General features: G+C 45.2%; 3 protein-coding genes and 1 long non-coding RNA gene across 6 annotated transcripts; 1 reads left to right on the top strand and 3 right to left on the bottom strand.

The window, feature by feature from the left end:
• The first annotated feature begins 16,420 nt into the window (after positions 1-16,420).
• Positions 16,421-31,017, top strand: LOC110220169 (beta-1,4-galactosyltransferase 3-like). Of its 3 annotated transcripts, XM_021004098.2 has the most exons (9): positions 16,428-16,553; positions 18,297-18,599; positions 22,905-23,250; positions 24,981-25,216; positions 25,315-25,407; positions 28,446-28,633; positions 29,589-29,711; positions 29,803-29,907; positions 30,653-31,017. In XM_021004098.2, exons 3-9 carry the CDS (start codon positions 23,004-23,006, stop codon positions 30,786-30,788), a joined length of 1,128 nt encoding a protein of 375 aa, XP_020859757.1. In that variant the 5' UTR covers positions 16,428-16,553; positions 18,297-18,599; positions 22,905-23,003; the 3' UTR covers positions 30,789-31,017. The 3 variants fall into 3 exon arrangements, with proteins under 3 accessions (XP_020859753.2, XP_020859757.1, XP_020859761.1); XM_021004094.2 differs by lacking the exons at positions 18,297-18,599; positions 25,315-25,407 and having other exon boundaries at positions 16,421-16,553; XM_021004102.2 differs by lacking the exons at positions 16,428-16,553; positions 18,297-18,599 and having other exon boundaries at positions 22,073-23,250.
• A 3,588-nt stretch (positions 31,018-34,605) lies between these two features.
• On the bottom strand, positions 34,606-48,558 carry LOC110219844 (sialic acid-binding Ig-like lectin 13). The gene is given in 11 exon segments (XM_021003550.2): positions 34,606-38,937; positions 39,597-39,699; positions 41,188-41,293; positions 46,389-46,472; positions 46,475-46,529; positions 46,532-46,671; positions 46,779-47,042; positions 47,143-47,190; positions 47,321-47,605; positions 47,741-48,109; positions 48,240-48,558. Coding segments are annotated over 11 exon segments (1,692 nt in total). The 5' UTR covers positions 48,280-48,558; the 3' UTR covers positions 34,606-38,739.
• A 9,498-nt stretch (positions 48,559-58,056) lies between these two features.
• LOC144454274 (uncharacterized) lies at positions 58,057-60,553 on the bottom strand. The gene is made up of 2 exons (XR_013482632.1): positions 60,130-60,553; positions 58,057-59,891 (listed from the first exon to the last, which is right to left on the bottom strand). It is a non-coding gene; the product is annotated as an uncharacterized LOC144454274 (long non-coding RNA).
• Positions 60,554-62,113: 1,560 nt separating this feature from the next.
• Positions 62,114-64,359, bottom strand: LOC110219845 (sialic acid-binding Ig-like lectin 9). The gene is made up of 3 exons (XM_021003552.2): positions 64,181-64,359; positions 63,720-63,965; positions 62,114-63,077 (listed from the first exon to the last, which is right to left on the bottom strand). The coding sequence occupies exons 1-3, from the start codon at positions 64,221-64,223 to the stop codon at positions 62,785-62,787; spliced, it is 582 nt and encodes a 193-aa protein (XP_020859211.1). The 5' UTR covers positions 64,224-64,359; the 3' UTR covers positions 62,114-62,784.
• Positions 64,360-69,891: the final 5,532 nt, after the last annotated feature.

The raw sequence follows: 69,891 nt of genomic DNA, 5'->3' as shown, positions 1-69,891 counted from the left end.
AGGGAGAGCCCACCCCTTTGTTCCAGTTTCTAAGTATCTTCCTTTGGTACTCAGGTGCTGGCTTGCCTCTCAGTGAGGTGTGGAGTGCCCCATCCCACAGTAATTGGTCTATTTTGACACCACACCAGGAAGAGTTATTGAGTCCTGACTAGGGAAGATCTGACCTCTCCTCCTTGAACTTGGCTTTGAAATAGGAAGCACGTCCAGATCTGGAGAGATTGGACAGAGACCAGAGCTGAGAGGTGCAGATGGGAGGTGAGGTAGACACAGAGTGTATATCAGGTTCCTGTCGGGGGAGAGAGAGCCCAGCTCCAAGAAATCTCCTGGTCCCAAAGATGGCAGCATTGGTTGAGCAAAAAAGGGTTCATGAAAGGGGGGCCTCATGGCCCAGTCCATCCTCCATTCAGCTGTCAAAATGATCTCCCTAAAGCAGAGGGCTGGCCATATCCCCCCCCCCAATAAACTCCAGTGGTTCCCTATCACCTCCAGGAATAAATATCAAAACCGGTCTTCTTGGCTTTAAAGCCCTTTATAACCTGCCCTTCCCCCTCCAGGCTTTTTCAGGCTTCTTACACCTTCCAATTCCTATCCTCAGCCCCCTCCCCCCCCACCTGGCTGTTCTTAGAAAAAGATACTCCATCTCTTGGCTTTGCGAGTTTCCACTGAATGTCCCCCATGCCTGGAATGCCCTACATCCTCATCTCCCCCTCTTGGCTTCCTTCAAAAAAGGTAAACAGGAAAATGAAATCCTAAGGGATTCAGTTAGGTTAAAGTATTTACATTCCTGACACTTCTATCTCTTAAGAACTTTATCACAGGGCAGTTGGAAAGGGTATACATAGAGAGAAGGTTTGAATATAAATTGACTATGACTATGGCAAAATTAAGGGGTGACAAAGAGGATTGCACTGGGAGAAGAGGGAAGGGAGAGGTAGAATGGAGTAAAAAGACCTATTACAGTGGAGGGAAGGATGGAGGGGTGGCAGCCAACACTTGAACCTTACTATTATTGGCATTGGCTCAAAGAGAGAATAACATATATACTTTGGTATTTGAGAGTGTCACTGACCCATTTTATTGGTAATATGCTAGCATTATTGATAAAATGATTAATTACCCAGAAATTTCATCTCTTGAACTTTTAAAATGTCACAATCCAAATTTTTTTTTTCAGCCAGAGGAAAAGTTTATTGGTGGTAAAACACATAGTCCCGGTGACACCTGTAAGGATGAGCAGGCATGAGAGGTTCTCAGCCTTGGGGGCCTGAGATTCTCAGCCCCAAATGAGGGCCAGGGTAGATCTTATATACTTTGGGTGACCAGGGAAGGGTCTGGGAAAATGGTCTGGGAAAAGGGTCTGGGAAAAAGGTATGGATGAGAATTCCCAGAGACTAGAATGTCTAAGACATTGAATAGACAATGGGAACTGAAAGGTATCTGAATGAAATTAAAAGGTAGGCTAAGTCTTTCAAAGGGAGATGAGGGGCTGGGGCCTGTAGACAAAAGGGGAGCCAGATTCCCTTTAGGGCAAGGGGCAAAAACCTCGGCTTGGGCCACATCCCATCATTCCCCCCTCAAACAAATTTGACACAAATTCTTTTGGGGAAAGGGGCGAAGGTCTGGACTTCTGAAACTGCTTCCTGCTGGCAAGGGGCATAGAGCTGTCCCTGCCTCTGGGTCCTGTTTGAGGGGTAAAGCTTCAAAAACCCAGCTGATGCCAGGGTCAGCGGGGCGGAATCCTAGGGTTGGTGTACAGCCTGAGCAGTCATCTGAAAGTTGATGGCTCCAACCCTAGAAGAAAGGAATCTGGCAAGGATATTTAGTAAACATGGACCAAACAAACACAGAGAAGTATGATCAGTAGTGGAATGAGAATAGGGGCCAGTATAGGAAGAAGCCAGGACTCCCATGAAGATGATTTTGGAGCACTAAAGTTATGGTGAATTTCTTGCATCCAACTAGCCTTTTCCAAAATATGAGCAGTGCAGAACTCTGTCTGCTCAGAGTTGTTATACGTGCAACAAAATGTGTTTGCTAAAGCACATACACTCCCACTGCAGGCAAGCAAGTAGTCTAGGGCTACTGTGTTATCTAGAACTACTTTTGCTAAGGAATCCAAAGATTGCTGGATTTCCTGGAGACCATAAGCTGTCACATTTGCCAACTGGTGAATAGTCTCTGAAAGGTTAAAGACAATATGTTCATGTTGTAAGTTATACCAGGACAAAAGATACTGTGCTCCCCTTTTAAGAGACCAGAGGACATTTGCCAAAAATCCATGTTTTGCCTTTAAGTTAGAGACTGTGGGCTGTTTGGCATTGAAAATGGAGAAGGGGAGTGCTAAAAATCTGAGGGTGCACACCCCAAAATCTTTGTAGGGTGTCAAACATTGAGTGACCAAAACAGTAGTTCTGGGGTCTTGCCATGTGCTGGTACTTCGTTTCACCTTTTCCCCAAAATTCTTGTCAGTAGTGGTATCTGCACAGACTGTGGTGCAGGTGAAAATATTAGCAGAAACTCTAACAAGCCCTCCCTCCACAGGGATGTTAACTTGTCTAGTGGCCTTGGAGCTTGTCTCCCAAGTAAGGGAATATTCCCCTGTGGAGAAGCAAGGTGTGGATACAGAGAGAGTAGTCCATAGAGAGGTGGCAAGCATAAACGGAGTGGCATAAACTTCTGAGAAAGTTGTATTGGGGAGGGGGCTTTGTGGAGATGAGAGTTACCATGTGGGTTTGAGTGTTCTAAAGAGCTTCCCAGTTTAACTAGGGAAATATTTCTCCACTTTTGGAGGCCAAATGCAAATTTAGAGGCTTCCTCAATTAGAATGACTGTAGCAGCCACCGCCAGGAAGCTTGCAGGCTTTCCAGTGGCTCCTAAGGACTGAGCTAGGGGTGTGGAGGTCAATTTCAATTCAGATTTTAAAATCACAAAAGCCTGGTCTGGGCCTCACTCTTGAGGGAGTGAGTCAGGACCCAGAGGACAGTCATAAAGGGACTTAACAATCAAACTAGTATCAGAGATCCAGAGTCCACAAAATCTATCCATGCCTAGAAAAGTTCGAAATTGTTTCTTAGTGGCTGGGACAGGGAATTCCTCGCCCAGAAACTTTACAGACTGGCATGCTATCTGACTTTGTTCAAAGAGACCCTATAGCCTTGAGTTCCCAAGAAATTAAGCACTCCCGAGGGAGTGGACCAAGAAGCCTCTTGGGTGGGGCTACAAATACGGCGAAGGGAAAATACTTTAGGGTCTTGGAGGTGAACAACAGCTGGGGTGGCAAAAGTATCCCAAATTGTCTCCCACACTTCCAGGGGAACATGGGGAGGTCTGGCACACGGAGGGAAAAGGGAGATGGGAGGCTTAACTAGAGAAAATTGGTTCCCCAACTTCACCATCAGGTTCCTTCCCAACGAGGGGGCAGGGCAAGAGGAGAACACAGGAGAGGAGTGTTTAAACAACAGGCAGGTGGAGGGGTATGTCTGGAGACATCCCTCAGTTACCTTTGGAATGGCCATGACCAGATAGGTCAAGGACAGAATAGGGCCAGAGTAATTGGTTAAAGCAAAGAACTTAGCCATGATAAAGTGGGTAACCTTACCTTCAGCCTTGATTTCTGTCCAGGGCTTGGCAAGAGAGATGGAGAAAGTGGGAGCGTTGCCCACACCCAGGCTCCCTTGTCTTCCCCAGTCTTGAGAAGACTGGAGGACAGGTTACTGGGGGGCTGCTCTATCACTTCTCCTACCTCGGGGACAATCCTTCCTCCAATGTCCCTCCTGGCACATCTTGGGCAAGGTCCTGGAAGTGTCCGTCTTGGGGGCTTCCTCCAAGGGGGCGCCCTGGTGGGGCACTCCTTGGACCAGTGACCCTCATGGTGGCATCGAAAGCAGGTTTTCCCACTGCCCAAGTTGCCAGGAACACCCTTGGGTCTTTCCCTAACCATGGCAGCAGCCAGGAATCGATCATGTTCTTTGTCTCTAGCCCTCTGCCTGCATTCTTTCTCCTCTGCTGCAACTAGGTCCCTGTTGTTAAAGACTCCAAAGGCAATCTCCAATAACTGAGCCTGAGGCGTTTGGGGTCCCATTGCCAGTTTCTGTAGTTTCCTCCTAATATCTGGGGCAGATTGGTTAATGAAATACATGCTAAGGATTGCTGCCCCTTCTGTAGAGTCAGGATCTAAATTCGTATACTTTTTAATGCCTTCTACTAGCCTATCTTGGAAAAGGCAGGGTTTTCCTTTTCTTCCTGAGTAATTCCCTTAATCTTTTGAAAGTTTACCTGCTTTTGCAATGCTGTTTTCAGGCCTTCTAACAGGCAAATTATCATGTAGTTTCTCTTTCCCCTATCCTCCCTCTTCTGATAATTCCACCCGGGATCACTAGCAGGAACAGCAGCTGTTCCTGGGGGGTATTTTGTGGGGTCATTGCTAGCCAAACGATCCCCAAAATTTTGGGCTTGTTCCCAGATTCTCTTCTTCTCCTCAGGGGTACAACAGGTGGAGAAGAGGACATTCAAATCACCCCAAGAAAGTTCGAATTGTACATCCCTGAAGCCCTCAGTAAATTTAGTGGGATCTTCAGAGTATCAACCCAGCCTTTCCTTAATCTGGGTGGGGTCTGAAATGGAGAATGGAACATGCTCCCTAAGTGTCCCTCTCTGACCTATTGTGGGCTTAGGGAAAAGAAAAAAAAGCAAAAGAAAGAAAAAAAGTATACATCCAACAGTTTCCCAATTCCCTAGTGCTGAGAGAAGTGAGAAGTTTGAACCTATGCTTCCTGATAGGGAGTCCATCCTCTATGCTAAGGAAGGTATATACCCAGGTCCAAGTGCTCAAGCAGAGGCACTGGACCGAAAAGCCTGGGAGCGTCAGGCAGAGTTTGAGACAGCCTCATAGCTGTCTGACCTAAAGGAACCTAAGAGATCAGGCCCGAAAAACTTCCAAGACAACCCTGGCTAGCTGCTTGGAAATCCAGGTCCAAGTGCTCAAGAAGAGACACTGGACCGAAAAGCCTGAGAAAATCAGGCGGAATTGGGGAGGGGGAGCTTACCAGTTGTGGCTGAAGAAGCATTTGAGATTGGCAGTTATTTCCTGGTCAGGGAACCATATGAAGAGGTCTAGGGGTTTTGGGGTGCTGGGACCCCAAAATCATGGTACCAGGCCCTGTCTGAAAGAATTCAACTCAAATCTTCTTCAGCCAGAGGAAAAGTTTATTGGTGGTAAAACACATAGGCCAGGTGACACCCATAAGGATGAGCGGGCATGAGAGGTTCTCAGCCTTATGGGTCTGAGATTCTCAGCCGGGTGACGCCCGTAAAGATGAGCGGGCATGAGAGGTTCTCAGCCTTGGGGGCCTGAGATTCTCAGCCCACAATCCAAATTTTTAAAGAAGTTAAATGAGTTACAGGAAGAAATAGTAAAACTGTACTAGTTGGAGACCTCAACTTTCCCCTCTCAGAACTAGATAAATCTAACAAAAAATAAATAAATAAACAAAAAAAAAGTTAAGGAGATGAATAAAATTTTAGAAAAGTTAGGTATGATAGACCTCTGGAGAAAACTAAATGGAACAAAAAGGAATATACCCTTTTTCTCAGTGGTGCATGTCACCTATGCAAAAACTGACCATGTATTAGGGCATAAAAACCTTACAAACAAATGCAGAAAAGCAGAAATATTAAATGTGTCCTTTTCAGATCATAATGCAATAAAAATTACATTTACTAAAGGGCCATGGAAAGGTAAATTGAAAATTAATTAGAAGCTAAATAATCTAATCCTAAAGAATGAGTGGGCCAAAAAACAAATTATAGAAACAATCAATAATTCATTAAAGAAAATGACAACAATGAGACAATATACCAAAATTCATGGGATGCAGGCAAAGCAGTACATGGAGAAAATTTTATATCTCTAAATGTTTACACAAATAAAATAGAGAAAGAGCAGATCAATGAATTGGGCATGCAACTAAAAAAAAGAAAAAATAATAAATTAAAAATCCTCAATTAAACAGGAAATTGGAAATCCTAAAAATCAAAGGAGAGATCAATCAAATTGAAAGTAAAAAACCCATCAAACTAATAAATAAAACTAGGAGCTAGTTTTCTGAAAAAAAATAGATAAACCATTGGTTAATTTGATTTAAAAGAGAAAGAAGAAAACCAAATTACCAATATAAAAAATTAAAAAGGTGAATTCATTACTAATGAAGATGAAATTAAAGCAATTATAAGCCATTTTGCCCAATTGTATGCCAATAAATTTGACAATCTAAGTGAAATGGATGAATATTTACAAAAATCAAAATCTCCCAGATTAAGAGGAAATATAATACTTAAATAATTTCCACCTTAGAATAAAAATAATTGAACAAGTCATCAATGAACTCCCTAAGAAAAAAATTCCCAGGACCAAATGGAATAACAAGTAAATTCTACCAAACATTTAAAGAATAATTAATTCCAGTATTGTAAACTATTTGGAAAATAAGCAATGGAGTGCTACTAAATTCCTTTAATGACACAAATATGACACTGATTCCTAAACCAGGAAGAGCTAAAACAGAGAAGGAAAACTATAGACCAATTTCCTAAAAGAATATTGATGCAAAATATTTAAATAAAATACTAGCAAGGAGATTATAGCAGTATATTACAAGGATGATACACTATGACCAGGTGGGATTTATACCAGGAATCTAGGGCTATTTCAATATTAGGAAAACAACCAGTATAATTGACTTTATCAATAACAAAACCAATCAAAATCATCTGATTATCTTAATAGATGCAGAAAAACCTTTTAACACAATGCAACACCCATTCCGATTAAAAAAACCAAACAAACACTAGAGGGCTTCCTTCAAGTACCAACTAAAACCCTGCAGGAAATCTTTGCCCAGTCCCCTTAATTTTAATTCCTTCCCTCTATGATTGTTTCCAGTTGTCTCCCCATTAGATTGTCTCAAAAGTAGAGTTTATTTGTAGCACACGATTATTTACTGTTGTCTCCCCCATTTGACTGGTGAGCTCCTTGAGAATAGTGTCTAGTACATACTAGGCACTTTTCAAATGTTTATGGAGCAATTGACTGGCAGAAATTGGAGGCATCGTGAAGATCTGAGATCTTTTGGATCCAGTCTTCTGGAAAGAGAAGGAAGAGTTCCAGGACAAGCCCAGATTTCAGGATGAAAAAATTCAATTCCATAAACATGTATTAAACTGCTACTATGTGCAAGGCACTGTGCTAAGAGGAGTTCTAGGATCAGGAAGGAGAAGCCACAGCCCAAACACAGAGAGAGACTGAGTAGTTAAGGGGCAAACTCCTACCTAGTCTTTGTCCTTTACTGTTAATGTGAGCTATCTGGACTGTGCAGGACAGGGGGGAAAAAAGGAAGACTCTGGTAACCTCAGCTCCTTTCCCGTCTGAGGACCACAATCCACAAGGGACAACTGACCATAAGTCTGGAGGGTTGTATTGGCCGCTGGGGAGGTAGGGAGACCCAGGAGGAGGGAGGAGAGTTGTCTTTACTGTATGTTTTGAATTTTTTATATGACAGTAAGGTATGAGAGTAAGATTCAAGTGTTGCCTGCTACCACTCCATCTTTCCCTCTGATGAGGTCTAGAGGTTTATCGGGTCCTGCCTGAAAGAATTTGATCCAAGCCTTCTTTCAGCCAAAGACAAGCTTTATGAAAGATCCGCCATATTGGTCAGACTCTTAAGGAATCTGAACACCTGTGAACTATTGGCTAGATTGTGAAAATCTGAGCAGGGGCTAGATTAGAAGAATCTGAGCATTTTAATGAAGACCAGATGGACCTTCTATACAGAAAGACTATGGGAGGGATCTAGGAGTGGCCAAGTAGTCTATCAGGTAATAGAACTCCAGAGACCATCTTGACCAAGGGAGAATGGAGGCTAGATTGGATTAAGGGTGGAAAGTGGCCAGGGGCCACAGGGAGGTAAGACAATGGAGGGCTAGACTAGGTCAAGGGTAACAGAATTGGGAGACTGTAGCCACAATGAAAGGCCAATTGATGGAATTATGGCCTCAGGGGAACACCAGAGACCTCCTTGATCAAGTGGGAGAATTCAAGGACATTCCAAGGGTTTTCTTGGGCCCATTGACAAATGGGGCCCAAATTGGAACAAAGGTCTCAGCTTGGGCCCATGCCCCATCGCCTCCACTGTAATAGGTCTTTTTACTCCATTCTACCTCTCCTTTCCCTTCTCCCTTTGAGTGAGGTTTTTTTTTTTCAGTTTCACATGTATTTTCAGGTGAAATAAAGCCTGCCTATATTGGATGTATATTGTTGCCACAATCAATAATAATTATTGAACAACACCTCAGAGAATGTGTTGGACACCAGAGAAGAATAAATCAGTCCCTGATCTCAAGCAACTTATATTCTAAGGGGAAGTAAATGTTTCAGTAGATACAAAATACGTACAATGTAACATAAGGGAGGGCCATTTGTTTTTGTGAGAGGAGACACTGAGACCTTTCAGGGTAGCCACAGTTTAGGTCTTTTCTACAATAAGAGCTACATCCTCTCTGTCCCACTGGAAACCTTGGTTTGGGTGTCCGAGGTGTGTTGAATGAAGCAAGACTGATCAGCTAGAGAGCCGACAGTTAAAATATCAGAGTAAGCATCTATACCCCAGAAATCATTGAACCTTACAAATCAGGCTTGGTTAATTGTTTTGTTAATTATCTAGACTTAAAATAACATAGGAAAGGCAAATAATGCAGATTAAATTTTAAAGTGTCAGAAGTGCAAGAGGTTGGGGGGGAGGACATGAAAGGGTGCCTATTGTTAAACATTTATTACAATATCCATGTATAAAATATAGGTTTTCAAAGATTCAACCCACTGTAGCAATTGGTTTATGAAAAAAGATAGCTGGGGTTTTGGTCCACAAAGCACTTTGTAATTATTGTTTATTGTAGAGGGCAGCTAGGTGGCAGTGGATAGAGCCTTGGAGTCAGAAGGACCTGAGTTTAAATCCAGTCTCAGACGCATGACACTTAATAGCTATGTGACCTTGGGCAAGTGACTTAACCCTAATTGCCTCACACACACACAAAAAATTGTTTATTGTTATTCAAACACTCAGGAAAAATGATTAAGGTGATCTTTAGAGATAGGAAGTAGAAGTCGATTTCCTTGAAGCCAAGGACAGTGATTTGTGCAAGCTTACAGGTAGGAAGCTACACAGCCTAGATACACATCCAGGTTTCCTTGTTACAGTTTGTGTTGATAGCTCTTCTCTGTCCTGTTTTGGGTCTAATCTAGTTCCAGTGTCCAAACCTTCAGGTACTCCCTGTTGTTTTGGTAAACAGGGTTAAGTGACTTGCCTAGGGTCACACAGCTAGTAAAGTGTCTGAGGCCCAATTTAAACTCAGGTCCTCTTGACTCCAGGGCTGGTGTTCTACCTGTTGAGGTCTAGAGGTTTAGGGGTGCTGAGACCCCAAAGTCAAGACAGGAAGGTGCTGCCCGAATGAATTCGACCCAAGCCTTCTTTCAGCCAAAGACAAGTTTTATTAAAGATCCGCCATTTTGGCCAGACTCTTAAGGCATCTTAAGGAACTCTCAAGGAACATTTGTGAGCTACTGCTAGATTATAAGAATCTGAGCCCTTGGCTAAATTCTTAAGGAATTTGAGCACCTTAATGGAGACAAGATGGATTGTATTGCAGAATATTATTTGACCATTTAGGTAGTAGAACCCTTTAGGCCATGGAAAGCAGAAGTTGCTGCTTACTCTTGCCCCAGACCTCTTTCCTCCTAAATCTAAACAATAGTGAAATGTACTCTTGCATAGCTCAGGCTCCAGCCCTCAGATCATATCTATGGAAAACTCCACATTCCTTAGACAGACCCTTATCTGGCTGCTCAGGCTCCAGCCCTCAGATCATATCTATGGAAAACTCCAAATTCCTTAGAAAGACCCTTATCTGGCTGCTCAGGCCACAGCCCTCAGATCATATCTCTGGAAGCCTCCATTGTGAGAAAGTTTTTCCTTTGTTGCAGAGCATTATCATGTGTAGACAGAGGGAGAGGGGTGTCCTTGACCACCCCAAAAACTCTTCCTCTTGCCAGATTTCAAAGATCCATCCCCCTCCCTGTCCTGTATACTCCCTATATAAACCCTAGCTCGACCGCTGATGGCTGCTGCTTGATTTGGATGTGAATATCCCTGGCAGCCGCGGGCTAATAAAATAAAGTCCACAATCTAAATCAGTCTTGGTCAACTCGCAAAGTTTTCGGTATAACAGGACCTTATATATAGAAAGACAGAGGGAGAGATCTAGGAGTGGCCAAGTAGTTTGGGTTGACTGGAGGGTGGGGTGTCTAAGGAGGATCTGAATAGGTGGCCAGTAAGCTGGGATGAATAGACCGCCAGGGACCTGGACCACATGGCCAACGGAGAACAGAGTCTAGCTAGGATTAAGGGTGGGAAGTGGCCAGGTAACAGAACAGAACTGGGAGATTGGGCGTAGCCACAATGAAAGGCTAGCTGAGTGAATTACAGCCTCAGGCAAATGACACGGGTATGAGAAAGTCCAAGGATTTTCCTTTTTGGGGTCCAGATCACAAAGACATGGTCTTTTCCTTTTAGGGGTTCAGATGCCATCCCCATCATACCCACTGCAACACCTACCTGCTTCTCTCCTAACGCTTCTTGTGGAAAATACACACTCATTCTAGTTCAAACCTGCACCATACAATGAAAAAGGCCTTGAATGTCACAGGATGTGGATTCAAATCCTACCAGACACTTGATATCTGTATAACCTTGGCTTAACCTTTCTAGACCCTGGCTTACTCATTTGGACAGTGAGTGGTCCTTCACTCTATGTTGCCTGCAGCCAGCTGCTGTTCCTTGATTTCATCTTTCCCCTCTCCAATCTCAGCACATTTGCACAGACTTGAGTCCATGTCTGGAGCCACCTCCTCCAGGAAGCCCTCTCCTCCTCTTTCCTGGCTCTGGGCTTGCTCTCTGACTTTTCCACTTTCCCAAGTGAGATCTCCCTGCTCCCGCCCCCGCCCCCACCCATCACTTATCCTACCACTTTCCACTTTCCAGGAGATGGGGTTTGGGGGGGAGGGAGAGTAGAGGCTGAATAACACAAAGTTTGTAGGTTGCAATCTGGGTGTGTGCTGGGGGTAGGACCTGGAAAGGGACGTGCGTTCTGGGATTCCCTTGTCATATGCACGCGCCCTTCTCCTTGGGAAACGTTACAGGAAACGGAAGCTGAAATGCCCCCTCTCCAAGCCCAATCGTCTCCCCTACCTGGACTCCCAAGGCTGAGAGAGGTCACCCATGGAGCCCCAGGCCAGGTGAGGGACATCCATGGTGCCCATGGGCAGAGAAAGCCAGAGACAACCTTCCCAGGAGGTAGAGATGGAGGATTCCTTCCCCACCCCTGCGATGTAGACACCCTGCAAAGGGGTGAGCCAGAAGGCCCTTCAGAGATACCTCGCCAAAAAGGAGACCAGAGATCCCTCCCCAGAGACACCTTCCAAAAGGAAGAGATAATGATCCACCTGCATGGACGACCCCAAAAAGGAGAGACACTTTGTGGGAGAGAGATCTCTCCCATCCCAGACATACGCCCCCAAAGACAGGAAAAATGGGAAATTCTTCCAAGCGAAGACAGACGGAGATTCCCCCTTCTAGCTGTAGAAAGTAACCTAGTCCCTACCCCTTTACCTAGGAAGATAATGAGAGAGATGGAGATCCTTCATGTCACCTCACACAGAGAGATATTCACCCACGTCAGCAGCCCCACCTTCCACTTCCACCCGGAGAGATTCCCCTCGAGAAACTGGGGGGAGGGGGGAATTTAGACTCCTCCCTCTGCTTCCACAGTGGCAGAAACAGCCCCTCTCCCCCGCTCCCCTCCCATATAGGAAAAAGTCCCATACACTCTCTCAGTTTTTTTTTTTTTAATTAAAAGGGCCGTCCCTTGACTCACTTCTTAAAGAGGCCTGTTCATTGAACTGGTGTTGCCTCACTCAAAGTGAGAAGCTGGAAAGACTTAAGCTTTAAAGGGCCAGGGTCTTTCATCCTGATCTGTGCTGATCCATATCGGGCTGCTGGATCCAGATGGCTCTGGAGGAGAAAGTGAGGCTGGTGACTTTGCACAGCCCCCCCCCCATCAAAGTCAACTGCAGGTCAAGTCATCACCTCCCTGGTGTCACAGTCCTCTTCGAGAATGAAGGACAAACTGTACAACCTGGTAGCCCTTCGGCATCAGGCAGATCCCAGTTTCTTAGATTTAGAGCTGGAAGCGACCACAGAGGTTGTCAAATTGTTTTACATGTGGAAACCGAGGCAGATTAAGGTTGAGCAACTTGCGCCAGACCTTCTTGGGTCACCCGGCTCTCATCTACTGCACCAGTGAAGCCAGGACTTTTCAGTTTCTTGCAGGCCATTCATTCCTCTCTCCTCCTCCTGCTACATCCTAGGCCCATTCATTGGCTTCCAGTGGTGCCTGGCCAAGGTTCACTGCCAGCATTAAGGACATCTGGCCAACCACAGAGCCTAGTCTTGACTTGAAGCCTTCACAGACTCATTGATCTACAACTGGAGAGGACCTCTCAGGAAGCAGCTGAAGCTCCACTGAGAAGGCAAGTGACTTCTCCAGGGTCACAGGGGTTTCTCCTCCCTCTCTTTGTCCAATACTGAATCCCTGGTCTTTAGGCCATAAGGTCTTATTGAATAGTGAGATTGTGTGTGTGTGTGTGTGTGTGTGTGTATGCAGGGAGGGAGGGAGTGGTCTCTCATTCACTTCATTCAACTGCCTTTGTATCTGTTCCTACTTCGTGCCAGGCGCTGTGGTTGGCACTCAGGATACAAATTCAAAAAGAAAAAGAAAACTGATTTACAAAGAGCTAATGTTCTGTTTGTTTGCAGGGGTGGGCATGACTGTACATAGAAAAGTAAAGACAAAAATAAGTCAATACAAAGTAATTTGTGGTAGGAGAGTCCTGGCAACGTGGGTGGAAGGAATCAGGGCATGCCAATTGGAGGGGGGTCCTGAGCTGAACCCTGGAGGAAGCCTGAGATTCTATGAGGCAGAGATCAGGAGGCAGAGTGCCCTTGGCTGGCAAAGGCACAGAGGCTACAAATATAATGTCCTGTCTAAGCAATAGCAGACAAGCTGGTTGGGCTGGAATCTAAAGTGTGTGAAAAAAAAAAAGGAATTTCCAGGAAGCCAAACAGATGAGTTGATATTTTATCTCACAGGCAAGAGGGAGCCAGCCACTGAATCTCCTTGAGCAGGGGAGTGAGCTGGTCAGAACTCTGTTGTTGGCATATCAGTTGGACAGCTGTGTGGAGGATGGATTGATCAGAGAGTGGAGGCAGGAAGGCCAACTGGGAAGCAATTGGAGTAGTCCAAGCAAGAGGTGCTGAAGGCCTGGTCTAAGATGGCAGTCTAAAGATAAGGAAACAAATGAGAAATGCTGTTGGCCAAGATACTGGAGGAACTGGGGAGGTATAAGTTAACCCTCTACATACCAACACCAAAAGCCCAGAGGGTGGCAAGCAAGGGAGTTGTGGTGTAGACCTGGAGCAGTTTGGGTTAACTTCGATTGAGCTGGGACCCAGCTCTGGTATCTTTTGTCCAGAAGAGTCTAAAGGCAGTTTCTTAGCATTTCTATGGGAAGCTCTTGAGACCCTGGGAGCCTCCTGGCTGACAGAGACCTATTTGGATCTTCTGGTTGAATCCTCCCACTCGGCATTTTAACTGTCCAGACAACTTTGTCCACCAGAGTGTATTGGAATTCAGCTTTAATAAAAACACAAAGGAAAGACTTGAAGACAACAGAAGTAATAATAATAGATATATTTACATAGCCCTCTAAGGTTTACAAAGTGCTTTACATATCTCCTTGGTTCACCTGCCAGAGAATCCTCCAACTTCATTTGGCATTAGGTGAATGGGAGAATTGTAGTGCCCTAGACAGAAATGGGGAGTTAGGAGCAGCAGTGGGTTTGGAGAAAAGAGAATGAGCTCCATTTTGATCACATTGACTTTGCAGTGCTTGTGGGATGTCCAGTTGGAGATGTCCAAATGATGTTTCAGGACTAGAGCTTAGGAGAGAGAATAGGGCAGCTGGGGGCTACTGTGGCTGTAGGCCTGGAGATAGGAAGGCCTCAGATAAAATCTTGCTTTAACATATTTACTAGCTGGGTGACTAGGCAGGTCATTCCACCTCTGTGCTCAGCCTCAGTTTCCTCTTCCCCTAAATGAGGTTGGCTTTAACGGCCTCTGAGGACCTTTCCAGCTCTAAATCTGATTTTATGTCTACATCTGAAGAGAGGAGAATTCAACCATGGGAGCTGATGGAAATCCCATACAGAGTGTCCTTGGCTTGGTGGTGCAAGCCTGGGAGAGGAAGAGGACAGTCAGGTCATCCTGCCCTCATCCTGGACTGAGCGTAGAATAGCTGTGGACTACAGTGTCTTTGGGGCCTTGGGACAAGGTCTGACTTATCCTCTCATTTTTTCCTCTCCCTTTGTTTTCAGCTTTGTGGGGAATGGAGAGAAAGTTGGAGTGAGGAGGGGATTTAGTGGCAGTAATCCACAGACCAGCTAGTAGCAAATGTTGGATAATTCATACGAATAGCACCTCTAGGTGGCACAGGGCTTAATGCTAGACCTGGAGTCAGGAAGAGCTGAGGTCAAATCCAGCCTCAGATGCTTCATAGCTGTATGACCCTGGCAAGTCACATAACCTCCCCTTGCCCCCGTTTTCTCTTCTGTGAAAAGGATGTTATAATAGCACTTATCTCTTGGGGATGGTGCAAGGATTAAATGAGATAATATTTGTAAAATACTTTGCACACCTTAGGGAGTTTGAGACCCCGAAGGAGCAGCAGATAGACCATGAGGAGGCATTACTGAGAACTCTTCACCTGCCCCGCCCCCTCCCTCAGCCCCCATCTTTTTCCTCTTGCCTCTTCTCCTCCTTCCCAGTCTCTGGCTCCAATCTGCCAAAGCCCCAGGAGGAAAGAGCATGATTTGATGGAAAGAGTAGTCAGTCACAAATATTTAGTAAGCTCCTACTATGTGCCAGGTACTGACCTAAGCACGGAGAATGCAAAGAAAAGCAAAAACAGTCTCTGACCTGGAAGAACTCACATACAAGAAATTGTCTGCACTAGCTATCATAAAGAGTGGGTGGAGGGCAGTCTGAGAGGAGAAGGCACTGGCCTCTAGAGGTGGAAAATTGGGGCTTGGGGTGGGGAGAGCAGAAAAGGTTTCCTGCAGAAGGTGGGGTGTAAACTGCGTCTTGGAGGAAGGGAAAGGAAGGTTGAAGGTGGAAGTCAGGAGGGACCTCATGCCACGGTGGAGGACAGCCATCCCATGGGCAGGGAGAAGGATAGGGACCTCAGCTCCGCAGGTGTAAGCCACGGGTTTGGACTATGCAGTCCCTACAGTCACTTCCAGCTCAGAGTCCTATCTCCTTTAAAGTATCAGCCTACCATTTCATCACGCCTCTATCTACTCCTCCATTCCCGTCCCCACCCCTCTGTCCTCCTGGGCCGGAAAAGGGGAGCAAGGACCCGCAACTACTATAGACCTTTCCGACCAGCTGGTAGGATGACCAGCACCCCAGCACCCCCTCAGTCATCCCCGGGGATCATTATCCTCCTCCAGGCTTCATGTCAACAGAAACCCAGAAGGGGCTAAGAGGATCTTTGCATTATTTGGCATTTTTATACAGCTTTAAGTTCACAAAGCACCTTGCAAATGCTATGTCATTTGATCCTCACAACAGCCTTAGAAAGTAGCTCCTATTATTATCATCATCCCCATTTTATGGATGAGGAAACTGAGTTAAGAGAGAGGTTAAGTGATTTGCCCGGGGCTGGATTTGGGATTCTCAGTCAGGTGTGGGTAGGACTACGTGGCTCTTGAGATCCGGAGTTCTGAGAGTCTGATTCTAAAGCAAACCAAAGGGTCAAAAGAAGGGGGAGACCCTGCTCCTGGCCCTGCCCGTGGAGTACCAACATTGGCCTCACTCTAAGGGAAGCCCAGCACTGAAGCTAGAGATTGCCCTTCTAGGAATCAGGGAATCAGTAGCTTAATTTGAATATAGAAGGGGAGGGGACGGGGGGAGAGAGAGAGAGAGAGAGAGAGAGAGACAGAGAGAGGGAGGGAGGAGGGGCTGTTGAAGTCCGTTATTGAAGGGCCTTTGAATTTGGTTCTGAAAAATCAGCCTCCCCCTCCCTCTCCCCTCATGCCAGGCCTGGCACCAGAGGGGACGGTCCTGAGCCTTCCACTACCCAGCAGATGGGTTGTGACTTACAGTTCCTCTGGCCTGGGGGAGTTTCACTCAAACCACAGCAGGTTTTGTTTTCTATTCTCACCCCAGGATGCAAATGAAGGAGAATGGGTATGATTCTGCATCTGGAGCTGGAAGGCTTCCCTTCATGTTGCAGACGGGAATTAATAATGACATCTGTCGGAGCAAACTGGCCTCCAACCTGTGGATGGCGGCAGCTGAGCAGAGCAGGCCGTAGACAGGAGAGTCAGGTATCCAACAGAAGTTTAGTTTCGAAGGGAGGGAAGAGGCTTGTAAGCCAAGAGGGAGAGGAGCCAGGAGCCAGGGTCCGGGCCCTCCTGGGGGAAGCCGCTTCAGTGGGGCTGAACCTCGATTATAGAGCTGTGGCTAAACAAAGGCTCAAAGAGCGCTGGCTGCGTAGCAGCAGCAGTGAGGCAACAGCGACAGCCAGGCAAGGCTGGCTGGTGACAAAAAGTGTGCTTATGGCAGGGCTTCACCTCTGGGCACGTTGGTGCTTGGCCGAGCTCAGGGACCATCCCGATGCTCCAGAGGGTGAGTGTAAAGGATTGTCTTTATGCAAAGCCCAGGACACAGCCTGCTTGCTCTGGAAAGCGAGGTGTCCCCCAATACCTTGACAACGATGATAATAATTACCAGCATTTCTATCACACGCTTTAAGTTTTGCAGAGCATTGTAAACCTACGTTCTCTTTTGTTGCTGACAACAATGCTGGGAAAAGTTGTTCAGCTGTGTCTGACTCTTCGTGACCCCATTCAGGGTTTTCTTGGCAAAGATATTGGGGTGGTTTGCCATTTCCTTCTCGTTTTAGAGGTGAGGAAACTGAGGCAAACAAAGTTAACTGACTTGCCCAGGATCACACAGCTAGTAAGTGCCTGAGGTTGGATTTGAACTCAGGTCTTTCTGGCTCCAAATGCAGCACCCTTCCCACTGGGCCACACTGTCTCAGTGCTATCACACATCGTCATTCTCTCTATTCAGGATCTGAGGGCCAAAAGCAGAAGGTATGTGATGGTATGTCCATGTGGTTCGATGGCTCTGCACACCATTGTGATTGTGTGTCCTATGGGAGGGACCTTAGTCCTCAGCTCAATGCCTTCTGGTACAGAGTTGACCTAGGCTTAGGATTCTTCAAGGTTCTGCCACTGGAGCCCAGGTTTGAAAGGCTTCAGGGGAAGAGACCCCGGCTCTGGGGTCAGAAGACCAGGGTTCAAGTCCTACCTCGGGCCCTTTCTATCTCTGTGACCTTGGGCAAGTCATTTCACTTTACTAGGCCTTTCCTCATCTGTAAGATGAGAGGCTGGCCTGAATGGCCCCCGAGGTCCCTTCCGGCTCTAAATCTCAGAAGGGCCCAGTGACGCCCCCACATCCGCAGCCTAACTACTGGGGACCCTCTCTGGTTTCCCAGAGGCTCATTACCTGGTGGTGACTTTTTCAGTGCCTAGTAACTCTGAAACATCATCTCTAAGCGACTTGAAACCCAGCCACAGAATTGCTGGTAAAAGGAGCCAGGGAAGTTTACCATGAGGAACTGAAGGCAGAGGGAAAGGATGATTGCATTCTTCAAGTTCCTGAAGAAAACCTCATCATGTGGGTGGGAGATTAGGTTTTTGTTAGGATTTTTGGTGTGTTTTTAGCCCCAGAAAGCAGAAGTAGGAGAACTCAATGGGCTGTTTTCAGAAAGGTCCATGTCGCCTGGGTGCAAGGAGCGCCTTCGGAACACTAAGCCATGCTCCAAGATGGAGCGGGCTGCTGCAGGAGCTAGTGGGCTCCGCATTTCTTTAGGTCTTCAAGCAGAGGTTCCTTCTCCTGGAGGCCGTAGACTAGGGTTCCTGTTCAGGTTTGGGTTGGATTGGATGGCTCTCAGGTCCCTTTCAGCTGAATTTTTATTTGGGAGACAGAAGGATCCCACAAATGAAGTCATGACTGTTTTTTTTTCTTTAACCTAATCAAGACTTAACATCTGTCTGACCCAGCTCTGTCCCCTCCAGCCCAGAGAAAACCTTCACTTGGATGCTTTTAGGTGTTTCATGGTGGAATCCCAGAAACTCAGAGCTGGAAGACTTTCAGAAAACATCTAGCCCAACCGTCGACCTGGGCAGAATTTCCATCACTCCCTTTCTCTCCCTCCTAACATCATCCCTGACAAAGAAGCCTCCAACCTCACAGGGACAGGAAATACTCTGCCTTTCAAGGCATCACGTCCATTTTCGATCAACTCTGATTCCTGGGACACTCACAGGCTCTGTCCAGAGGCCAGAGAGAGGAGACCTATCTAGGTAATGGTTATTAAAACCAGCCTCTGGATATGTAGAGCTTGGGCCTCAGTTTCCCAATTTATAAAAGCACAAGGGGACATTAGATCATCTGTAAGTGCCATCCTTGAACTGTACATTCTGTGTTCCAGGGTCCTGCTCAGCTCTGACATTATCTGTTCTATGTTCTATGGACCTTCCTTGTGTGACCCTAGCTATGCATTTCTACAGTGCCTATTATGTGCGTACCAAGGTCACACAGCTGCTAAGTGTCTGACACCATATTTGAACTCAGGTCTTCCTGCCTCCAGGCTCAGTGCTCTATCTAGCTACCTTGAACACCCTGGGCAAGTCACTTAACATTTTCTAGCCTCAGTTTCCTCATCTGTAAAATGGGAATAATGATGTGGTCTACTCCCATAGGATTGTTGTGAGGATCAAATATATGTAAAGTGATTTTAAATGTATTCTATAAATGCTAGCTATTATTATTGCTAGTTCTGATATTCTCTATTCGAAAGTCCCTGCAGCTCTGACATCCCCTGTTCTCAGGGCCCTTATCTCTGACATTCTAGGTTCTAGAGTCTCTGACAATCTCTATTCTAAGGCCACTATAGACATCTTGCCAGTGCTGACATGCCCTGTTCTCAGGGCCCTCTGTTCTCAGAGAGGGTGTTACCAGCCAGAGGGACAAAGGGCCAAAGATACAGAAAGATCAGTTGGGCCCAGAGCCACCAGCTCCACAGCTCTTAATCCCGTTGCTTTGGGCCCCCAGGACCAGCCCAAATGGAGTGGTGGGGGAAGGGGAGGAAGGCTTCCACCGAAGGACCCACATGTCCCAAAATTCTTCTGTCTTGCTGGTTCTAGCCACTGGGCTTGGCTTCATTTCCTCTCCCAGTTCTCTTGTTGCAGTGGACAGAGAGGCAGCTGGCCTCCCCACAGGTGCCTGGGGTGGGGGAGGAGGAATGCTAAGAGCTGGGAGAGAACAGGATCACACAAGAGGTAAGAGCTGTCAATAAGCTAATAGGAGCTGGGAGGTGTCAGGACTCAGGGAAACAGAGTCTGCGGAGAGAGCCCTGGCTCCTGAGATCTAGTTTTGGCTCTGGCACAGATGGGCCTTGTGACTTTGGACAGGTCTTCTCCGTGGGCCTCGGTCTCCCTATCTGTAAAAGGCAGAGATTGGACTTAGTAGACTTCTAAGACAACTCTAACATTCAATGACTCCTTGGTCTGGCAAAGAAGACCACCAGAGTTGGGTCCCAGCTTCCCTCTCCATCCTTGTCTTCTGCCCTCCCCCCATTTTCCCCATTCTTCCCCAAACACTTCAGGAAGACGGCACCTACCCTAAGCCAAGCACCCTATGATAGGTATTCTGAAGGTCCAACGAGAACAACAACTAGAAAGGTGGTTAGAACAGAGAATGGCAGAGCTGGGAGGAAGAGTCCTTCACAATCTCCACCTCCTGCCCCATTTTATGGAGAGGGAAACTGGAAGTAATTTAGGGTCTCCTTTCTTTCTTTCTTTCTTTCTTTCTTTTTTTTTTGCTTTTAGGCAATTGGGGTTAAGTGACTTGCCCAGGATCACATAGCTAGTAAGTGTCAAGTGTTTGCTTTGAGGTCAGATTTGATTGAGGTCCTTCTGACTTCAGGGCTGGGGCTCTTAGCTGCCCCTAACTTAGGATCTCCTCTGCCTCATCTTGTGTTTAACTATGGGAAATACTAAGGAAGGTCCATGGCTCTTGCCTTCAGGGAGCTCCCAGAGTAGTTGAGGAGATCACTCCGTCTCTCTCTCTCCCTCTCTCTCCTTCTCTGTCTCTCTCTCTCTCTCTCTCTCTCTCTCTCTCTCTCTCTCTCTCTCTCTCTCTCTCTCTCACACACACACACACACACACACACACACACACACACCCCATTGGAACTTAATACATGACCATATATTCAAAGGATTTGCATATGTGATACAGAGAATGTTGGGAAACCCTCTATGGGTCTTAGTTGGGGTCCTCAGGGAAGGCCTCTTGGAAGAGGTTGGGCCTGAAAGATGGGAGAACCCAAGGATGGGGATAGGGACAGAGGTGCAATCATGGATTGAGCTCACTTGAAGCAAGAAGGCACATGGCACATATAGTATGAGGGAAAGCTTGGGATGCCAAGGGAAGTGAATGTGTGAGTCAGGGAGACAATTCAGAGGGACTGATTAGCCCCAACTCTAGGGCCCTGGATTATATGGATGAAGAGTCTGGTCTTAACTTATGGGAGCTCTTGAAGGCCTTGAACAGGGAAAGGAAAAGGAAGGGTCTCTATAAGGGTAGAGAAAGAGGGGTCCAGTGGCTGGTGGAGATGGGGAAAAGAGCTGAAAGGAGGGAGGGTGGGCGTTGGGCGCTGGGTGGTGGTTTATGGGAAAGAAGATGGTTACAGGGTTTGGGGACTGACTAGCTGGGGTGGATATGTATGATTGGGAATGGGGGTGGTGCAGAGGGGCCACCCAGATTCAATTCTTTGAGACAAACTTGGAGAAGGAGACAAGAGGAGCTAGCCCAGGGTGGGGTGGGGGGAGGGGGAGGGTGGACCCTGAGGGAAATTTGAGGAAGGAAGCAGACATGTGGGCATGAATGGCCGAGCCCATTCCAGAGGCATAGCCTGGGTTGGTCAGGAAGGGGAAGTGGGCTGAGTTAGGCTCATGGCAGTAGTTCGTATATTTCCTTTCCACTTTAAATGAGTGAGAAGCAGATTCAGAGTGTTAAGCTACATGCCCAAGGTCACACAGCTATTATGTGTCTGAACCTAGGTCTTCTGACTATGACCTTTCCACCCTCCATGGCATCTCAAGGTGAAGGGAAGAAATCCAGGCTGAGCACATGGTTCTGAGGGCAAAGGCGTTGCCATCCTTACCCTCAGAGTCTGGAAGATCTGCTGGGCTCAGATATCACTTCAGACACTTACTGACTGTGTGATCTTTGACAAGTCCCTTACCTTGTATGGGCCTCAGTTTCCACATCTGGCCCCTCTAACGTCCCTTTCAGCTCCAAATCTATGATCTTGTGATCCTTCCCCTAGCAATTAGAGCCCTTTAATGGCTTTAGCTTCCAGAATGGAATTGAGTGGAATTTTAGGAGCAGAGCAGTGGGTTCATTTTTAAAGGCTAAAAGACAGAATCCATCCCTTCCTCCATCTCTTCAGTGGGTACAGTGAATTTCTCTCTAATTGAGACTGACTTCCTGGAGAGGGAGATACCTCAATGAGTTAGTTTTCTTTTCTTTTCTTTTCTTTTCTTTTCTTTTCTTTTCTTTTCTTTTCTTTTCTTTTCTTTTCTTTTTCTTTTCTTTTCTTTTCTTTTCTTTTCTTTTCTTTTCTTTTCTTTTCTTTTCTTTTCTTTTCTTTTCTTTTCTTTCTTTTCTTTTCTTTCTTTTTCTTTTCTTTTCTTTTCTTTCTTTCTTTCTTTTCTTTTCTTTTCTTTTCCTTTCTTTTCCTTTCTTTCCCTTTCTTTTCTTGGGAGCAATTGGGGTTGTGACTTGCCCAGGGTCACACAGCTAGTAAGTGTCTGAGGTCAGATTTGAACTCAGATCCTTCTGTCTCCGGGGTTGCTAGGCCACCTGGCTGCCACCATGGGTTGTTTTTTTAGGGATTGAACACTGTCTCGCTCTCTTCTGTCTCATCAGAATGTCTCCTTTCTCCAGGAAATCCCCCCAAAAAGTCAGCATCATAGAGCCCAAAGAGTCAGGAGATGAGTCAGTGTGATATGTAGTGAGTGTGAAGGTGTGGGCTCCAATCGGGCTCTGCTGCTTCCCATCTTTGGAACCTGATGAGCGTAGAATGAGAGACCCAGAGGCCGGGCAGTCCAATCCCCTCAATCTACCTTCTTTTATAAAGGAGACTCAGAGACATAAAGTGACTTAACAAAGTAGTAAGTGTCCCAGGCAGGATTTGAACCTAGACCTTCCTGGTTCCAAGCCCAGCACTCTTCCCATGATGTCAAGCCTCCTCTCACTAAAATCCATTCTAATTATGGTTCTATACTCTGGGTTCAAATCCTAGCTCGGATACATAAGCAGTTGGTGACCTTGGGTGAGTCACTTAACTTCTTCTTTCTAGGCTTCATATTCTCCATTTAGACTAGATGACCTGGATTCAGATCCTGGCTCTGACAACTAACTGAATGACCATGGCCAAGTCAACTTCTGAGCTTGAGTGTGTTCATTTGTGAAATGGGAATAAATTTGTCATCTCTCTCTAAGCCCCTTCCCTTTCCTCCCTTAATGATTATTTAATTATTATTCTCTCCCATGTCTTCACCCCCACTCCCACTTTTTGTTCCTACCCATCTTCATAGCTTGGCAGAAGCAAGAAGCCAAGAGGTGATCCATTGGGCAAAGTTGACTGGGCCTGCCCAGGGAGCAGGGCAGAACCCTACCTCCCTCCTGCCCCCAACATGGTGGCCCAGGGCCGAGTGCTGCTCATCTTCTTCGAACTGCAGCTGGCAATAATGGTGGTCTTGTATCACCAAAGTGACCACCACCAGGTCAGCTATGTCCTGAAGATGCTGACCACCAGCATCCTTAGTACCACCGACACCATCCTGACAATGAAAGATGTCTACAGGGGCCTGGACCAAATCCAACTGCTGAGCCCTACCAAGGAAGACCTGCCCACCTGCCCCAAGACCTCTCCTTTCATCGGTAAGCTGGCACCTTGAGACTTTTGTGGAGGCATGGGAGAGGGCTGCCTGCTTGCTGTGGTGGGGTGCCATTCACTTCTTTGTTCATTCATTCATTCATTCATTCGTGCATGTATATACTCACTCCTTCATTCAATGAGCATTTATGCACAGGCCTCCTAATTGGCTTCCCTGCCTCTGATTCCTCCCCCTCTGCAAGCCATCCCCCACACAGCTCCCAGAGCCTAGTCTGACCATGTCCCTCCCCAACTCCCCTGGTTTCTTATTGCTTCTGGGATAAAATATTCAACTCTCCTGTTTGGCATTCATAATCCATCACAACCAGACCCCAACCTACCTCTCCAGGCTTCTTATACACTACTCTCCTTCCTCCATTCTGCAATCCAGTCATCTCCCAAAACTGGGTCTTTGTGACACACGGGTGGTTGGCCATGCCTGGAAGGCCCTTGCTCTTCCCCTCCGTCTCTAGTCTCTTTGAAGGCTCTGCTCAAGGGCAGCCACCTAAAGAAGGCTTTTCCTGTTCCTGCCTCCCCCTCCCTCCTCCTCTCTAGATTCTTGTACCTGGTGTTTCTCCTGATAGAAGCTAAGCTCCTTAAGGGCAGGGCCTGGGCCATTTTTAGTGTCTGGCTCACAGTTGGAGCTGACATTCTCCTTGGAGAGAGCGTGGGGAACCTGAGGCCACAGATTGCCTGCCCCTGGGCATTTATACAGTGCCTGCTACATGCCAGGCACTATGCTAATTACTTTTTACAAATTTCTCATTTGGTCCTCACAACAACCCTGTGCGTGCATGTGTGTGTGTGTGTGTGTGTGTGTGTGTGTGTGTGTGTGTGTGTGTGTGTGTAGTGGCGGCTATTATCATCCCCATTTTACAGATGAGGAAACTGAGCCAAGGGTTAAGTGACTTGCCCAGAGGCACATAGCTAGTAAGCCTCTGAGGCTGGAACTCAGTTCCTTTTGATTCTGGGCTCAGCTGTCTCCGCCATGCTGCCAGCTGCCTCCAGTCAAAAGAGCGAGAGATGGAAGGAGCCTCAGTTCCCATCTGATGCCACTGAGACCCAGGGAAGTTAAATGACTCATCCACTATGGCCATACTTAAAGTAAAAGTCAGAGGTGGGATTTGAACCCAGGTCCTCTGACTCTAGACACTCTTTCCACTGTCCTACATCCAAAGTCATCTAGTCCAACCTCTTATTTAAAGTGTAGTACAAAGAGCCTGGATTTGCCTGGGTTTGAATCCCACTACTGCCACTTCAAGCCTGTGGGGCCTCAGTGTCCTCTTTTGTAAAATTAGGGTCTTGAACTAAGAGGCCTCTAAGGTCCACCTCTAAATTTATTCAGAAAGAGGAGGCAGGCTGTAGATGTGACTCACTTGCCTAATGGCCCCCAGTTTGTGCATAAAGGTTAGAGACGGGATTTGTACCGTTAGCCAACTGTCCTTCACTTGAGGTCCCCCTTTCAAGGCTTCCTTCTTCCCCACTTCCCCCAGTGCTAGCTCAGACCCACAACTGCCATCCTCCCCACCCCTTTTAGATGTGGATGGTGTACCGGGAAATCCATCCGTTATTTGAATCACCGTTGGACTGGATGATCTGTGACGTCTGTCCCTGAGGTTTCTTGCTTCTGGGTCAGAGGCGGAGGCTGAGGAGGTGTGCTGGACAGGGCACGCCTGTTCTCCGGTCTTTGAGCCAGGAGGGGCGGGGCCTCATGCCACCCCTCCTCCTCTCTCAGGCGGCCCTCTGAAGGTGAGCTTCCCGCTTGATGTGACACTGGATGACATCGCTCAGAAGAACCCGCTGGTGCAGCTGGGAGGCCATTATCAACCACCCAACTGCGGGGCTCTTCACCACACGGCCATCATCATCCCCTACTGGGCCAGAAGGAAGCACCTGCACCAGCTACTCTACCACCTGCACCCCTTCTTGCAGAGACAGCAGATCCACTGTACCATCTATGCGGTGCACCAGGTAAGGGACTGGGCGGAGGTGGAGGGGGAAGGCTATGGAGGAAGGAGATCTCCCCAGCCTGGCCGAGGAGGGCCTAAAGGGTACTGCCTCTTCTCCAGAAGAACAGAGCCCGGAGACTCACACAGGCCCTGCCCAGGGACACAAAAGCAAAGGGAGGCTTGAGCCGGACGGAGATGGCTAGGATAACACAGGTAAGTATCTCACATGGTGAAAGACACATTGCTGTTCCCAAGGTGGAGGTTTTTTAAAAGATTTTACATGTGACATTTATGTGTGATGTTTTATCTTCTATTGCCTCTCCTGTCACTTTCTAGAGGAAAATTGAGTGCATTGTATTCATTTTTTTCTTTTTGGATACATCATTTACTTTACTTTTCAACTAACAAGCATTTATGCTTTTATGTGAAAAAAAAAAAGGAAAACGAAAACCCGTTTAATAAATATGTATAATTATGCAAAACAAACTCCTGCCTTGCTTCCAAAATGTGTACCTTACTGTGCATCTTGAATCCATCACCTCCCTGGTAGGCAAGCTGGCACACAAGATGCCAGTCTTAATAGCTTCCATCATTTATGCCAGCCAATGGAAAAGAAAATCTCAAGCCTCATTCTTTTTTCTTTCTTTTTTTTTTGGCTTGGGCAATCAGGGCTAAGTGACTTGCCCAGGGTCACACAGCTAGTAAGCATCAAGTTATCTGAAGCCACATTTGAACTCAGGTCCTCCTGGCTCCAAGGCCAGAGCTCTATCCATTACACCACCTACCTGCCACTCATGCCTCCTTAAAATTGCATTGACTCCCCCCCATTCCCTCAATTTTTTCTGTCCAAACCTAGGTAGAATCCCTGTCTGTTTTTAAGCTCCTTGGTACTAAGTGAACACGGTTTGGAAGCATCAGTTCTTGCCTGCCTTCCACCAATGCTTCGGTTAAAGGCGGACTGGGGGACATTGTTAGCATGCTTCCTCGTGAGTCCTCTGAACGCTGAGGTCTTTCAAAGCTGTTGGTGTCTGCATTGTTGTTGCTATCATATCAATTTGTCCTCACCTCTTCATTTCACTTTGCCTCAGTTCATCCGAGTCTTCCCGGGTTCTTCTTATTCTGAATCAGTTCTGTGTGCATCTTAGAAATGGGCCCTGTGTCAGAGAAACTTGCTGAAAAGATTTTGTTTCCCCTCCATTTAACAGTTTCCCTTCTAATTTCAGCTGCACTGGTTTTATGTGTGCAAAAACTTTTTCAATTTTGCACAATTTGATTGGCCATGTTATGGTCCCTGAGTTCTTGTTAGATAATAACCCCACTCGGCGAGTCTAAGGTTGATCAGATCCCCAGTGGCAGAGACAACTTGGGAGTGGATTCTGGTCGTCAGCTGTGATTATGATTGTGTAGTATTTGCAAAGTAACTTTAAATTTATCCATGTTTTGTTTGGGCATGACAGATAAACCTCCAAACATTTACTTAATGCCTGCTGTGGATAAGGCAGTAGGCATTGGAGAAATAAGGTCAAAAAGAAAAAAAAAAGTCTTTGCCTGTGAGAAACTTATATTTCACTAGAAATAAGAAGGGGAAGGGAAAAGTATTTATTAAATGCCTCCTGAGTGCCAGGCACTGTGCTAAGCGCTTTGTAATCTGTTTCTCATTAGAGGACACAACATGTAAGCAGGTACGTAAATAGGAGACAATTTGGGGAAGGAAAGGAAGGACTGTCTTTAACTTTAAAAGGACTGGCACTAACCATTGTATTTATCTAGATTCTGACTTCATTTACACAGTTGTATCAGATGTGTCTATTGTCCTTTGGGCTCTGTTTTCTTCCCTCTGCGGCTTTTCATACAAGTCTTCCCATTTTGCTCTTTATAGTCAGCTTTCTTAATGAGAAGAGAAAGTTGGGACCTTGGGCCTGAGTTCAGATTTCATCTTCTCTCTCTCTCTCTCTCTCTCTCTCTCTCTCTCTCTCTCTCTCTCTCTCTCTCTCTCTCTCTCTCTCTTCAGGTTAAGTGACTTACCTAGGGTGACACAGCTACTAAGTGTCAGAGGCCAGATTTGAACTCAGGTCCTTCTGACTTTAGTACCAGTGCTCCATCCACTGAGCCACCTAGCTGCCCCAGGACTTCTCTAGGACTAGAAGATGTCACCTATACCTATGAAATCACAGGTGTGGTCCTTGTTACTTCTTGGAGCACTGATATACCATTATGTTCACCTGCTAAAGTTCATTCACCTATGCCCCAGACACTGAATGCATTTGTTTCTAGATTTTGTCATCACAAATAATGTGTCTATGATGATTTTTGTGCATATGAGCATTTTTCTGCAGTCAGGAGCCTATGTGGGATATGATTCCAGGAGTGGCATCCCTGGGTCAAAGGATTTGAATAATACAGTAATTTTTTTGTGCAGAATTCCAGGTTCAGTTCAGTTCCTGCAGCTGACACTAACTGGGTGTGTGTTAAATGGGGGAAGGGAGCACCAAGTGGCTGCCAGGGTCCTCGTGGATCTGAACCTATGATGTTCTGATTGAAGAGTTCACAGCTCCCTCAGAAGATTTATTGGAACATAATCCTAGAGCTAGAAGGGCCCTCAGAGACTCTCCAGTCCACCCCCTCCCTCCAATTGTACCGACCCAGAGAAATTAGTGACCTCCCCGAGGTCACCAAGGGGGTCAGCATCAGATCCAGAATTCAAACCCAGGTCCTTTGGCTTCAAATTAGGCCTTCTGGTTACTGTCCCATACTCCCCCAGAGCTCTTCTAAAAAGGATTTTTTTTTTAAATCAGCTTTTCTAGCTTAATGGAGATGAGGTTATTTTAGTATGTATTAACCTATTAGGGAGATTGAAGTTATTTTTTTTTAGTTGTTTATTCTTCTTTTGGAAGCTATTTATATCCTTTGGCTGCTTGACTACTGGGGAGAGCCCTAGTCTTAGAAAGCTGTGTCAAATTAAATGTCAGATTTTAGTCAGAGAAATTTAAGGCAAAATCTACCCTTCCCCCCTCCAAAAAATTTCTGCTGCATTGAATTTTGTACAATCAAGGTAGCTTGTTTTGGTCATCTGGTCTTTCCTCTCCCCATCGTGTGTGTGTGTGTGTGTGTGTGTGTTGTGTGTGTGTGTGTGTGTGTGTGTAGGGGGTGATGGTGGCATAGGGAGTGGGCACGCACTGAGTCAGGCACTGAGCAGGGTACTCCTTGAATAAAAGGCCATCCCTCCACTTTAAAGGCTCTATCTATTTCAGATGGACAATTACACCTTTAACCGAGGGAAGCTATTGAATGTGGGCTTCAAAGAGGACATGAAAGAGAATAACTGGCAGTGTCTTTACTTCCATGACGTGGATCTGATTCCTAAGGATGACTGCAACATCTATGACTGCAGTGCCTTTCCCATGCATGCTTCAGTGGCCATTGACAAGTTCCAGTATGAGTAAGTGAAGGCAGAGGGCAGAAAGGAGCTATCCCAGAGAAGGCTGGTAATTGGGGTTAAGTAGCCCTCTTTTCTATCTCTTTTCTGAGAGAGCCCCCACTCTGTGGCTCCTAGGATAGATTCTCCAGTCCACCCGGGAGCAGTTACCAGAGGAGCTATCCTAGGGACCAGAGAGGAGAGTTTATCCCAGGAATCAGCAAAGAGGTCTATCCTAGGAGCCACAGAGTGGGGGCTATCTCAGAAAAGAGATAGAAAAGAGGGCTACTTAACCCCAATTACCTCACCAAAAAAAAAGAAAAAAGAAAAGAAAGAAAAGAGGGCTATCCTAGAGGCCACAAAGGAGGGGCTATCTCAGAGGTTAGAAAAGAGGGCTACTTAACCCCAGTTACCTCACCAAAAAAAAAAAAGAGAGGAAAAAAAAGAGAAATAAGAGGGCTGTCCTAGAGGCCACAGGAGGGGCTATCTCAGAGGTTAGAAAAGAGGATATTCCTAGGGGCCACAGCGTAGGGGCTATCTCAGAGGTTAGAAAAGAGAGTAAAGCTAGGGGCCACAGAGGAAGGGCTATCACAGGAGTTAGAAAAGAGGGCAATCCTAGTGGCCAGAGAAAAGAACTGTCCATGTGGAGTGGAGAGACTGTCTCTAGGGCAAGAAAGGAACTGCTGTCCCCCAGGTAAGAGAATAGTAGCTGCTCCAGGGGCCAGAGAAGTTATCTCAGAAGCAAGACATGAGGGGCTAGCTCTAGGGTCTGAGAGGAGGGGCTACCCTTAGGGGTCAAAGGGGAGCAGTTACCAGAGGCATTGGAACTATCAGCTTAAAGGAGGGATTTTCATGTGGCTTTGAGGGAAGGGCCTTGGGTAGAGGTCATTGAAAGCAGGCTTCAGAAGAATTGCAGCTGCAGTGACATCTGGCCTAGCAGGGTCCTCTGTCTGACTGAGCCTGTGCTTCATGTTTCTAGACTTCCTTATGAGACATACTTTGGGGGTGTGATGGCACTGCAGCCCACTCACTATCTGAAGATCAATGGTTTTCCCAACAACTACTGGGGCTGGGGGGGTGAGGATGATGACATTGCATCCAGGTGAGTAATTTATGCGTAGGTCCGGTGGGGAGCAAGTCTGGGAGCAGGGGGAAAGAGGCCACAGGGTTCTTTGTTCCATCCCTCCCCACAGAATTTTCCTGAATAAGATGTTAATCTCCCAGCCTCCAGCAGTATTTGGCCGCTACCACATGATGAAGCATGGCCATGACAGAGGAAATAAGGCCAACCCCAAAAGGTGAGGGATGGAAGGAGAGGAGGGGCCTGGGGGAAGGGACACTGCTGTTCTCATCATCCTTGATCAAGGGCTTAACCTGAAATGTGTGTCATCCTTCCCGAGTATTCTAAGGCTGGCCCCTGAGACCAGCCCTTGGAGGTGACCCCTCTGCCTCCAGAAGAGCCCTCTTGTGGAGGGCTCCTGCATAGGAGAATGCTCTCAGGTTTTATCCTTGGGTGGACTGCTAGAGGTTCCTTCACCACGGTCAGGATGGTCAGGCTCAGTGCCTTTGTAGAAGGATCATTGACTTGCCCAATAGTTATACTTGAAAGTAGAGGTTCATCACAATGGGAGAAAGAAAGGCTCAGGTCAGGGAGTCACTTTAGGGTCATTCTCCTGGAGGGAATAGTGACCCTTGGATCACCCTTAGAAGAGACAAGGAATCACGTTTGGGTTCTCGTACTTTCAGGGGATTCATCCCTGCTCATTCCCCTTGGGCCATGGCACAGATCACTTTCTTAAGTGGGGGAGAGGGGGCAATAGATGGATGGTTGTGTCTATCAAAACCCTCAGGATCCTGATCTGTAAAATGGGCCCATACTCAAGACTTCTCTCCTTGCAGGTGGCTATGAGGAAGAAGCTTCAGAAATTGTGAAACCCCAAAGAAATAGGCAGGATAAAAATAGTCATGATGGTGGGGGGGGGGGGAGGGGCGGCTGCAGGCTATCATAGGGCCTACATGTCTTTCTTCTCTTTGCCCCATCAGGTTTCACCTCCTCTCCAAAACCCATCTGAGGTGGCGTTACAATAGGATGAATAATCTTCTCTACAGCTTGCTGTCCAAGGAGCAGACCCCCCTCTACACCAACCTCACCATGCACTTTGGTATCGATTACCACTAATTGTGCTGTGCTTCCCATGGGGCCCCTGCCCCCATCTCTTCTGCCTAGAACTCTGGGTCTCTTGCCTCTTGTCCCACCACATGCCTCATCTCTCCCATTCATCAAGGACCAAAGTCAGACACTCAAGACAAATACACAGGGAGCAGAAGGGGGAAGAAATGTGGAAGGAGGCAGTGAGGGTTAGCTCTCCCCCTCACTCCATTTTCTTATTAAAGTGTAGTTTATTTTATATGATGCATGGACCCTCCTGCACACAATTTGGGTCCCCTAGGATCCCATCATCTGGATCTATGTGGGATGAGGGCTGGGAGAAAAGACGCTATCTGAAGCAGGAGACACATTTCTGCCCCTGTTGAACCATTATTCTCTGGAGGAAATTTGGTCCTGGCCTTAGGGAGGTAGGTCTGAAGGTGAGACAAGGTGTTTAAGCCTGTTGGCTCAAACACGGTTACAGATAACAACATAAAACAAAATAATGACAACAGCAAAACCCTCTTAGCAAGCACAAATCTAACTCCAAGTTGACCTGTGATCTCTGGGCCAGAAGGGCCAGAGAGATGAGCTGGGATTCATTTCCCATGGTATCCTGGAGGAGGAGAGAGATTTTGGGGTCCATTTTGGAAGTATTCCTAAAGAAAAGTTTCCTGGAGAGGGGCTGGGGAGATGTTAAATGTGACTGACATTCCTTAGAGCCCTGTCAGGGGACCCTTCCCTCCTATGACCCTATCACTGGAGAAAGCAGAAATCGCTGATCTCCAGCGGAGTTTGGCTCAGTCCCGGACAGGGAGCCGCTACAGGGGCAGCTGCTAGACAGGGAAGAAGGGAGGATGGGGAGGGATGAATAAAAAGAGGGGACGGACAATAAGGGTTGGGGGTGGGAGGGTCAGGGACCTTCATTCTGGACCTTAAGGGACTGCCTTGTCTTTGAGTAGAACTCAGGGGGTTCTTGGGGTCTTTCCCCCTCTGAGGGAAATCAATGGACCAGTCCTCAAAATACAAAGCCATCCAGTCTGGGAAGTAGGGAGGGAAAGAGAGTCTGGGAGACTCAGACTCAGGGATAGGCAGGGGAGAGGAGCGTGATTTGTAGACTGTCAATGCTGGAGGGGAAGGAGGCACATGTTCTTCCTCCCCCAGACAAAATTTGTCAGTGGGTGTGGAAGGTGTTCTCTTCCTGGAGGGGACCCCCTCACCAACTTCTCCCCTAAGCTTGCTCGTGCCTGAGAACATCAGGGGTGTACAAAGTGTGCAAAGCGCGTGGACACTAACCAGCTCTGTGAGGCAACATCTGCCACTCATCTTATAGGCATCATCACCTGGAAAACTGAGGTCCGGGTCCCCCAGCTGGTCATAGGTAGGATTTGAACACGCTTCTGACTCAGACTCCCACAGCCTCACTGTCATCTGACTCCACAACGTCTCTCACCTACGGCCCCTTCAGTCTAAGCATAACCCCCCTCCCCCCAGTTCAGTCAATGTTGCAGGGCCTCCCCGGCTCCTCCCCTCAAGGCCAAATGGATTTTCCTCATGGACAGGAATGACCAGGTTCACCTCTCCTCTCTTCAGTCAACTTTGGTGGCACCCACTTCCCTCCGGGATCCGGTAAAACTGTTTGGCTTTCAAAGTTCCTAACCACCCGGCCTCTTCCTCCCTCTCCAGGCTTCTCACACTTCATCACCAAAGCTGACAGTCCAGCCTCCTGGCCTCCTTGTGGTCCCTTGCACAGGACACTTCCTTTCCTGTCTTTTGACCTCTGGCTGTACCCAGTGCTTGGACAGCTCCTTCCTCTCACCTCCACCTCTGACTTCCCTGGCTTTCTGAGACTCAGACCCAATCCCTGCTTCTTCAGGGGGCCTTCCTGCTCCTCCCCACCCCCCTGCTACCGCTGCCACTTTCAGTTTATCTTTCACGTACACTGTGTCTTGGGTGTACCTAGTGCCATACATAGTATCTTCTTCCTCTCTGGAGCAGGAGCTTCATGAGGGAAGGTACTCTCCCCCTTTATTTGTATGCTAGTGCTTAGCTCAGAGCTTGGCACAGGGAGGCACATTCCTCACATGCTCCCTTCTCTCCTCCAATACTGCCACTGCCCTAGGGTGGACCCTCACGATCTCATGCCTGGACCAGTGCAATAATCTGCCAGCTGGCCTCCTTGCCTCCGTTCTCTCCCCTACTCAGCTGTCAAAGTGATCTTCTGAAGCACAGGCTGACCACATCATTCCCCTATCCAAGCTACTCCAGTAGCAGCTTCTTATCTCTAAGATCAAATCGAAAATCTTCTGTTTGGCTTTTAATGCCCTTTGTAACCTGGCTCCGTCCTGGCTTTCCAGCTTTATACCTAATTCCCCACTGCACACTCCGTAGCCAAGTGGCACTGCTGCCTCAAACCAGACATGCTGTCTGAAAACCTTGGGCATGTTCACTAGCTGTCCTCCATGCCTACAATGATCTCTGTCTCTCTCTTTCTCTCTCTGTCTCTCTATCTGTCTTTCCTCTCTTTGTCTCTCCTTTTTTCTCTCTGTCTCTCTCTCTCTCTTTCTCCCTCCCTCCCTCTCTCTCTCTTTCTCCTCTCCTCTCTGTCTCTGTCTTTCTCTCCCTCTTTCTTGCTTCTCTTTTTCTCCTCTTCTCCCTATCTTAAGTCTCTCCTGTCTCTAGTCCAGCCTCCAACCAGCTATTAGAGAGATCTTCCTAAAGCCCTGGTCTGACTATGTCATTTATTTATATGTTATTTATCAATAAACCCAAGTGGCTCCTTATGACCTCCTGGACCAAATAGAAAATCCTCCTTTTGGCTTTTAAAGCCATTCACAACCTGGTCTCTTTCTACCTTTTTTATTTTTTTAAACACTCTTTTAATACTTTATTTCTCAGTAACACTGCTGATCCTCACAGAAGACACTCTATCTCCACCTGGTGCCTCTTGAGATGGTGGATGTCCGCCATGTCTAGAATGCTCTCCTTCCTCATCCTCTACACCTGGCTTCCTTCAAGTCTCAACCCAAATCTTAGCATCTGCAAGAAGTCTTTCCTTGTCACCCTCAGTGCTTGTTCCTTTTTTCTGAGATCACCTCCAATTTTATATGTGTGTATATATTTATGTGGGCAGCTAGGTGGTGCCATAGTGCATAGAGTGCCAGTCAGTAAGACTCATCTTCCTGAGTTCAAATCTGGCCTTAGACACTTACTACCTGTGTGACCCTGGGCAAGCCACTTAACCCTGTTTGCCTCAGTTTTTTCATCTGTAAAATGAGCTGGAGAAGGAAATGGCAAACCAATCTAGTATCTCTACCAAGAAAACCCAAATGGGGGTCACAACAAGTTGGACATGAGTAAAACAACTGAACAATTGAACAATCATATATAGATGAGGATATGGTATGTAGGGGTTTTTTTGTATGTTTTATCCTCACTAAAATGTGAGTTCCTTGATGACAGAAATGGTTCTTGCCTTTCTTTCTATACCCAGCATGTATCATAGTATCTAGCACATTGTTCAGTCATGTCCAACTCTTTGTTCATGGGATTTTCTTAGCAAAGATGCTGGAGTGGTTTGCTATTTCCTCCTCCAGTGTGTTCCCATTTTACAGATCAGAAACTGAGGCAAATAGAGGGTTAAGTGACTTGCCCAGGGTCCCACAGCCAGTGTCTGGAGCTGGATTTGAACTCAGATTTTCCTGATTCTAGGCCCGGTACTCTATCCACTGTACCACCAAACTTCCCCATTTGGCACATATCAAAGGTTTCATAAATGCCTGCTGATTTGACTATTAGTCCAAGAGTCTTTCCATTCAGTTATGAAAAACACTCACTTAGAAAGCAATCAAAATCAACTTATTTTTATTTAGAGGCAAAATGTGTTATGAAAGTACAGGCCACATTTAAAGAGAGGAGGAAACTCCTAAAGGGAAGTGATCCCAACTCTTGAGACAGCAGTAGAGCAGAGAAGGACAATAGAGAGAGAGGGTAAAGTCACTAGACCCGCATCTGGCAGCAAATGCTGTTCAGGCTGATCATTCCTAGCCGGTTTCAGTGAACTATACAGAGCTCACGCTTATCGTCATTTCGGGGGAGCAGCACTCGTTCTTGGTCTGCTCATCTGCACCCCAGTTTCACCCGGGCCATGGGGCGTCTGACTGCAGTCCATTCTTACAATGGAAGAACTACACTTCTCAACTGGTCTCTTGCTAAAAAGGGGCTACAATGGTAAATCCATTGAAGTCTTGTCAATCCCCATTTTTTATTCTCTCCACACTATTGACCACCCCCTCCTTCTGGACATTCTCTCTTCTCTGGGTTTTTTTTTTTAAACAATGTCCTCGCTTCGTTTTGTTTCCATCTGTCATAACATTGCTTCTTCTTTGTAGGTTCAGCATTTGGGCCCCTAAGTGTGGGTGTGCCTGGGCTCTGATCTTAGTTCCTCTTCTCTCTTTATAGTCAGTTTCTTAGTGACCCCATCAAGTACCATGCATTCAATTGTTAAGCAGATGATTCCCAGTCCTTTTATTCTGACTAGAATCTCCAATTGCCTTCTCTATATCTCCACTGGATGCCCCTTGAGCACCTCAAATTTAGCACGTCCAAAACAACTCATGATGTCATTCTCCAAACTTCCCACTTCCTAACTTCCTGATTTCCATTGAGGACTTTATCATCCTTCCAGCCTAGGAGTCGTCTTTGACTCTACTGTCTCTCATACAAGTCTTGTCCATTCCATGTCTTCAGCATCTCTCGGACATGTTCCCTTCACACTTATGATGCAATCACCACCTTAGTTCAAGGCTGATTAAGCATTATTACCCATCACACAATCTACACTCCAGCCAAACTATGCTGTTTCTGTTCCCCTTAAACAACATTCCATCTCCTGCTGTTTGCCTTTGTACAACTTGGGTCCATTCCCAGGATGCTCCCAATTCACCTCTATCCCTTGTAATTCATAACTCCCTTCAAGGGTAAGCCTAAGCATAAGAAGCCTTCAGGAGGCCTTTCTAATCTAATCTCCCCAGTTACTAAGTGTCTCCCAAGTCTGTGTTTTCATCTTGTATATATCTAGCATAAGAAATCACCCCTCTACCTTCTTAACCCAGATACCTTAACGAAGTCAGAATATATATATATATCAATCCATCATTCATAGGCCAAAAAATTAAGTTCAGAAATCTTTGGAAGTCATTTGATGAAGTGAAATGATACCAAGCAAGAAGTGTGTTCCAACTTGGTAGGGGGATTTCCTTACATTCTGTATAAAAGCATTGAGTTGGATGGAAAAGAGAATTTGAGAAATCAAAACATGTTGCTTCTCAGCACCTCCCTGAAGAGAAGGCACCTAAGGGGGATGGAGAAATATTAACTCTAGCCTTGGCCAGGTCTTCTCCTAGAGTCCCTTTGACTGGGGAAGGACCTTCCAATTTAGAGGATGTTGCACTTCCCATCTGGACTGGCAGACAGTGGTATCTGCATCAGAAGCCAAGGACGGACTGAACAAAGATTCACCATGCTTAAGGGAAACTACCTCAACATCCCACAAATGGAAGAAAATAGAAGAAAACTAGCAACCAAAAGCCATGAATTATCCCTTTGTTACATGTACTCTCTGGGCTTGAGCCCGCTTTCCCTTGGATTCTATATGTACTTGTGAAAGTGAGCTTTCCAAATATTTGGAGGGATGGTTTGTACCAATTGCTCTTACTGTATTCTCTTTATAAATACTCTTTTCTTTAAAAAAAAAACTACTTAAGGTTGGCTGATTGAATGGTTTTCAATTGATAATTTATAGGGGAAGCACACCAGTGGGGGCTCGAGTCCTAGGTATTACAAAATCACACCTGTTACTTCAGGGGCCACTAAAGGTTTGTGTGGGTGATGTAGCCAGCCAAATTCTGGAGACCCAACTTGTCCATGAGAATGGGAGTTAGGATGAGGATCCTCAGAAATTACATGGGCTACATCTGTACTTAATTATCCATAACTTGCTGTATCCTTAGAATGTGTTTGGTTTTTGTTTTTTTGTTTTAAGATAGGGACTCTCTCATTTTGTATTTGTATCCACAAGTAGACAAGAATTTTTAAGTGACTATTACATGTTAGGAGCTAAGTCAATGACGGCCCAAAGCTATGTGGTGACGGTGTTAGGGGAAAGAACGGGCCAAAAACAAGAGATGTTACAAAGGTAGAATCTACAAAACTTGGCAATAGATTGGATATTGGACGGTGAAAGAGAAAGTGAAAAGCTGAGGGCAGCACCTAGGTTATAAGCCCTGGTGACTGTGAAGATGGTGGTGCCTTCACCCTCAGTAACAAGGAAGCTTAGAAGAAGGAATAGTTTTGGGGGAAAGATAATGAGTTCAGTTTTGGACATACTGAGTTTAAGATGTCTATAGAAGATGTCCAACTGGTGGCTGGAGATTCAAGAATAAGTCAGGAGAAAGGTTAGGGCTAGATAAGTAGATCTGATGATAATCATCTATTTATTGATGATAATTGAATCCATAGGGGTCAATGAGATCCCCAAGTTTAATAACATGGAGGGAGAAGAAGACCCAGGACAGAGCCTTGGGAGATACCTTAAAGCCCAGCACTATTCTTGGAATATAGTAACTTAACAATTTAACAAGCTTAACAATTGCTTGTTGGTTATCAAAATCTCTAAAATGGAACTTATATTTCCTTTCTTGTGACCTTTAACCTCTCTTGAACTCAGTTTCCCCATCTGTAAAACTAAGTAGACTTTGAGGTTACTTCCTTCTTTAAACCTATGAGGTGATGATACAATACTTTGTATAATTTGAATGTATTTTTACAAACTTATCTGTAAACATGTTCTATCCACCCAGTACCGTATACACTCCTTGAAGCGACCGGCACTTAATATTTGTTGAATTGAATTGAATGTAATTGAATTGAGTGGCAGAGCAGGGAGGCACTACATCACATCAAGGACTCATAGGAATTTCAGGGGGTCACAGAACCAAGCAGCCCCATTGGGTCACTACAGAATAAAAATCAACATGCCCAGCTTTTGTTGGGGAAAGAACAATTGTTCACTAAGTCTGTGGACACACACAATCAGTTAAAAGGCTGTTTTTGCTTCATTCTGATAATTTTTTCATGCATTCTTTATGGATGAAAATATTTGCGCATTTCAATGGAAGGTTGTTTTTTCTAATTGCATCTGCCTTGGAAACTCCTCCACCAAAAGTCCCCCCAAAACAAAGAACATGGAATTTCAGAGCTGGAAGGAGCCATAAAAGTTACCTGGACTGACTGCTTCTTAAAGATGGGAAAACTGAGGCCTAGAGAAGGGTAGTAGATTTCCTCAAGGTATACAGCTAGCTAGGGAGAGAACATGTCTTCTAGTCTGACAACAACTTGGCCTAAGTGGTCTTCACATTCTTTTCTAGGTCCAACAATCTCTGTTTTAAGGTTTCTACTTGTCCTGGAAATCTGAGTTCTAAGGTCCCTCTTGATCTATCCCTGACATTCTATGTTCTAAGTTCTGTAAGCTCTGACATGACATCTGTCTTCTAAGGTCCCTCCCTGACATTCTTTATCTGCCTTCTCTCCCAACTCTGAAATTCTGTGTTTTAAGTGGCCTCCCAGTTCTGAAATTCTGTGTTCTAAGGGCCCTTCTATCCCTGACATTATGGGTTCCAAAGGCCCTTCTAGCTCTGACATAGAGTATTCTAGGTCCCTTCTCATTTCTGACATTCCTTGATCTAAGCTCCTCTCCATCTCTGATATTGCCTGTTCTAAGGGCCCATACTGTTCCCATACTTGACATTCCCTGTTCTAAGGGCCCTCCCAACTCTGACAGTCTTTATTATGATACCCTGTCTTCTATTTACAAAAAATAACATCATGACCCAGTGATAGTAGGGTTCTGTTCATACCACATTTGACTTCTTCTTTCAGTAACAACACCACCATGCATCTTGCTCCTCTTCCATTCTCTTCCTCACAAAGGCTATTTTTGAAACTTGATCTCAGCATACTCAGTGCCAGTATATGCAGACTCCTGGGGACTTTCGGGGCTCAGCTTCTGGAAGCTGAGGCAGGCATAATGCAGCTCGGGTCCCTCCTTAGAGGTGGGGCATGATGTGTCAGGGGGTGGGGGCCTCAGGGAACTTTTCAACCTCAGTATCCCATCTGGAGTCTGTGAGGAGAGGAAATGGTGTCAGAGTGGCCCATAGGGTCCTTGGGCAAGAGGGTGGTTGGATAAGAACAGTTGGGGAAAGAAAGACTGGAAGACATTTTCAGTTCTTGAAAGGTCATTGGCTGGCCTCTTTCTTCCCTCCTGCTAGATGGGACCACCTCTCTTACTCTTTAAGATTTTTCATCTTCCTTCACAGGCCACATTCAGAGTTATTGAGGAGTGGCTCCTGTTCTCCCTGGCCCTTGAACCCTTCCACATTGGTAACTCCATAACCCCTGGCAAGAGAGGTCCAGCTCTTCTATCTTAACTGTCAACTAGGTGTTTGATGGTTTTATCTGCCTTTAACAGGGCACACTCCAGATTTAGGGGTAGGGAAGGGGGATTGAGAGGGACAGCCCCTATTGCTCTTCCTCTGACACCATTCCTTCTATGACCTCCAGGAGGATTCCAATTCCCCAGTTGTCCTGATGCTGATGTGGGCAACCCTTTTCTTCTTTAGATTTTCACATCACATGTTAGATATTTTTCCCACACCGAAGACTTTGACTAGTCACTAAGATAAAATAAAACAAACTCACAGAGTGCAGAATAATAACAACAGTAATAAAGACAGATAATGGATAAGCAGAAATGGAAATGGTTATGCCCAAGTTACTCACAAGGGGGATGGCCTCTGAGGGAAGGTGCCTGTTATCTTCATTGACTTCAGTCTCAGATGTTTTAGTCCTCACCTCTGGTGATTTCCTCTTAAGAGTCTTCACCCTGATTAGATGAATGCATAGTGACCAGAGATTAGGGCTTATTCTCTATGCCCCTCATCCCTTCATCCACCCCTTTGAGACCCCTGGAATGGCTGGTATGAAGACAACAATACTCGCTAGGAGAAAAGACTGTGGGGAAGTAGCCAGAAAATTAGTAAAAGGTAGGAGCTTTTAAAAGATTCTGAAAATACCACCCTCTGAAAGTCAAAGTGGACTGAGAATCATGGAATTTGAGAGTTGGAATGGACCTTAAAGTTGATCTAGTGCAACTCATAGCTAAACCAAAACCCATTCTACCATATGCCCAAGAAAAGACCATTCAGCCTCTATTTGAAGATCTCCAGCAATGGAGAACTCACTACCATACAAGGCAACTCATTCTACTTTTAGACATCTCTGATAGTGAGGAAATTGCTTGTGATGTGAAGCTGAAATCAGCCTCTCTGTTCTTTGGTTTAGGGTACAAAGAGAATGAATCTAATTCCTTTCCCCTATTTTATGCGCTTTAGGTGTTTGAGGACAGCTAATATAGACTCCCTGTGTCTTTTATTTATTCTTCAGGCTCAGCAGCCTCATTTCCTTCTGTATTCCTGGTTTCTAGGTCCATCCTCATCCTGACCATCCTCTTCTGGACAGGCTCTAGCTTGTCATTTTCTCTCTTAAAATGTGGCAATCAAAACAGAATAGAATACTCCAGCCATGGGATGACTAGGACTGAAGGCAAAGGGACTGTGACTTGTTTCATTCTGGATCATGCTTCTGTTTATGCAGTCAAAAGTCCCTTCAGCTTTTTTGATAGCCATGTCACACTCTTAACTCAATGAGCTTAAAACCCCCTAAAAAATCTCATGAGTTTTTTTCCAACACAGATTGCTGCCTTGTTTCACCTCCCTCATGCTAGACTGCTAGAACTGATTTTTTGACCTATGCAGAACTTTACATTGGTTGTTATTCATTTTGATGTTTAACCCTTAGTGTTACCAGTCTCAAAGGCTCAAAGCTCCTGATTGATGGACACTCCCATTGAGGGGGAGGGGGACAATATTTGGCCTTGGAAAACATTTCCAACATGTAAAATGATCTTATTATCATTTATTCTTTAGACTGGGAGTTCTTAACTTGGATAGATTTCAGGAGTCTATAAACTTATATGGGAAAAATGATATCTTTATTTAAAATACAATTGTTTTCCTTTGTAATTCTAAGTATTTTATGTATTTAGAAACATTATTCTGAGAAGTGTCTTCACCAGACTGCCAAAGGGATCCATGACACACAAAAAAAGTTAAGAATACCTACTTTAAACTCTGGATTAGCCAGTGAAGTCACATCAGTCACAGAACCTTTCTTGGGGGCAGAAACCCATGGTCATAGTCTTCCAGAAGTGTATAACTCATTCCAGAAAACTCTTGACAACCTCTTGAGATGTGGACCTTGGGGTTACAAACTGCATCCAACACTCCCGTCCCTTGCCGGCCCCAACACTCACACAATGATAAGGAGGCCAAGAGCCAAGAGGCCAGTGACGGCAGCCCCGTAGGCAGCTCCCATGATCAGTGATTTCTTGTTCATTTCAGTGCCTTGAGTGGTTTTGTCTGAACACAGAAGGGGATGGGGGTGAATTAATCAACCAAGAGACATTTATTTGACACTTTTTAGGCACTGTTCTAGGCATAGATCCTGCCTTCAACAAACTAGCATTCTATCAGTTGAAGCAACATGTTCACGTATAAATAGATACAAAATATCTGCAAAGTAAAGACAAGATTTTTTTTTCCTTTTGTGGGGGAGATGATGGAAAGAATTATTAGCGGGCTAAGGAGGTGGGGAAGCAGAGATAGGAAAGGCCTCATGTAAGAGGTAATACCTGAGCTGAGCTTTTTAAAGGCAGAGATGGGGAAGGAAGTGCATTCTCAAAATGGTGGACAGTCTGGCCAAAGGCATGGAGATGGGAGATGGGATGTGGTGTGTTAGCAAGTAGGGCAATTTGAACAGGGTATAGGGTTTGGGAAGAGGAGTGAGATGCAATAAGCCTGGAAAGGAAGACTGGAGTCCGATTGTGAGGAGTTGTCAAAGCCAAACAGCAGACTAAGATGACAAACAACTTGGAAAGAATTTAAAAATCTGTTCAATGTAATGACCAGACATGATTCCAGAAAACTCATAATGAGTTATGCTGCCCACTTTCTGACAGAGGGGTGATTATCTCACAGAACAGACTGAGACATTTCCCCCCTTAAATATAGCCAATGAAGGAATTTGTTTTGCTAGACTATATATGTCCATAACAGGAGTTTTACTTTTCTTTCTCTTTCAATGGCAGGAGGAGATAGAAGAGAGAGAGAAGGTGAATTTTCATTTAAAAAAATGTAATTAAAAATATATGACTGCCTACTTTGAGGCTATTGCAACCTACCCCAACAACAATCTAAAAATTGCACCGACCAAATAATGACCAAGAAGTCCAAAGAGAAACCACCAAAAACAAAAATGACTTCATCCAGCCTAGAACTGCATAAAAAATAAGCCAGAAGTCCATGGCCAACAGGAAAGGGAACCTGACAGAAGAGCTAGGCCAGCATAGGTGAACAAAATTAAAGCCTCAGGGCATCTCAGACACTAGTCAAGGACATTTCAAACTTGCTTCACTCTCTCTCCAGAGACAGCAAGAGTAGAAGCTTTGGAATAAAAAAAATCCCAGAATGGTTAGAAGTACACATTCCTGTGACTTTGGAAGCAGTCAAGGTGGTAGACATCAGTCCTTGATGGAAATATTCAGACTTAGGATACCCCAGATCTAAGAACATTGGAGGTCAAAGGCCCTGAAGATATAGCTCTATGAATCTCAAAGATCAATGAGTGAAGAGACACCCTAGGAGGTGGAGGTCAGTGCAGGAATACAAGTGAACCTGGTCAAGACCACAGTATGTCAATTACCTCAGCCAAAATTTTACCAGGGAACAGAGACTGGCCCAGGCATAAAGCCTCAATTCAGAAACCAAGGTTGGAGCTATGAATAAGCAGAAGACACTGACCGTGATTTAAAAAAGTATGGACTCAGGTACACACAAAAATCCAATTTAAAAGAGGAGAATAATTCCATAACAACTACAAGCATAGACCCAAAGAAGAAAACTGGATTGTCCATGAGGTCTACAGGAATCTCTGTAAAAAATGAATCAAGTAGGGGCAGCTAGGTGGCACAGTGGATTAAGCACTAGCCTTGGAGTCAGGAGGATCTGAGTTCAAATCTGGCCTCAGACACTTGACACTAGCTATGTGATCCTGGGCAAGTCACTTAACCCCATTACCTAGACAAAAAACAAAACAAAACAAAAAAAAATGAATCAAGAGATTTTTAAAATGAAATAAGAGCTCAAGAGGAAAGCAATGGAAAGAGAACAGAAAACTATATACACTCCTCACAAAGTGGATTTGCTAAAAACTAGAATAGAACAAAATAATTCCATGAAATAATAAGAAATATCAGAAAAGAAACAAAAAAAGATTGAAAAGTAGAAGAGAGGTAAGAGACAAAAATATTATAAAAACAACTGACCTGGAAAACAGGTCAAGGAGAGTTCATTTATGAAAAATGAGGTTCCCTAAAAACATGACCACCACCCCCCAAGAAACTTATATACTATATAAGGCTGGCTTTGAACTCAGGTCATCCTGACTCCAAGGCCAGAGCTCTATCCACTGTGCCACCTAGCTGCCCCTACTATATTTCAACAAATCATAAATCAAAACTTCCCAGATCCATTAGAACTAGAAAATACAGTGAAAATAAAATGAATCCACCCACCACCTCTTGAAAGAAACTCCAAGAAGAAAACTCCCAAGAATGTCATGCTAAAAAAACTACAGTGAAAATCACACAGGCTTTGGCAGCTTCTACTTTAAATGAGAGCAGATCTTGGTATACAGTACCCTAAAGGGCAAATGGGAAAGTCAAATAAGCAAGAATAACTTACCCTGTAAAGCTAAGTGAATCAGATTACTGGGAGAAATAGAAAGCAAAATTGTAGTAGTTGGAGATCTCAATGTGTCTCTTTAAAAACTAGATATAATTAACCAAAACAGATAAGTAAAAGAGAAATTAAAATAGTACAGGAGAAAAAAAAATATTTAATAGAATAGAGGTTTTTCTGATGAGAAGATCAGAATTTGGTAGAAACTTTAATGCAAATAAGCAAAATCTAGAAAGGTAAATGTGCAGCATATCCCAAAAATCTTAATGCAGTTACACACACACACACATACATATATTTGTATATTATATGTAATAGGTAATGTTCAAAGGATATGAACAGGTAGTTCTCAAAGGATGAATGAAATCAATCATCAACAGCCACATTTTAAAGTTGCAAATCACTAATATTAAGAGATTTGCAAATCAAAACAACTCTGAGTCAACCCTAAATCCATCAAATTGGCAAAGTTGACAGAGAAATCACCATTGTTGAAAGGATTATGGGAAGAGAGACATACTAATAATGCACTAATAATGCAATAGGTAGAACTATGGATTTTAACCAACTATTCTGGAAGGCAATTTAGAACTGGACACTTTGGACCCTGTGATAATATTATTAGGCTTGTATCCCCCGCAAAGAGATCAAAGAAAGAGGAAAAGTTCACAAAAGCACAAAAAAATTCATAGCAGCTTTCTAGCATTCCAACAAAGAACTGGAAACTGAGGAGGAGGAAACGTAGTGGCTGAACAAATTATAGAATAGAATTAATATGGTATGTGGGTGAACTCAAAGAAAGGACACATTGGTTACATAACAATAGAAGTGACATTACTAGAAAAGGATCTGGTTGGTGCAGTTTTTTTTTTTTCCGCTACAAGTGTAGGAGAAGGTATAGGAAACTTGGACCTGCAGTTGTCACTGATTCAGGGGCATCCAGACTGATTCTTGCCTCCTCTTGGGAAAACCGTAGGGAGGGAGAACTTTAGGTGCCTCCCCCAGATCCTGAGGCCCCCATCTACCAGCCAATGCTGATCTACCACCACTTACATTCCCTCTATGTCGCCAACAGGGTTAGTAGAAGCAGGTAAACCAGCATCTCTGAGGCTAGAGAAGAGACCCAGGCTCTGTCCCAGGGCTTCCTGAAGCCCCAGTATCTTTGAGTATATCAGTCAGCCTGTCCAGGTAGAGAGGGGCCCAAGGAAGCCACTTTATGAAGAAAGAAGGGGCCTGTAAGGAACTTAATCTTGGGAGCCAGGGAAGGAAGTTTTTAGTGACTGCTGCACCTGGCTCAGCTTTGGCAGACCCAGACCCAGAAGAATAAGCACCACAGAGCAGCTGCATTGAGGAAGCTGGGGATGTTCTCACTCTGGGGAGGGAAATGAGGAGGAAGAAGTAAATACTCAAGAAGGTCTGGCCTAGGTTAGTGAGGGAGTTGTGCTTCAGACCTCCTGCACAGACCAGGAGGTATACTATGTGAATGTGGACTGCCATTGTGCCAAAAGAAATAGGGAAATTTTGGTTTTAGAGAATCCTTGGAAGACTTGTGTGGACAGATACAGAGTGAATGAGCAGAAGCCAGAGAACAATCTATACAGTATCAATAGCATCAGACTGTGAGCTCCTTGAGGCCAGGGATCATCTTTTACCTGTCTATGTCATCCATAGAGCTTAACACAGTTCCTGGCACTCAGTAGGCACTAAATGTTTGTTAACTGACTTCTAGCAGTATAAAAAAAAAATTTTGAAAGACTTAAGAACTTTGACCCAACGCAGTGACCAAGCAGGGTTCCAGAGGAAGGAAAGAAATGAGCATTTATATAGTGCTTAGCACATGCAGGCACTGTGCTAAGCGCTTTACAAACATTACCTCATTTTTAGCTTCATAACAACTCTGGGAAATGGGTGCTTTTATTGTCCTCATTTTATAGTTGAGGAAACTGGTGCAGACAGAGTGCAAGTGATTTGCCCAGGGTCACATGGCTGGTAAGTGTCTAAGGCTGATTTGAACTCAGGTCTTTCTGGTTCCTAGCATTCTATCCATTGTACTTCCCCTTATAGAGAGGCAAAGAACTCAAGATATGGAATGAGACAAAAATACGTGGACATGGTGAATACGTAGACCATACTTACTAATACATACTATTGTTTTTGACAAGTGATGGTAGAATGTCCCCCAACTTCCCCTCAAAAAAAAGAAGAAGAAGAAAAAGAGGGTCATTGAAGCCTTTTTCAGGATGCCAGGAAGAGAACAAAAGTACGGGAATAGATGGCGAGATAAGCAGGAAGGCTTTTAAAGCAACGTGTTGAACTTCTCATATTCTTTAAACAAGCAAGCTGTATGGAACAAAGATTTGTGGTTTCATATACTATTCTTTTTTGCCCTCTCCTATTTACACGGAAATGCTATTTTTAGGTGTTTATGAAGTTCATAATTTAAAAAAAAAACTTTTAAGCACAAAATAAAAAGCCCAGCTGAAAAAAATTGCACTTTGTCCCTAAGGTGAAGTGATCCCCTTGAAGCTCCTTAAGCGTGTGGTGACAGGATCAGCCCTGTGCTTTTGGGATATCCATTGGTCAGTTGTGTAGATTGGAGAGGAGAGAGACTGGGGCAGAGAGATGTATTAGGACACTCTAAATGAGGTCTTGGTGGTGTGTGGGGACCCAGGCATCCAGCCTGCCAGCCCTATTGCTGGCACCCCAAGATCTTTACCTGGAACCAGCAGGATGCTGACACTGTGCGTCCCATGACAGTTCTTCCCCTCACAGCGGAGGCTGAGGGCAGGATCTGGCTTTGCCTCAAACTCAGGCTACTGTTGGTCCAGACCCCTGAGGTAGTGGACACAACCTGGAGGTGTCATTGCCGCTGCTGTCCTGCAAAGGGCTGTCCCCCAGCCACCAGTGCAGAGAGGGGGCCGGCTCGCCCTGGACAGAGCAGGCACAGAGCAAGCCCTCCTCACCCCAGGAGCAAGAAGAGCTGAGCAGCTTCGGGGGGTCTGTTGGGGATGAGGGAAAGCATGTGAGCTTGCAGGATGCTCTTGCCCTCTTTACTTTCCCAGTTCCCATGCCACCCCCACCTCCATTCTCAGTTTCTCTCACTCACACTGCACAGAGAGCACCAGGGAGGCCTTCCTAGATTTCGGTGGGGCCTGAGTTTGGCAGGTGTACTCTCCAGAGTCGCGTGGCCCCACCTGGTGAAGTTGCAAGTTTGCAACCCCAGCAGCTGAAAGTTGGGAGGAGGTCAGAGTTCGCTTCCCCTTGGTCCAGTTTAGAGAGACAGCCGGGTTACTGTCAGCAGCACAGCTCAGATTCAGGGACTTGCCCTCCAACACTGGCAGATAGGACACATTTTCCAGGAACTTTAGAACTGGGGAGAGAGCAGCCCCAGACAAGGTGATGACAGATGCCGCAACCCCTGCATCCTCTTCTCCTCCCCTGACTCCCAACACCTGTGCCTGGCTTCCTACCTGGCCAATTTCCCTGGTAAACCTGAATGGTTGGCCTTTTGGGAGGATCTGTAATGGAAACATGTAACTCAGCAGCTGTTAAGCTTGGAACTTCTCTTCAGATGTTGGAGAGAAAACAGAAGCCTTCTGTGTACCATCTTCCCTCATCTGGGCCCCAGCTCCTGCCCCCAGGACTTACAGGTGACGTGAAGATGCATAGTCCTTTCTGAGGTCACATAGGGCTTCTTAAAGGTTACTTGACAAGTGATTTTGGTGCCATGGTCCTGGGCTTTTGGAGTGAAAGACAGCTTTGAAGAGGCATGGGTCCTGGTGCCAGGACTCTGGGAGGAGAGGGCAGACCCTGTCCAGAGAAAGGTGGGGGAATTCACCCCCTCACAGGCCCCTGGCATCGTGCAGATCAGGGTCCCTTCATCCCCAGCTTTCAGGGTCTCTAGGACTTTGATAACTGGTTTCACTGTCAAGTCTGGAGGAGGAGAGAAGTGAATCTTACCCACGGGTGCATGGAATCAGTGGGTCCTTTCCCTGTATTCACCTTCCCCCAGCTCGGTCCTTCCTTTCATGGGCACCCCCAGCTACCCCCAAGCCTTGCGTCACCTACCCAACACATTGACAGACACTTCATTTTTAAACTCAGGTTTTAATTTTCCTGTCTCCATCTTGAGTGTGTATTTCCCCGTGTCCAATTTCTGAGCATTCTTGATGGACAGAGTGCAGTTTCGGTTCTGGGGATTCCCGATAACACTGAAGCGGTCTCGAAATCTTTCAGATATGTTAAAACGGTGCTTATTGGTGGCCACTAGGGTGAGATTGTTTTTTTCCCTCAGGTACCAAAAGAGAAAGATCTGGTTGTTGACTTCATCCTTCCCAAGGTAGGAAAAGGTACAAGGAACTTGTACACACAGGTTCTGCTGAACTGTCACTGTTTCAAGGACGTTTAGTTTGAATTCTGCCTCTTCTTGGAGATGCTCTATAGACAGGGAGAAACTTAGGGGCTTTTCCAGGCCCTGAGGCACCCTCCTCCACCCACCCCCGCCTCCCACCACCACCTAGTCCTCAACCACCTTGCTCACCCAATTCCAGCACTTGTCACTACTTACGCCCCCAGATGACAGGCAGCAGGAGCAGGCATACCAGCATCCTTGAAGAGACAAAGGTACAGGAAGGATCCAGGCTCCGACCTGGGACCTCCTCCAACCCCAGAGTCTGTGAAAACGTCAGTCGGCTTGTTCAGAAGGAAAGGTCTAAGGCAGCCCAGCCTACAAGGAACCTAACAGTTCTGGGATCCAGCGAGGGGAATTCTCGGAGACTGGTGCATGGGGCTCCACTCTGACAGACCCAGATCCAAGGGGAGGGACTTCACCAAAGTAGCCACAGTGGGGGAAGCTGAGGGTATTCTGCCTCCAGGATGACAAATGAGGAAGAAGTAAAAGTAAATTGCTGATCCAGGCAATGCTGGCCTAGACTGGTGAGGAAGCTCCATCTGGCCCCTGCTGCTGAGACCTGAGAGTGTTCATTAGCATGAGCATGAACAAAATGCAAGTGTATTTGAGGATGAGAATGAGAAAGATAAGAGATCTCTTCAAGAAAAGCAGAGATATCAAGGGAAAGTTTCATGCAAAAGCAGGCATGATAAAGACAAAAATGGTAGGGCCTTAACAGAAGCAGAAGAGATAAGAAGATGTGGTAAGAATGCACAGAAGAAGTACACAAGGAAGATCTTAACATCACCAATAACCACAATGGGGTGGCTACTGATCTAGAGCCAGACGTCCTGGAGAATGAAGTCAAGTGAGCCTTAGGAAGCATAGTTAACAGTAAGGCTAGTGGAGGGGACGGAATTCCAGCTGAGCTATCTTAAAACATAATGCCATTAAAGTGCTGTACTCAATATGCCAGCAAATTTGGAAAACTCACCAGTAGCCACTGGATAGGAAAAGATCAGTTTGCGTCCCCATCCTAAAGAAAGGTAACATCAAGGAATGTCCAAATTCCTGAACAAATGCACACATTTCACACACCAGCAAAGTCATGCTTAAGATTCTGCAGGCTAGGCTTCACCAATATGTGAATCGAGAATTACCAGGAGAGCAGGCTGATTTTTGAAGCCACAGAGGAACTAGAGTCCAAATTGGCAACAGTCGCTGGATTATGGAGAAAGCAATGGAGTTCCAGAAAAACCTCTACTTCTATCTCCTTGACTATACTGAAACCTTTGACTGTGTGGATCACAATAAAATGTGGCAAGTCCTCAAAGAAATGGGAGGACCACTTCATCTTACTTGTCTCCTGTGAGGAACCTGTGTGAAGGCCAAGAAGCAACAGTTAGAACCAAACATGGAACAATTGATTGGTTTAAGATTGGAAAAGGAGCTTGGCAAAGCTGTACGTCGTGACCTTATTTATTTAACTTAGATGCAGAGTACATCATGAGAAATGCCAGGCTGGATGAATCCAAAGCTGGAATTAAGGTTGCCAAGAGAAACATGAACAATCTCAGATACGTGGACAACACCACTCTGATGGCAGAAAGTGAAGAGGAATTAAAGAGGAGAGTGTAAAAGCTGGCTTGAAGCTTAACAGCAAAAAACTAAGATTTTGACAACTGGTCCCATCATGTCCTGGCAAATAAAAGGAGAAGAAATGGAAGTGGTGTCAGATTTTATATTCTGGGCTCAAAGATCACTACAGATGGTGATTGCAGCCATGAAATTAAAAGATGCTTGCTCCTCGGAAGGAAAGCTATGGCAAATCTGGACAGCATAATGAAAAGCAGAGACATCACCCCTCTGACAAAGGTCCATAGAGTCAAAGCTGTGGTTTTTTCAGTAGTGATATATGGCTGTGAGAGTTGGACTATGAGGAAAGCTGAGCTCTACAGAACTGGTGCTTGTGCAGCTCTTTCTGTGGTGGCAAAGAATTGGAAATTGAGAGGATGCCCATCAATTGGGGAATGACTGAGCAAGTTGTGGTACATGAATGTAATGGAATATTATTGTGCTATAAGATATGATGAACAAGCTGACTTCAGAAAAACCTGGAAAGACTTGTATGGTCTGCTGCTGAATGAAGTGAGCAGAACCAAGAGAATGTTGTACACAATAACGGCCACGTTGTGCAATGAGTAATATTGAGAAACTTGACCCTTCCCAGCAATACAAGGATCTAAGACATCTCCAAAGGCCTCATGATGGAAAATGCTATCCATATCCAAAGAATGAACTGTGGAATTCACACAATTTGTGTGAATTGCTATTTTTTTTTCTATTCTGTTGAGTTTTGTTTCCTCTTTCTGGTGGTTCCTCCTATTGGTTCTAATTTTTACTTACAACATCACTAATGTGAAAATATGTTTAATAGAAATGTATATGTATAGCCTATATCAGATTGTGCTCTGTCTTGGGGAGGGTGGTGGGGAGGAAGGGGGAGAAAAATTTTAAACTCAAAAGCATATGGGAGTGATTATTGATAAATCAAAATAAATTAATAAAAAATTTAAAAAAAAAAAATTGATACTTGTCAATGGTGATGCTGGAGGACTTTTGAGAGTCCTTTGGACAGCAAGGAAGTCAAATCAGTCAATACATAAAGAAATTAATTCAGGCTATTCATGAAAGGTTAAATACTGAAGCTGAAGCTTAACTACATTGGTCACATAATGAGAAGATGGAACTCATTGGAAAAGATCCTGATGTTGGAAAAGATTGAAGACAAAAGAAGAAGAGGACGAGAGAGGATGAGATGGATAGAGTGTTATGGAAACAAGGAACATGAGGTTGGACAGACTTTGGGAGATAGAGGATAGAAGCAGTCACTAGGAGTCAAACATGACAGGTCAGCTGAACAACAACCAAAATCTGAGAAGGAAAGGACCTCAGAGATCTGATGTTTTGCAAAAGGAAACAGGCGCAGACAGGAGAAGGGACTTGTCCAAGGTCACGTGTGGTGAACCCACATAGGCCATCTTTCTGAAGATCTGGGGCGCTTTCCATAACATCTCACTGGCTTTATCTCACTCCAGAGGGAGGTTGCTTCTTCAGGGAGAGACCTAGCCTCTGCCATCTCAGAGCTTCTGATCTGATGAGATTGACCAATGAGAGTTTCTACAGTAACAGGGAGGCACAGAATGCCCAAGAGAATTAGAGAGGAAGAATATCAGAGCTCAAATGGACCTCAGGGACCATTTGGTCCCCAGCCAACCAGGCACCTTGACTCCACTACAGATTTGGCCAATGTTCCTCTGGACTTTGCCTGAAGCCCTCCAGTGAGAACTCTCCTCATGGCTCATTCCATTTGGGGACAACTCCATTTTTCCTCTACCCACATTTGCAACATCTGCTTCCTTCCACAGAGCCATCCCTTTGACAACAAAACATTTTTCAAAATGAAAAAGAGGAAGGAAAGAAAAAATTGGTCAACAGATCAGAAAAAAAAATGTTATATGCAGTGTTCCCCACTTATAGACTCATCTTTGCAAAGCAGCAGGAAAGAGGTGTCTTCTCATATCTCTTCTTCAGGGCTAAAGTTGTTCTTATGATTTTTGCAAGATTCAGATTGTATTGTTTTATGCTTGTTGGTCTCAACAATTACATTGAAAATTGAGTCTTTAAGTATTTTGTTTTCCTGTCTTGGCTAGGATAAAATCTAATAACATAAATATTTCTCAGGTCAGCCAATCTTGTCCTTAAGTAAGCAAAGTAAACAAGATTCTTTGTTATCACTATTACCCTTTCTAAATCTTCACTAATCATCCCTTTAATAGTATGATGGAGAATTTTCCCAGAAACTAAAGCCAAACTCTTTGAGCTATAGTTTGCACATTCTAGTCCATTCCATTCTTCCTTCCTTCCTTCCTTCCTTCCTTCCTTCCTTCCTTCCTTCCTTCCTTCCTTCCTTCCTTCCTTCCTTCCTTCCTTCCTTCCTTCCTTCCTTCCTTCCTTCCTTCCTTCCTTTCTTCCTTCCTTCCTTCCTTCCTTCCTTCCTTCCTTCCTTCCTTCCTTCCTTCCTTTCCTTCTTTCTTGGTGAAAATTGGGACACTTATCTCTCCCAGTTCTGATATTCCCTTCCCTTACATTCATTATCTCATTTTATCTGCCACAAAACTCTGTGAGTTAGGTGCTATTATTGTTCCTCTGTTAAAAAAAAAAAGAAGAGTGGCACCAAGTCCCCAGGGTTTCTGCAGTAGAGAGAATGAGATCATGCATGTAAAGTACTGTGAAGTGGTTGAAGTGCTGTACAAATGCTAGCTACAGTCACCATTATTGTCCTCGTTGTCTTTCCTTGCAGGGCTTTGAGGAATCATCGCCAGCACTGAAATAACTGGGGGGTGGGGTTGTCGCGCTGACACCATCGTTCTTGTTTAGGCAATTAGTCGTGTTGGATTCATCATGACCCTTTCTGGGGTTTTCTTGGCAGAGATAATGGAGTAGTTGGCCATTTCCTTCTCCAGTTCATTTTTACTGATGAAGAAACTGAGGCAAACAGAGTGCAGTGACTTGCCCAGGGTCACAGCTAGTAAGTGTCTGAGGCCAGATTTGGACTCAAGTCTTTCTGACTCCAGAGCCAGTTCTCTATTCACTGCTCCACCTAGTTGCCTGCTAGGCTGCTACCAGTGACCTTAAAAAGACCATGGAGAATGGCAAAGGAATGTTAAATGCACTATCACTGTCAGTTTTTTTGTAATAATAATAATAGCTAGCATTTATATAGTGCCTTAAGCTTTGCAAAGTTCTTCACTAGTATTATCTCATTTGACCCTCAAACAACCCTGGGAGGCAGGTGTCATTATCTCCATTTTATAGGTGAGGAAACTGAGGCAGACACAGATTAAGTAACTTGTGCAGGATCACAGAGCTAGAAAGAGTCTAAGGCAGGATTTGAATTCAGGTCTTCCTGATTGTAGGTTCAGCCCTATATCCATTGTGCCACTGAACTGCCTGCAAGAATTAGAGTGAAGAAGTGAAGAAAGTATGTCCAGAAATGACTGTGATATAATAACAAAAACGTATAAGAAAAAAGAACCAACTAAGTTAGCGGATAAGTTCCCTTTGCAACCCCATTGTTCTCTTTTAACCACTTCCCTTTTGTTCCCCTTCCTCTTTGGAATTGTTCCTCTTTCTATTTTCAAATTTCATTCTCGAGGGCTTCTCACTCCTCCTGGTCTGACTTCTCTGGCAGGATTTGGGGCCATGGATTCCTTTCTTTGAACCTTTGGAAATGTGCTTTCCACAAATGGATGGTGAATGTTGGCCAACACTCAGCCTTTCCCTCCCTCTCACAGACTCTAAGTTGGACTTAACTTTCTCTCAGCTCCCATTATTCTGTTTCCATGAATAGTTCCTCTTTTGTTGAGGACAATGTTTAGAAAAGCCATCCCCCCTGCCAGTTCTTCTCTTTTTTGAAGTGTAAGGGAGACCATTCCTCTTCTCACTTCAATTAATACCATCTTAGAAGGCCCCAAAAGTTATCGGCTTAAAGGTAGGAGTTTTCTTCTCTTAGTTGATATAGTCCCAGAATCAATTAATAAATGTATCAGAATATCCTCAAGAAGTATGCTAAGGATTTTCCTACAACCCTATAATTATGTGAGAATCTCTCTCTCTCCCCACCCCACCCCCCATCCCTCTCTATCTCCCTCTCCAGGGGATTATAGGACCCAGGTCAAAGGCTGAAGGAAAGACACTGTACTGGAATCATCTTGTGACTGGCTAAATCAGTCATACCCCTTGAGATTATATATGATCAAGCAGTCCATGTTTCTGAGTGTGTGGGGGTGGGGTGGGACTTTCTCTCCTCCTCCTCCATTGGCCATGACATTCAATCTGTGGGACCTGTAGCAGGCAATGCCAGGAGCAGAGCTGCATAGCTAAGGATAAATATGGATTGAGAAAGATCGTCACCCAAGGAATAAACTTCAAATTGCAAGTCCTTTCATGCAGAGAAGAGTTCCGGCTATGGATTTAAGAAAGATCTCCTGACCCACTGCACCCCATTAGAGATGCGTGAAAACTCTACACAGAAAGAAAGTGCTTCTGGACCTGGGAGGCAGGGGAATTGAGAGTCGTTTTGGTCACATGTGTTGCTCTTTAGTCAATTAGTGGTATCCAATTCATTGTGACCTCATTTGGGATTTTCTTGGCAAAGATACTGGTTTCCCATTTCCTTCTCCAGCTCATTTTACAGATGAGGAAACTGAGGCAAACAGGGTGAAGTGGCTTGCCCAGGGTCCCACAGCTAGTGTCTTAGAACAGATTTAAACTCAGGTCCTCCAGAGTCCAGGGCCAGCGCTCCATCCACTGTGCCACCTAGAGGCCCTGTTTGGGAACCCATCCTTCTTTATATATTGCATTGACACCATATTGCTTTACATTTATGTTAACTCTCCTCATGGGCAAGGTGTGTATCCATGAGAGAGTGCTTCCCAGGGGATGGAGATGGGGAGAGTCTTTTTTGGTAACCACCTTTTCTCCTAAACAGACTTAGTAAATTATGTTGATCAAAGTTTTCTGGCTGATTTTCACTGGGAAGCACACTGATGAAAGCCTGTAGTTAGGAATAGCTACCCATAGGGTTAACCTTACAGTAAGTAGTTCCTTTTCCCCTGAGGACCAGAACAGCAAGTTAGGAAGTAACCCATATGGGGTGCTACAGAAGGAAGAAATAATTATTGGCTGTTCAACTTAGAGAGAAAGAAGGGGAGGAGGGAGGGAGGGAAAGAGAGGGGGAGAGAGAGAGAGAGAGAGAGAGAGAGAGAGAGAGAGAGAGGAGAGAGAGAGAGAGAGAGAGAGAGAGGAAGGGAGGGAGGGAGGGAGAGGAAGGGAGAGAGGGAGAGAAAGGAAGGGAAGGGAGGGAGGGAGAGAGAGAGAGAGAGAAAGAGAGAGAGAGAGAGAGAGAGAGAGAATGAATGAATGAATGAATGAATGAATGAGGGAGAAATGGACAGACAGACAGAGACAAACAGAGACAGATTTCACATGCTAATAATTGTACAGTACACATGGAAGGAAACCTTGGAGGGAAGGTGCTAGCTGTGGAAGGGTGGGAGTAAGAATCAGGGCAGGAAAGACCTCTTACAACAGAAGGTGGGATTAGAGATGTTTGAAGGAAGCCGGTGAATCTAGCAGGCAGAAATAAGGAGGGAGAATGTCACATTCTAGGCATGAGGATTTGTCATGTTCATGACAGAGGATTTGAGAGATGAAATGTCATGTACAAGGAAGAGCAAGATGCTCATGGTGGCTGGATCATAGAGTAGAAGGAGGGAAGAATGCTGGAAAGGGAGGAAGGGGCCAGGCTGGGAAAGGCTTTCAGCACCAAACAGAATTTTTTTTATTTGATCCTGGAACTAATAGAAAGCCCCTGGAGTTAGATGAGTTGGAGGGTGACATGGTCAGATTTTGCTTTAGGAAAATGCTGTCAGAAATTGGGTAGGGGGTGGTTTGGAGTGGGGAAGCACTGGCTGTATCTTGAGTCATTAGAAGACTATTAAAATAGCCAATATCAGTAGTGATGAGAGCCTGGACGAAGGTGGTGGCTGTGGAAGTGGACAGCAGTAGACATGTGTAGGAGGGGCTGTGGGAAGTTAAGCAGTACATTGGAGACAGTCCTGCTTTTGGCATCATGAAGGCCTGAGTTCAAATCCCATCTCAAGTGCTGTGTGACCTTGGAAAAGTCATTTAACCTTTGCTTGCTTCGCTTTTCACATCTGTAAAACAGGGATAGTAAGAGTACCTACCTCCAATGGTTATTGTGAAGACCACATGAGATAGTATTGGTAAAGCACTATGCTATATAAATTAGCTATCATATTGTTATGCTGTTGTAAAATGACAATACTCAGCAACTAATCAGAAATGTGGAGTGAGTGTTGACAAAGGCACCAAAGTTGAGAGCCTGATTGACTGGAAGGAGGGTGGCGCCCTTGACCATCCAAGGTGCCAAAGGAAAAGGTGTCACTGTTGTTGTTTTAATGACCAGGTCTCCTCATCTTGTCCAGGCTGCCAGTACATGGTCTCGCTTCTGGTTGGTATGGGAGCTTTGAGCTATTCCTTTTCTGACTTGGTCCAGTTTACCCCTCCATAGACCACCCAGCGGCTCCCACTTCCATACTCATGATCCTCGCATGACACTGATCTGGATAGCCCATCACTATTCAGAATTCCCAAGTTCAAGAGATTCACAAGCCTCAGCCTCCTGGTGAGCTAGGATTACAGGCATGTATGAAAATTTTTTTGTTGTTGTTTAGTCATTTTTTTAGTTGTGTCTGATTCTTTGTGACCCCATTTAGGGTTTTCTTGGCAAAGATACTAGAGTGGTTTGCCATTTCCTTCTCCAGCTCATTTTACAGATGAGGAAACTGAGGTAAACAGGGGGAAGTGACTTGCCCAGGGTCCCACAGCTAGTAAGTATCTGAGGCTGGATTTGAACTCAGGAAGAGAAGTCTTCTTGACTCCAGGCCAGGCACTCAATCAGCCGCACCACCCAGCTGCCCCTATGTATGATAATGCTTGGCAATAATGGGGAAGACTGGAAGAAGGTTGGATTGGGGAGAAGATAATGAGTTTCTGACTAGGATTGGTTCTATTTCTCTTTCTCATCACTAGGGCTGATCATATTGATTCTAGATGAAGTTTGGACCACCAATAAGTTTAATACATCGCAGCTCATAACGCCCCTAGCTCCTAGGTGTTCACCAGTCTCAGCCTTTCCCAGGAAGAAGTATTAGAAGTATGCAGCACCATGCCATGGCAAACCACGCCAGCCTCTTTGCCAAGAAAATCCCAAATAGGGTCACGAAGAGTTAGACATGACTGAAATGATTCAACAGAAACAAGCATCATGGCAGGCTGAAGAATCGTTTACATGGTAATGGGGGATACGAAATAAGTGTATTCTCAGAGCTCTTACTGTTTGAGGGTTGTAGAGAAAAGTGAAAATGATGGGGTATGTGGGTGCTTTTGTTCTGCTTCAGCAGTCATAGGGGAAGGCACAAATGGGAGGGGTAGGGGATTCTACTGGGGAAAAGAGGAAGAAGGGGAAGGAAATCTCTATTTCATAATATCAGAGAATAAGATGAAGCTATATAGGCATGAAGGAGGGAGTGGGGAAGAAGGGCATCCCTATGAACCTCAGATTTAATCTGATTGAATAAAGAAAGATTAAACTCAATTACCCAGAGATTTTAGTCTAGAAATGAAACTCAAAATGGAAATAGGAGGGGGCAAGAACAGAGGAGATATAGAGATGAGGTTTAAGAAAGAAGACAGGATATGTAAAGGAATAGTGATAAGCAAAAACAATCTTGAATATCGGAGAGAGAAATATGAGGGGAGGACTAATAGGAAAGTAAGAGAGAGTAAAAATGTGGTATCAGGGCAGGGTAAGGATGAGAGAAGAGATGAAACAGAGGAAAGAGTCCGTTATTTATAAGATACAAGTGTCAGGCAAATTCTTTCGCTTCTACACAGCCATCTTTCTATTTGTAAAGAGAGTAGAGAGGGAAAAACAAAAACCAGTATGAGGACACACTAGAGGTAAATAAGTGAATAACATTCATGACTCAGGATGTGAATGGGATGAACTCACCCATTTAAAAAAAAAAAGAATATGCTGTCTGTAGACATATACAGTTAAAATTAGAAGGCTGAAGCAAAATCTACTATGCTAAAACAAAAAAAAAAAAAAACAGGAGGAGAAGGAAGCTAAATGATGTAGTAGAAAGAGCACCAGCCCTGGAGTCAGGGGGACCTGATTTCAAATCCAGCCTCAGACTCTCACTACAGGTGTACCCTGGGCAAGTCACTTAATACTGATTGCCTTCTTTTCTCCTAAAAAAAAAAAAAAGCAAGCATAGCAATCATACTTTCACATAGGGCCAAAATAAATATAGAAAAACAAAGAGACAAGCAGGGGAATATATTATGTTTAAAGGTATTATAATTAATGAATAGGTCAATGGCAATATTTCATTTATGTACCCAATAGCATAGCATCTAAATACATAAAGGAAAAAATTGAATGTAATTGGAAAGAGAAATAGGAAAACTATAATATCGGGGGAACTTTGTGGATCCCTTTGAAACTCAGACATAGCTTCAGAGGGCACACCAGTGTAGAGTCCAGCCAAGAATAGATGAGCTGAATGGATTGGCTCCAAACTGACAGATCTTTTCAAATGCCTCTGTAGACCAGTACTATCAAATTCAAATAGAAGCAGATCTCTGTGGGCCACATATTAACTTAGAAAATCCAAAGATTAACGTCATATATGTTGCATTGTATTTTTTTTTATTTTTTAAACATTTCCCAATTATATTTTAATTTGATGACCCCATTCTTAAACTTTGCCAGCTTCAAGTTTGACACTTCTGCTGTAGATCATTAAAGAGTGCATTCTTCATCAAGTGGTTAGGTGACCAGAATCAGTTACAGAATGTCTCTGCATACTCCAATGTCTTTCTAAGCCATGTCTTTCTTATGTTATCACGTTTCTCCAGAAGCAGTTTTCTCAGTTTCTGTATGTGGGAGGCACCATCAGAGATATTCTGCACATGTGCCATACCCCATTACAGGAAAAAAAAAGTAACGCATGTGCTTCTCAGAGAGAGAAGGATACTGTCACAGAACCAGTCCAATTTTCCCCATCTCCATCTCCCCTTGATACTGATCAAAATGTCCCATCGACTAATTACTTTGAAAATTCATGGTTATGCTCATGCAATGTGGCAGTTTATGTATGATTAAAGTATAAGGAATTGATGAAGAGGAAAGGATGTTGCACCCAGCAGGAAGTGGATGAATCACATCTTAGTTCTCTAACTATAAATGTATTGTGTTCCCTGGGAACCCAATTCCAAGGTAAAAGTGCAGGTTCTCTATATAGTAAATGTCCCATGTCTGTGACTAGAAGAAGTCATTTGAAATCTTCCTCATCCATCTCCATCCATTTGTGTGGGTATGATTGACTAGTCACCCCAAATCAGTGTCTCACCTGCCTATTTGACAAGCCCTGGACTGCACAATAGGCTTTCATTAGCTTTCTAAGTGGCTGGGCTTCTTAACCTCCATTTGCTCTACAATACTACTTTGCCTTGACAACTTTAAATCAATGTGGAGTTTGTGTTCAGTCCTGACTCCTTTCTTGGGCTCCTCATTGGTCATGGTGAGGCCTAGGGTCTCATCAGTCACTGATTTATGAAAGAGGCAATGTAATTGTCTACACCAAGGGAAAGGGAGGATCATCCATCATCACCATCATCATCATCATCATCATCATCATCATCATCAGCAGCAGCAGCAGCAGCAGCAGCAGGATTCTCTTACTTCCTGGTCTGTGATTCCTTTCCAGCTTTGAGTAACTTGCACATTTGAAAAAAAATGCCATTTATTCTTTTTTCTAAGTCATTGGAAGACGACATCTGGGCTTGGGATGGAGGATGTGGAAGGGGACAGGAGGACAGCATTATCTGCTGAAAGTTGGCAGAGAAAATGATGCCCATAGCTGACTTGAGTTAGGCAAGGAAATGGGATGAAGAATTATTTAGAAGATTTGTTGGATATAGGTTGGTTGCGAAGGGCTTTTAAATGCCATTAAGGTTGGACCTCTGGTCCTGTACTAGTGACCCAGTGGAGGATCTCAATGAATCTCCAGTTAGAGTGTTTTCCAAACCTGACCTCTCCCTAACATCCATGCTCAAGTTTGTGACTTTCTCTAGTGCAGGTCAGCACCATTTTCTCTGTCCAGCATGCAAGGCCTAAAGGAAAGAGTAGTTCAGTATAGAGCTCTCAGACTTCTTTCCCAGGTGTTCCTCTTGCTCCCCACCCAACCCCCCAACCTTGTGATGGAAATATAGACCGATTCTCAGAAAGGGAAAATGTCCATTGTTATTCCCCTTGTTCCAGTAAATTAAAAAAAAAAACCAAGAAGGGTCAAGTCAAGGCACCGGAGGCCAGGATCCTGGGGTCTCATGGTAGAGAGGTAGATATACTCACCAGGTGTAATAGAGCCAGGTGAGGCCATAAGTGAGGAGAATACCTATTCCCATAAAGATTCCTGGGAACAGGGTGAGAATTAATGGCCAAGAGCTATTATTCTGCATTGGGGCTGAGGAGGGAAAAGAAAGCGAGGGAGAGGGGAGAGAGAGAGAGAGAGAGAGGCAGAGAGAGACAGAGACAGAGACATAGAGAGAGAAGGGAGAGAGAGAGAGAGAGAGAGAGAGAGAGAGAGAGAGAGAGAGAGAGAGAGAGAGAGAGAGAAAGAGAGAGAGAGAGAGAGAGAGAGAGAGAGAGAGAGAGAGAGAGAGAGAGAGAGAGAGAGAGAGAGAAAGTTCTGGGTAACATTTGTCAACTCCATCTCTCCAACCTCACCCGCTCCTGGATGCAGGTGTCTTACCACCATCCCCCTCCTACTCACCCTGTACCTAGAGGTGCAGGGAGGCATGTTGTGTCCCAAAATGGTGCTGGACTTGGCAGGAATATTCCCCACTATCCCGTACTCTCAGACCAGGCAGCTTCAGAGGCAGAGTCTGGAAGTCTGAGGCTGGAGATCTGTTCATAATTCAACCTTCCCAAGTCCAGCTGAACATGGCAGATAAGTTGCTGTCCACAGTGCATAGTAGAAGGAGGGTCTCTCTATCTGGGAGAAGCAGGTAAGAGCCAGTTCCTGGGATCACTACTGAAAAGGTCATCAACTTTAGGGCTGAGAAACCAAGGTCTGGAGAGAAGGCTTGTCACACAGAAGAAATTAATATAAGGCAATGGCACTTAGTTGCAAAGGAAGTTGTCCTGATCCAGTTCCACCTAGATTTCCCTTTTTTCTGATTTAGATTCCACTGACCCCCAGAGCTGTGGGGTGAACTAATGCTTTCTATCCCTCTCTCCCCCTCTGCCAGTAATCCACGTTCAACCCAGCCCTAGCAGACGCCATCCGCTTTACCTACAGACACTGCTTGGGTTTTTGCAAAAGCCTTCCTTAGCAATTAAGGGAAAGATGGTATGAGATGTATCAAGTTTCCAGGGCACAGAGTTATCCAGGGCCAGCCAGAGTCCTGAGACTTGGTCTCAACATGGCTGTGGTGTGGTCACAGATCCTGACCAAGCTTCCTGGACTAATCAGCTCTGCTGCTACCAAGTTGAGCACCAAGTCAGCTCCTCTAATAGAGAAAACCTTGACCAGGGTTAACCCTTTTTTGGATCATGGCTCCCTTGGGCAGTTTGATGGTGAAACTGATGGAGCCCTTCTCAGAATCATGTTTTTAAGTAATTGAAAGAATTGCTGGGGCAGCTAGGTGGTGCAGTGGATACAGCACTGGTCCTGGAGTCAGGAGGACCTGAATTCAAATCTGGTCTCAAAAACATGACACTTACTAGCTGTGTGACCCTGGGCAAGTCACTTAGCCTCAATTGCCTCACCAGGGAGAGAGAGAAAGAGAGAGAGAGAGAGAGAGAGAGAGAGAGAGAGAGAGAGAGAGAGAGAGAGAGAGAGAGAGAATTGATAAATTCCCATCAGTGGTTAGCGAAAATAAGAATGCAAGCTCTTCTCATCTGATACACAAACCCTCTGAAATCTATCCACAGATGCCTTGGGGTCAATAGACCCCAGGTTAAGAACCCATGATGGCAATTTGGAGTATTAGAGCACAACCCTTGGTTTCTAGAGTACTAAGCCCTGACATCTCATCTATGCCTGTTATTGTGAAATTTCAATCAATGAACATTTATCACGTCCCCTCAGCCTAACTCTTTGCCCCCTACTAGGGGTCAGGCTCTGGACAAAGTTGGACAAAGACAAGATGAGAAACAGTCCTCCATCCTCAGGGACTATCCTGTGGAATGTGCCATGTATGCAGCAAAATAAATAACAGCTCATCTGAGAAGAGGAGCATGGCAAGATGTGATCAAGAAAGGCTTCTTGCAGGAGGCAGCACCTGAACTTAGTCCCCCCCCAACCAACCCCTCCCCACCCCTACCCCCCTGAGACAAAGGGAAGATTCTAAAATATTTTGGGCCCTGGACTTGATTTCAGAAGACCAGGGTTAAAACTGAGATCCTGCTACTTAGCATGCACAAGACCTTGGGCAAGTCCTTAGGCTCTGAGCCTCAGTTTCCTCATCTGTAAAATAGGATGAATAATTCTTGTGCTCAGTCACTCACAGGACTGGGGTGAGGAGAGACACTTGGAAACCTTAAAGTGCTAAATAAATGAGATGAGGATGGTGCTAATGATGATGGTGGGTAGTATCATCATCATTATCATCATCATCAGTACTGCTATTCTATGGTGAGGAACATTTCTTTGTAAGCAGAACCAGCCCCTGGAAAGAGAAATCCTGTCTCCCTTGTCCCTTAGTTCCATGGGCCACTAAAGAGCCCTGCCCATAGATCCCTGATAATACCTGTCTTGTTTCCCCACACAACATGGATGGTCAAGTTCTTCGGTGTATCTGAAATGGAAAGTTGTAGGTGACTTTTGGGCGGAACAGGATGCTTTTTCCTCAGCATTGGGATGAGATAGGGACCTTTAGCCCCAGAAACAAGGGTAGAAAATGAAAGAATTCTCCAGCATATCCCCCCTGCCCCAGGGCCCCAGATGTCTTGACCATTCAATATCATCCTATATCTCAAGTTCTGGACCATCTTCTTTCCAGTTCACTCTCTTCTGGGTCCCCTGCTTTCAGCACTCACAGGACAGGTTAAGTCTGTGCTCACATGCCCTCTAGCGAAAGTTGCTCGACAAGTGAGGCTGGAGCCGTGGACTCGGGGCATTGGAGTCAGAGAGATCTCCGACGAAGAGGCTGGCTCACTGTCAGGATCCTGGAGGAAAGGGCTGCCCCTCTCCAGAAGAAGATGGGGGGTATCGCCTCCATACAGACCCCAGGAAATGTGCAGTTCAGGGTCACAGGATGCCCAGCCCCCAGGGTTTGGGGAACATAGATGTCTGGCTTCCGTGTCAGAGCTGGGGAAGAAAACGAAAGTGGTGAGCTAGACTCCGGATTAAGAAACATGCGCAGTGTAACCCCCAGTGATGGCCTGGGGGTCATTCATTGTTTGTAACCAGCCTGCTCTTCCCCAACGTGGTCCCATTTGATTCCCAACACTGTCCCTTCTTCCCGGGCCATTCTTTGCCTTACCCTGTGCCCTGAGACACTCATTCCTAGGGTTATAGGAGCATAAGAGAGTGCTCCTTATTAGTCACCTACTCCATCGTCACACTTTCCTAAGTACTTTCTTCCCCACCCCCACCGCACTTCATGAAAAATAATGTCAACAAAGGGATGTGCGTGCAGGTAGTAGGTAGGAGAAGCGGGATTCAAATCGAAGATCTAACTTCAGACCCAGCCGTCGGGCTACCCAGCTGCCCCATCACCTCCTCCTTGTATCCTGTTTGCTCGCAGAGAGGTCTCTAGATGGCGCGTCCAGACACAGCCCTGAGCCCTGGACAACATTTGCAAAGAAGCTCTCTCTGTGAGCTTCCCCACGCACCCTCCTGTCATCGGTTGCCTCCGAAACTCAGTACACGAGAGACTTTCCCAGGGCTGCCCCGGCTCCGCCCAGTGCTCCCGTCCCTGGAAGGAGTTTCCTACCTGTCACATTCACATAAACTTTAAAATCCAAGTAACTGTGTTTCCGTGACTTTCCAATGGCCACCTCCAGGAAGTATCTTCCGCTGTCTGCTTTCCGGGCATCAGTGATACTCAGGGAGCAGTCCTGTCTCCTTGGAAACAAGCTGAGGTGGAATCGCCCTCCTATCTCCGCCTGTACATCCCGATCTTCTGTCGTTCGTGGCCACAGGCTTATCTCTGGCAGTGTCTGCCCCTTCTCGGAACCAGCTAGCAGTGAGGGAAAGAAAATAGGGAAAAGGAGGATCTTGCAAGGGATCGTGACACACATCCCCTCCCTCACCGTCACCGAGCTGGGCACCTGCAGTTCACTCGGTATCTGGGACAAGGAGCCTGGGAGCAAAGAGAGACAGCATCTTCGACCCTTCTTCCCACCCACTGCTTCCTCCAAATCTGTCCCCCTCCCCAGCTCCTACCCCACTCACTCCTCCAGAAGAGGACCAGCAGCAGCAGAAGCTGCGATCTCATCTCGGGCCTTGGCCAGGGGTCTTCTTCTCTGCAGCTCTTCTGCAGTCCCCCCACCCCTACCCTAGCTCAGTCCAAAGGACAAGTTGAAAGGGGAAGCTAGTATGGGAAAGGTAGAAAAGGATACAAGAAGCGACAGCTAGTGGTGCAGTGGAGAGAACACTGACCCTGGAGTCAGGAGGGCCTAAGTTCAAATTCATCCCCAGACTGCTGAATAGCTGTGTGACCCTGGGCAAGTCACTTAACCCTGATTGCCTCCCCCACCCAAACAAAAATCCAAAGAAGATGGGCTCTCCATCTTGGGCTAACTCAGAGTCCTGTTAGCTCCAAGAGGACAGACTTTCTGAACAGACTATATCTGTGGGTGTTTGCAGAGGGAGCTATGGGTCTCTCCTGCTGTTCTGCAATCAGCTAACCCGCTTCTCTGGCCTCAGGATTTTTGCAGCTTTGTGGAGGATGGTTTGGAGAATGCTTTCAGAAACGCTAAATGGCTGTGATTCAAGGAACAGACAGAACACTTCCCAAAGAATCGAATAAACAATAGTAATGGAGTACATGTCATAGTGGGCATAAAAAGCCTGTGGCACGTTACCAGTAGGGACCTGCTTGTTTAAAAAATAGCAGTAAAAATATGATATTGATGTGGTTTAAGAGGCTCAGGGATCCCCCCCCAAGACCAAAGTACAGGATGGGGGTGCCTGGAATGAATTCATGGACTCAAGCACACTTTAAGTCAAGTTGGCAAGAATTTGTTATAGTGCTAATATGGCAGGCAGAGCTCCTTAGAGAACTTGCCATGGTGGGCAGAGCTACTTAAAGGATTCTGCAACCGAACTGGAATGATGCTAAAGCTTATACAGGAAAAGTAGTCGATTATGTTCCAAGTATGCTAATTAGGTGATGACATACAACCTTGGTCACAGGCGTCATTTACTACTGGAAACAGGGGTGGCAGGAAGGTTCCTAAGGGGTGTAGGGGTGTATTTTTGGTCTGTTATGTCTGTAACAAGATAGCTTCCGGAGTTGATGTCTATAACTTGACCTCTGGGTAGTATATGATAACTGTGGAAATCAGTACATGATAATTTTATTGATACAAGATAATACAAGGGAAATTCTACAGCAGTCAACTTGTTCTTGTAATAGGGAGAGATAGTGAGATAGTTTACCGCACTGGGCCCACTCATGAGTTATTGCCAGAGATAGGTCTTTGGATTGGGGAGAAAACTGTCAGGGATCATGTTTTGAAGGTAGGGAGAAATATGATCTTGGAAGCGGGGTCTGAGTGCAAGCACCAGGCACCCCATCAATGTTATTTAGGAAATATGGGCTGAGAATGTGAAGAGGGCTGGGTGTGTGGCAGGAGTCCAGCACTGTAAGACTTCTGTGCATTTTTAAACCTAAGGAAAGCTGCCAACGTATTTGATGCATTCTACAGGAAAATATGGGTAAGCGTCACACCAGCCAGGAGATGTAAAAGGCTTGTAATCTATACCCATGCAGGAAGTCCTGACATTGATGAGGTTGTAAATCTGCTGAAATATTGAAGCATTATCCAAAGGATGGCTAGTGACCATCTAGAAAAGGAAGCAATCATCTCTCAGAGACACTAAGAATACGCAAGGCCCACATGACTTCTTGGTCTCTTGACAAGGTTACTAGAGCAGGTGAACTCTGTAGAGGTAATTTTCCTGGATTTTACTTTCTTTATAAAACTTTCATTGCTGCCTGTTGTTTTTATATCACATTCATTTCCTTTACTCCCCCTGCAAGGCAAGCCTTGCCCCAAACTACCCAGATTTTAGCAAAGTATTTTCTAACATCTCTGGTGATAACGCTGGTGGACAAGACAGAGAGATTTAGATTAGAAGATAATATATTCAGCAGATTAGGAGCTGATTGGGAAGAGTAGTCATTAATAGTTTAAATTCAGCTTGGAGAGAGATCTTTAGTGGGGAGCTCCAGGAACTTGTGGTTGGTTCTGTGCTGTTGATATGATATGATATGATTGATAATGATATGAGGAAGGCTAATCAGATTTGCAGATGAGGCAAAGCTCGAAGAGACGGCTAATATACTGGGTGATGGAAACACAATCTTAAAACATCTTGACAGGCTAGAAAGAATGAGGCAACTCTAAGAAGACGAAAATTAAAAGGAATCAGTGCCAAGTCTTATTCTTAGGTACAAAAATCACCCTCAGAAATAATAATGGGAGAACTATGGCTAAGATTATAGCTGGTCTAAAAAACATCTGAGGGTTGTAGGGTCCTGCCAATTCAGTATAAGTCATGATTGTGACATAGTGATTCTAGGCTGCCTTAAGAGAATGATACTTTTCAAAACCAGAGGTAAGAATTCCAGGGTATTCTGCCTTTGAATAGAGGTTCAAATGTGGTACCCCCTTGGGGATGTATGACAGAAGGGTCATTTTCTCCCCTCCTCCCTTCCTCCTGTCCTGACTTCAGAGCTCTGAGTGCTTCCTGCCAGCCATGCTGACTCTTAATTGGCTGTTGATCCCAAGCACCTCTGGCTTCTTCTCCCTTCTAGTTCTGCTCTGTGGAGGGCAAGCAAGGCTACCCATTTGGGACAACCACCCATTTGTGTCTTCTTTGCCTTCTGAGATCTTATTTTTTTTAATTTATTTTTTAAATTTAAACTAGGCAATGGGGTTAAGTGACTTGCCCAGGGTCACACAGCTAGTAAGTGTTATGTGTCTGAGGCTGGATTTGAACTCAGGTCCTCCTGAATCTAGGGTCACTGCGCCACCTAGCTGCCCCTGCCTTCTGAGATCTTAAAAGGGAGCTGCCATCTCTCCATTGCTGGGTACTTGAGCAGCAGGGTGGTGTCCAACAGAGGAGCAGCAGAAGCAACAGCAGCAGGGGCAAGCCTGGAGAGGGAAAAGAGTCCCTCAGGGAGAGAGGGAGACCACTGGAAAGCAAGAGCCCACATGGTGCTGACTGGGCTCCACTCAGGGGACATGGAATTCTGCTGCTATGGTGAAGGTGAAAAGCTACTAATGAGCAGCCCTGAAAAAGAACTGTTTGCAAATATCCCCAGTAAGGCTGGAATATTAGCTTTTCAACCAGCTGTTAATCATTCAATGATTCTTTATTTGCTTAGCATTCCTTTTTCTGTGTGGGAATAAAGCCACCTCCTTCATATCTGACTCCACTTGATCAAACTGTGCCTTGGGCTTAGAAAACTCAGGCAGCTCAATTTGATGACAACCTGTCCATGACCTTTGAAAGACATCTGAGAATGGGGAGGAACTTCTCAGTTGTGGCTTGTACTCTGGGTACTTTTTAAAAAAACTTCTTCCCTTTTTTTAGGAAGACTTCTTACATTACAGTTACAAATAGAATTGTTCCTGTGGAATCTGAGGCAGAGTTCAAATTGAAACCCTAGGAGCCCTTTGCCCCTATTGAGGATACAGGCAATCCCAGAGTAATGAACTCAGGGATCACTTGGGAAGGTCAGGAGGTAGGATTAGAAAAGATCGCCAGCCACAGGGATCCTGGCTAGCTACTGGGCTAGGCATGATATCGGGGAGGAAATTAAGTGGGAGAATATTCTTTACCATAACAGTGAAGAGACTAGGCATCAGGCATTAGCAGGATCAGTTGAAGGAACAGAGGATGTTTAACCTGGTGGAGGATAGACATCAGAAGATGTGAAACCTCTTCTCAAGGATGTAATATAAAGGAGGAATTATCACAGGGTGCAAGCTGAAGACAGGTTGATTTTAATCGAAGTCATAAGCACCCTCATAATTAAAGCTATGCAAATTTGGAAGAAGCTGCTCCTGAAGAAAGCAGGTTCCCTCCTCACTGGAACTTCAGGATGAGGAGGGCTGTCAGCACAGTGGACAGAGTACCAGAACTGGAGTCAGGAAGCCTTGAGTTCCTAACCCACTTTAGACACCTACTAACTGTGTGACCCTAAGAAAGTCACTAACCCTCTGCCTCAGCTTCCTCCTCTGTAAAGTGATCCCATGAAGATGACCTACCTCTTGGAGTTGTGTGGAAAAGTGAGATAGTACACATAAGGCCCTTTGCAAACCTTAAAGTCATATTTGTTATTATTATTGTTTAAGCAAAAGCTGATGGACGATTGCCAGGTAACTCACAGGGGAGTCTCCTGATCAGGTGTGTGTTGCACTACATGACCTCTAAGGTCCCTTCTGGATCTGAGATGTCTTGATTCTTTCCTTCTTTGTAAATGTGCACAAATTACCCCTTTGTCAATGGGTTCCTGAGTTTTTCCAAAAGAAGTCACACTCACTGTCTTACAATTTAGAAACTCCATTCTCTTCCCTTTTTTGAAGTTGACATTCAAATTTGCCTCTATGAGGTGTCTTTCCCATACTTTAATGCCCTTCAAAGCCATGGACAGGCTGTCCTCAATCTTATCTGTCAGTTCTTTCCACGCCCAAAGTGTGGTTTGTCCAAGTCTATTGACTTGACCTCATTAACAGTGGCTGATACCCTTTCTCTTCCAGTTTGCCCACTTAACTTACCATCTTGGCTTCCTGTTGGGCAATCCTGTTCTACCCATTCCAGTCACTTCCCTCCTGCACAAACCCATGAACCTTCTGAACCTAATGAAGGACTTATCTCCTCCTTGATTTGCCTCAGCCTCCATTGCCACTTGATTATCAATGAGGGAGAAAATGAGGGCTGGGTTTAGTTTGGAATTAGGTATAGATGAAGAAGAAATGGGGATGGGGTTTGATTTGGACTCCCAGGAGTCCCTGGACCACACTTTGAGAATGACTGCCCTAGCTAATTGTAGGTATCTATTAAAGGTCTTGTTGAATGAAAGAAAAGGTATTTTTGGGAGAAGGGGGAGGTGAGTATGCTTGTAGAAATCAGGGAAGGATTCAATGGGGAAGTGTAGAATTAGTATTTTAGGCCTAATTGTATTTTACTTTTAAACAACTCAATATCACTGTGAAGGGCTATGGGAAGGCTAGGTATTGCTAACCTGAAGGGTTATAAGAAATTTTTTTTCCCTTGAGAAACTTTGCTGCCTCTAGGCATAAAAACAAACAAACAAACAAACAAAAACCCACTTTCCCCATGTGCTGTAATCACTTTTCCTCTCAATAGATTATTTGTTCCCAGAATGCTCTTTGCTATCCCTCATCTGCCTTTTAACTCTGAACTTTTCAATTATCCTTTGTCTATTTAATGATGACTAATATGGAGTCATTTCTTGATCTTTGTGAAGAAGGGAGCTCATATGCGGAGAGAGGCATGAGGAGGGGCTGGTGAGAGAAGAGGAGGATTGCAGCAGAATCTGTGGTGAGTGATAGGGAGTTGAGAAGAAGTGACTAGATAGATTTTGTGACATCAGGGCCTCTCTATTCTGTCCCATGCCCTTGGACTAAAGGAGGAGGGGGCCCCACATAGGTCCCTCTGTTGGCTTCCTCTCACCCTCCTACTCTCTCTTTGTCTGAACTTTGGCAGGCCTTATATTGATTGATATCCAGTTTAGCTGAATGACTTAAAATGAATTTATTTTTCATTGTGCAAAAGTTTGGAAATCCCCAAAAAGCTATGGCTCAGAATTGTTTCCATGTATCATCTGGTAAATCTAGTTAGCTGGTGATTGTGTTCTCTCTAGACTTTCCCTAGGTGTTCCTTCTCAGATCACAACCAAATCCCAT

Source organism: Phascolarctos cinereus, unplaced genomic scaffold (assembly GCF_003287225.1).
Source record: "Phascolarctos cinereus isolate Bilbo 61053 unplaced genomic scaffold, phaCin_HiC Scaffold_726;HRSCAF=1367, whole genome shotgun sequence".
NCBI lineage: Eukaryota > Metazoa > Chordata > Mammalia > Diprotodontia > Phascolarctidae > Phascolarctos > Phascolarctos cinereus.
Note: the sequence above shows the minus strand (reverse complement) of the source record. Positions and strands in the feature narration are given on the sequence as shown.

Bases quoted from the DNA above. Each gene is read 5' to 3' on its own strand.
- LOC110220169 (XM_021004094.2), top strand. From the start codon at position 16,473: ATGACATCTGTCGGAGCAAACTGGCCTCCAACCTGTGGATGGCGGCAG. The intron at 28,634-29,588 runs GTAAGTGAAGGC...TCATGTTTCTAG, and splicing joins ATTGACAAGTTCCAGTATGA to ACTTCCTTATGAGACATACT. The intron at 29,712-29,802 runs GTGAGTAATTTA...CCCTCCCCACAG, and splicing joins GATGATGACATTGCATCCAG to AATTTTCCTGAATAAGATGT.
- LOC110219845 (XM_021003552.2), bottom strand. From the start codon at position 64,223: ATGAGATCGCAGCTTCTGCTGCTGCTGGTCCTCTTCTGGAGGA. The intron at 63,966-64,180 runs GTGAGTGGGGTA...CCTCACTGCTAG, and splicing joins GCTGGTCCTCTTCTGGAGGA to CTGGTTCCGAGAAGGGGCAG. The intron at 63,078-63,719 runs GTAGGAAACTCC...CTGACACGGAAG, and splicing joins AGTTTATGTGAATGTGACAG to CCAGACATCTATGTTCCCCA.